Genomic DNA, 72,089 nt, shown 5'->3' on the forward strand with positions numbered 1-72,089 from the left:
CTACATCTTATTAGTAATTTGAAGGCACAAAAACTAATAAGAAAAGGTTGCTATGCTGTTCAAGCACACGTCGAGAAAGTACAAACTGAAGAAAAGAGCATCAATGATGTTCCCGTCGCAAAAGAATTTCCCGATGTATTTCCGAAAGAATTACCGGGACTACCTTCACATCGATCTGTTGAATTTCAAATAGATCTTGTACCAGGAGCTGCACCAATAGCTCGTGCTCCTTATAGACTCGCACCCAGCGAGATGAAAGAACTGCAAAGCCAACTGCAAGAACTATTAGAACGTGGTTTCATTCGACCAAGCACATCACCGTGGGGAGCTCCTGTTTTGTTTGTCAAGAAGAAAGATGGTACATTCAGGTTGTGTATCGACTACCGAGAGTTGAACAAACTTACCATCAAGAACCGCTACCCACTACCGAGAATCGACGACTTATTTGATCAACTACAAGGCTCGTCTGTTTATTCAAAGATTGACTTACGTTCCGGGTATCATCAAATGCGGGTGAAAGAAGATGATATTCCAAAGACTGCTTTCAGAACACGTTACGGTCATTACGAGTTTATGGTCATGCCGTTTGGTTTAACTAATGCACCAGCTGTGTTCATGGACCTTATGAACCGAGTGTGTGGGCCATATCTTGACAAGTTTGTCATTGTTTTCATCGATGACATACTTATTTACTCAAAGAATGATCAAGAGCACGAAGAACATTTGAGAAAAGTGCTAGAAGTATTGAGGAAAGAAAAACTGTACGCTAAGTTTTCAAAGTGTGCATTTTGGTTGGAAGAAGTTCAATTCCTCGGTCACATAGTGAACAAAGAAAGTATCCAGGTGGACCCGGCAAAGATCGAAACCGTTGAAAAGTGGGAAACCCCAAAAACTCCGAAGCATATACGTCAATTTTTAGGATTGGCTGGTTACTACAGAAGATTCATCCAAGATTTCTCCAAAATAGCAAAACCCTTGACTGCATTAACGCATAAAGGGAAGAAATTTGAATGGAAGGATGAACAAGAGAAGGCGTTTCAATTATTGAAGAAAAAGCTAACTACGGCACCTATATTGTCATTGCCTGAAGGGAATGATGATTTTGTGATTTATTGTGACACATCAAAGCAAGGTCTCGGTTGTGTATTAATGCAACGAACGAAGGTGATTGCTTATGCGTCTAGACAATTGAAGATTCACGAGAAAATTATACGACGCATGATTTGGAATTAGGCGCGGTTGTTTTTGCATTAAAGACTTGGAGGCACTACTTATATGGGGTCAAAAGTATTATATATACCGACCACAAAAGTCTTCAACACATATTTAATCAGAAACAACTGAATATGAGGCAGCGTAGGTGGATTGAATTGTTGAATGATTACGACTTTGAGATTCGTTACCACCCGGGAAAGGCAAATGTGGTAGCCGACGCCATGAGCAGAAAGGACAGAGAACCCATTCGAGTAAAATCTATGAATATAATGATTCACACTAACCTTACTACTCAAATAAAGGAGGCGCAACAAGGAGTTTTAAAAGAGGGAAATTTAAAGGATGAAATACCCAAAGGATTGGAGAAGCATCTTAATATTCGAGAAGACGGAACCCGGTATAGGGCTGAAAGAATTTGGGTACCAAAATTTGAAGATATGAGAGAAATGGTACTTAGAGAAGCTCATAAAACCAGATACTCAATACATCCTGGAACGGGGAAGATGTACAAGGATCTTAAGAAACATTTTTGGTGGCCAGGTATGAAAGCCGATATTGCTAAATATGTAGGAGAATGTTTGACGTGTTCTAAGGTCAAAGCTGAACATCAGAAACCATCAGGTCTATTACAACAACCTGAAATCCCGGAATGGAAATGGGAAAACATTACCATGGATTTCATCACTAAATTGCCAAGGACTGCAAGTGGTTTTGATACTATTTGGGTAATAGTTGATCGTCTCACCAAATCAGCACACTTCCTGCCAATAAGAGAAGATGACAAGATGGAGAAGTTAGCACGACTGTATTTGAAGGAAGTCGTCTCCAGACATGGAATACCAATCTCTATTATCTCCGATAGGGATGGCAGATTTATTTCAAGATTCTGGCAGACATTACAGCAAGCATTAGGAACTCGTCTAGACATGAGTACTGCCTATCATCCACAAACTAATGGGCAGAGCAAAAGGACGATACAAACGCTTGAAGACATGCTACGAGCATGTGTTATTGATTTCGGAAACAGTTGGGATCGACATCTACCGTTAGCAGAATTTTCCTACAACAACAGCTACCATTCAAGCATTGAGATGGCGCCGTTTGAAGCACTTTATGGTAGAAAGTGCAGGTCTCCGATTTGTTGGAGTGAAGTGGGGGATAGACAGATTACGGGTCCGGAGATTATACAAGAAACTACCGAGAAGATCATCCAAATTCAACAACGGTTGAAAACCGCCCAAAGTCGACAAAAGAGCTACGCTGACATTAAAAGAAAAGATATAGAATTTGAAATTGGAGAGATGGTCATGCTTAAAGTTGCACCTTGGAAAGGCGTTGTTCGATTTGGTAAACGAGGGAAATTAAATCCAAGGTATATTGGACCATTCAAGATTATTGATCGTGTCGGACCAATAGCATACCGACTTGAGTTACCTCAACAACTCGCGGCTGTACATAACACTTTCCACGTCTCGAATTTGAAGAAATGTTTTGCTAAAGAAGATCTCACTATTCCGTTAGATGAAATCCAAATCAACGAAAAACTTCAATTCATCGAAGAACCCGTCGAAATAATGGATCGTGAGGTTAAAAGACTTAAGCAAAACAAGATACCAACTGTTAAGGTTCGATGGAATGCTCGTAGAGGACCTGAGTTCACCTGGGAGCGTGAAGATCAGATGAAGAAGAAATACCCGCATCTATTTCCAGAAGATTCGTCAACACCTTCAACAGCTTAAAATTTCGGGACGAAATTTATTTAACGGGTAGGTACTGTAGTGACCCGAACTTTTCCATGTTTATATATATTAATTGAGATTGATATTTACATGATTAAATGTTTCCAACATGTTAAGCAATCAAACTTATTAAGACTTGATTAATTGAAATATGTTTCATATAGACAATTGACCACCCAAGTTGACCGGCGATTCACGAACGTTAAAACTTGTAAAAACGACATGACGATATATATATATGGATATACATATGGTTAACATGAGATTATGATAAGTAAGTATCTCCATAAGTATATTAACAATGAGTTATATACATATAAACAAGACTACTAACTTAAGGATTTCGAAACGAGACATATATGTAACGATTATCGTTGTAACGACATTTAAATGTATATATATCATATTAAGATATATTAATATATCATAATATCATGATAATATAATAATTTAACATCTCATTATATATAATAAACAATGGGTTAACAACATTAATTGAGATCGTTAACTTAAAGGTTTCAAAACAACACTTACATGTAGCGACTAACGATGACTTAACGACTCAGTTAAAATGTATATACATGTAGTGTTTTAATATGTATTTATACACTTTTTAAAGACTTCAATACACTTATCAAAATACTTCTACTTAACAAAAATGCTTACAATTACATCCTCGTTCAGTTTCATCAACAATTCTACTCGTATGCACCCGTATTCGTACTCGTACAATACACAGCTTTTAGATGTATGTACTATTGGTATATACACTCCAATGATCAGCTCTTAGCAGCCCATGTGAGTCACATAACACATGTGGGAACCATCATTTGGCAACTAGCATGAAATATCTCATAAAATTACAAAAATATGAGTAATCATTCATGACTTATTTACATGAAAACAAAATTACATATCCTTTATATCTAATCCATACACCAACGACCAAAAACACCTACAAACACTTTCATTCTTCAATTTTCTTCATCTAATTGATCTCTCTCAAGTTCTATCTTCAAGTTCTAAGTGTTCTTCATATATTCTACAAGTTCTAGTTACATAAAATCAAGAATACTTTCAAGTTTGCTAGCTCACTTCCAATCTTGTAAGGTGATCATCCAACCTCAAGAAATATTTGTTTATTACAGTAGGTTATCATTCTAATACAAGGTAATAATCATATTCAAACTTTGGTTCAATTTCTATAACTATAACAATCTTATTTCAAGTGATGATCTTACTTGAACTTGTTTTCGTGTCATGATTCTGCTTCAAGAACTTCGAGCCATCCAAGGATCCGTTGAAGCTAGATCCATTTTTCTCTTTTCCAGTAGGTTTATCCAAGGAACTTAAGGTAGTAATGATGTTCATAACATCATTCAATTCATACATATAAAGCTATCTTATTCGAAGGTTTAAACTTGTAATCACTAGAACATAGTTTAGTTAATTCTAAACTTGTTCGCAAACAAAAGTTAATCCTTCTAAATTGACTTTTAAAATCAACTAAACACATGTTATATATCTATATGATATGCTAACTTAATGATTTAAAACCTGGAAACACGAAAAACACCGTAAAACCGGATTTACGCCGTCGTAGTAACACCGCGGGCTGTTTTGGGTTAGTTAATTAAAAACAATGATAAACTTTGATTTAAAAGTTGTTATTCTGAGAAAATGATTTTTATTATGAACATGAAACTATATCCAAAAATTATGGTTAAACTCAAAGTGGAAGTATGTTTTCTAAAATGGTCATCTAGACGTCGTTCTTTCGACTGAAATGACTACCTTTACAAAAATGACTTGTAACTTATTTTTCTGACTATAAACCTATACTTTTTCTGTTTAGATTCATAAAATAGAGTTCAATATGAAATCATAGCAATTTGATTCACTCAAAACGGATTTAAAATGAAGAAGTTATGAGTAAAACAAGATTGGATAATTTTTCTCATTTTAGCTACGTGAAAATTGGTAACAAATCTATTCCAACCATAACTTAATCAACTTGTATTGTATATTATGTAATCTTGAGATACCATAGACACGTATACAATGTTTCGACCTATCATGTCGACACATCTATATATATTTCGGAACAACCATAGACACTCTATATGTGAATGTTGGAGTTAGCTATACAGGGTTGAGGTTGATTCCAAAATATATATAGTTTGAGTTGTGATCAATACTGAGATACGTATACACTAGGTCGTGGATTGATTCAAGATAATATTTATCGATTTATTTCTATACATCTAACTGTGGACAACTAGTTGTAGGTTACTAACGAGGACAGCTGACTTAATAAACTTAAAACATCAAAATATATTAAAAGTGTTGTAAATATATTTTGAACATACTTTGATATATATGTATATATTGTTATAGGTTCGTGAATCAACCAGTGGTCAAGTCTTACTTCCCGACGAAGTAAAAATCTGTGAAAGTGAGTTATAGTCCCACTTTTAAAATCTAATATTTTTGGGATGAGAATACATGCAGGTTTTATAAATGATTTACAAAATAGACACAAGTACGTGAAACTACATTCTATGGTTGAATTATCGAAATCGAATATGCCCCTTTTTATTAAGTCTGGTAATCTAAGAATTAGGGAACAGACACCCTAATTGACGCGAATCCTAAAGATAGATCTATTGGGCCTAACAAACCCCATCCAAAGTACCGGATGCTTTAGTACTTCGAAATTTATATCATATCCGAAGGTTGTCCCGGAATGATGGGGATATTCTTATATATGCATCTTGTTAATGTCGGTTACCAGGTGTTCACCATATGAATGATTTTTATCTCTATGTATGGGATGTGTATTGAAATATGAAATCTTGTGGTCTATTGTTACGATTTGATATATATAGGTTAAACCTATAACTCACCAACATTTTTGTTGACGTTTTAAGCATGTTTATTCTCAGGTGATTATTAAGAGCTTCCGCTGTCGCATACTTAAATAAGGACAAGATTTGGAGTCCATGCTTGTATGATATTGTGTAAAAACTGCATTCAAGAAACTTATTTTGTTGTAACATATTTGTATTGTAAACCATTATGTAATGGTCGTGTGTAAACAGGATATTTTAGATTATCATTAATTGATAATCTACGTAAAGCTTTTTAAACCTTTATTGATGAAATAAAGGTTATGGTTTGTTTTAAAATGAATGCAGTCTTTGAAAAACGTCTCATATAGAGGTCAAAACCTCGCAACGAAATCAATTAATATGGAACGTTTTTAATCAATAAGAACGGGACATTTCACGTTATAACTGGTATATGACATGATACTATATATATGAACATATATATATGTTTAAAATGATGAAATGATAATTAAGTATCTCATTATGTATATTAATAATGAACTTTATACATAAAACAAGACTACTAACTTAAGAAATTCAAAACGATATCTATACGTAACGATTATCGTTGTAATAACGTCTTAATACTTATATATCATATTAAGACATATTAGTAAATCATGTTATCATTATAATGTAACAATTTAACATCTCATTAAATATAATAACAATGGGATTAATTACATTTAACGAAATCATTAACTTAAAGGTTCCGAAACAACACGTACATGTAACGACTAACGATGACTTAACGACTCAATTAAAATGCATATACATATAGTATATTAATATGTATTAACACACTTTTGAAAGACTTTAAGACACATATCAAAGTACTTCTATTTAACAAAAATGCTTACAATTACATCCTCGTTCATTTTCATCAACAATTCTACTCGTATGCACCCGTATTCGTACTCGTACAATACACAGCTCCTAGATGTATATACTATTGGTATATACACATAATAATTCAGCTCTTAGCAGCCCTAAATAGTCAACAAACATGTGGAACCAACCATTTGGCAACTAGCATGAATGATTACACTAAAAATCAAAATTATGGAGCATATATGACAAGTGCTTCTTCACGTGAACACACACATACACAAACACAATTTCATTCAACTTCCATGCTTCAAACTACTCTCTCTCAAGTTCTCTCATATTTTTCTAAGTGTTCTTCATCATTTTCTTCATAATATACATCAATCTAGCTCATAAATCCTAACCTAGATCAACATACAAAACTACAACTCAAGAACACATCAAGAACACTTTCAAGTTTGCAAGTCTACTTCCAAGCTATCAAATCCATTCCAAGTAATCATCTAAGATCAAGAATCCTTTGTTATTTATAGTAGGTTATCTTTATTATTCAAGGTAATACTCATATTCAAACTTTGATTCGATTTCTATAACTATAATTATCTTAATTCAAGTAGTAATCTTACTTGAACTTGTTTTCGTGTCATGATTCTACTTCAAGAACTTCCAAGCCATCAAAGATCCATTGAAGCTTAAGTTATTTCTTCATCATTTCCAGTAGGTTTACCTACTATACTTGAGGTAGTAATGATGTTCATAACATCATTCGATTCATATATATATATATATATATATATATATATATATATATATATATATATATATATATATATATATATATATATATATATATAACTATCTTATTCGATGATTTAAACTTGTAATCACTAGAACATAGTTTAGTTGATTCTAAACTTGTTTGCAAATAAAGATAATCCTTCTAACTTAACTTTTAAAATCAACTAAACATGTGTTCTATATCTATAATATATGCTAACTTAATGATTTACAACATGGAAACACGAAGAACACCGTAAAACCATACATACGCCGTCGTAGTAAAATCGGGGGCTGTTTTGGGTTGGATAATTAAAAACTATGATAACCTTTGAATTAAAAGTTGTTCTTCTGGGAAAATGATATTTCTTATGAACATGAAACTATATCCAAAAATCATGGTTAAACTCAAAGTGGAAGTATGTTTTTCAAAATGGTCATCAAGATGTCATTTTTTGACGAAAATGACTACCTCTTTCAAAAATGACTTGTAACCTGTATTTCAGACTATAAACTTATACTTTTTCCTATTTAGTTTCATAAATTTCAGTTCATTATGAAACCAAAGCAACTTGATTCACTCAAAACGGATTTATAAAGAAGAAGTTATGGGTAAAACAAAATTGGTTATTTTGCTTGTTTTAGCTACGTAAAACTTTGTAACAAATCTATACTAACCATAACTTAACTAACTTATATTGTATTATACATGTATTCTAACATATATTATGTAATCTTAATAGATCATAGACACGTATACAATGTTTTGACATATCATATCGACGTCATCTATATATATTATTTGGAATAACCATAGACACTCTATATGCGGTAATGCTCGAGTTAGCTATACAGGGTTGAGGTTGATTCCAAAATAATATATATACCTTGAGTTATGATCGACTCTGAGACTTGTATACACTGGGTCGTGGATTGATTCGAGATAATATATATCGATTTATTTCTGTACTACTAACTGTGGACAACTAATTGTGGACTACTAACGTTGGACTGTTAACTTAACAAACCTAAATCATTAAAACGTAATAAAATATGGTATGAATATATTTCTACAACACTTTGATATATGTATATATTTGTTATAGGTTCGTGAATCGACCAGTGGCCAAGTCTAATTCTCGACGAATTAAGAATATGTGAAAGTGAGTTATAGTCCCATTTTTACTATCTAATATTTTTGGGATGAGAATACATGCAGTTTTGAAAATGATTTACAAAATAGACACAAGTATTTGAAACTACATTCTATGTTGAATTGTTATACCGGATATCGCCCTTGTTGAACTTGGTAGCCTAAGAATTGGTGTTTATTATAATTGCCACCAATTGACGAGAATCCTAAAGATAGATCTATGGGCTTTGACACGCCCCAGTCAGAGAATTTAAACTGCTTTAGTACTTTGATGTTTATATGTTTGGGGATATTCTAGATGCATTTTGTTAATGTCGGTTACCAGGTGTTCAATCATATGAATGATTATTATGCAGATTGCATGTTATTGAAAGATGAAATCTTGTGGTCTATTATTACGATTTGATAAATATATAGGTTAAACCTATAACTCACCAACATTTTTGTTGATGTTTAAAGCATGTTTATTCTCAGGTGATTATTAAGATTTCAAGAATCATGGTTAACATTTCATGTAACACATATGTAATACACAAAACCATGATAGATGACAAAGGGATGTCGAGAACGGTGTCGCGTTTAAATGTGGTGGCGAAATTGGATAGTACTTAGGAAAGTGAGCAGAGTTCTTAGATTGGCTTGGCATTCTAAGGAAGATTAAAGAATTTAATAAGCATAGTTTCTAAGATATAGTGTAGCATTTAACAATTAAAGGCAACAATTAAAGGCACTATGGTCAAGGAAAGTTGTAGTTCTACATTGCTAAGGTACCTAATTATATAAGGTACATATAAAATGAAATTCTGGTTTTCTACAACAAACTGCTCTGATACCAATCTGTCACACCCCCAAATAGGGCCTGGGGTATTTGTGACTAATTATATCAAATCACAGTTGTATAAACGAGAACAACTCTATATGAGACATTTTATTGAGTTTTGCAGCGGAATATAAATAGTTTACATTGTATTTAGAGAATCAAATGTTTTTAAATGAATTGATAAGTGATGCATGAAGACTCCAAGCATGGCAAGAAATCATCATCAAAGTAGCAGATATATAGTGGAAGTAATATTTAAGTACTTGAGAATAAACATGCTTTAAAAAGTCAACACTAGGTTGAGTGAGTTCATAGATTTGTCATAAATATTGATTTCAGTAATAGATCACAAGATTTAATAAAAGACGATATATCATGTATATCAAAAGTATGCCATAAGCGTATAATATCAAAACTAAACGATTTTACCCCGTAACAATACATATGTAATTGTCGAGATCATTATTATACCACCAATTGACCTGAGGTCAACAGTGATGGACGTTACTCCCAATAGCGCTATCTATAATAATTCCGTTTGCCACTTTAGTTCATCTAGCAATTAATGATATTACAAAGCAGAGATTTGCATGTTTCAAATGAACACAATAGGAATACTCATGTTGGTTGCATAATAGTTTGTACTTGTGTCTATCATTTATAAAAATAGTACATGTATTCTCAGCCTAAAAATATAGATAAAAAGGGAACAAATGAAACTCATGATACGTATGATAGTTTGTAGTAAACTTGTGTATAATGGCACTGAATAAGTGCAGAGTTGTCCTCGGATTCACGAACCTATATCAAGTATATATATTAACACATATACTCGTAATCGAATAAGTTTATATATATTATTTCACTTGTTATATATATATATATATATATATATATATATATACACACACTTATATATATATATTCTATGTATAAGTATTTGTTTGAAAAAATGACTTTAATAATGATAATGAATAAAGAGTTGCATTATTTTGTAATAACAATAATAATACTAGTAGTGAGAATGATAATAATCATAATAAGGTTTTAAAAATAATAATAATAATAAAATAATATAGTTTTGATGATAGCAAAAATAATAATTTTTGTAAAATGATAATAATGATAATACTTTTTTGATAATAATAATACTAATAAAGATTGTCATATTAGAAATAATAATAATAATGATAACATTAATAATAATACTTATAAATATAAAATGATACTAACACTAATAACAATGATAATAATAATAATTTGTTATGTTTTCAAAATAATAATAATAATAATTCTAATCATAATAATGATAATATTATTTAAAATTATAATAATAATGATAGTTAATAATAATACTTAATAATTTTAATGATATTAATAATAATACTTTTAATGATGTTAGTAGTAGTAGTAATAATAATAATAATAATAATAATAATAATAATAATAATAATAATAATAATAATAATAATAATAATAATAATAATAATAATAATAATAATAATAATAATAATAATAATAATAATAATAATAATAATAATAATAATAATTTTGATAAAGAAAACTACCTCAAAGAGGCTCAAAAATAATAATGCCATGGCCAAGACTCGAACCCGTGACCTCTCACTAACCCGTCAAAAACCCAAACCATCGAACCATTTGCTGTTTTTCTGAAATAATCCCAGACCCATTTATATTTATTCCATATTTATTTTATGTTTATGTTCTTCATCTTCTTCACTCAATGCAAATTCGACCAGAGTTCGAATCTAACTTAATCAACGAGTTACTAATTAGTTTTAGGATTTAAGGTTTATACAGAAACGTTTAGTAGTTGATTAGATTATTTAAAACACACAAAAATAAAAAAAAATTGCTGTACAGCAGCCTGTTCGAAGGAAAAAAAATATATGAAAAACTTGATTATTGTAACAACCCAAACCAAACTACGAACAACCCGCGTAAAATGTGAAATAAAAAAAAAATTTATGCAGTTCAGTTGGTGGCGCGGCGCGCCAGGTATTCGTGCGGCGCGCAGAATCACCTGGACAGCCCGCTGTCTCCGGAAGTCAATTACACGAAAATGTTTGACCTTTTCCCGACATAATTAGACAAAACGCTTTCAACCACATACTCATACATGTAAAACTAACACGTTCCATTAATAAAATTAGTTTTACGAAGCGGGGTCCACACGACCCAAATTACAAGTTTAATACATAACGCGAGTTTCGACCACAAAAAGTTTAAATGCCAAACGACACGTCGAGCATGGTGTTTGGGGTTAAACTACCCAAGTCTCGGTCGAACTTCCAAAAGCTATAATCCCCGAGCCACTAATCCAAGCGAATACCTTTGCCCTTATCCAAGCCGGATCCTAAAAAGGTAAACAACGAGAGGGTAAACTAACGCTTAGTGAATGCAATAATTATACATATACATATATAATATACCTACTTGCAAAGCACTTACACAAATACCTCATACACGCTAGCAATATATATAGCATACCATCGCAAGTATAACTCTAAACCCTCCAAGATCACAAGCTAGCGCAACAATAGCATATATATAACCCGAATAATTTGACATGCTACACTACAACGCGTAATCATGGTTAACCAATAACACAAGGGAATGGTACTTCGAATTTCCCATCGGTGTTCATAACAACCGTTAGTGTACAACAAAATATATCACTAACCCCTAGGCGACACGGACAACAAAATATCCGTTCAAGCAATCGTTAGTGTACAACAAAATATATCACTAACTCTTGGGCGATTTGGACAACTAAATATCCATCGTTAGTGTACAACGAAATATATCACTAACTCTTGGTGGTATAGATACGTATACCCAGCCCCATCCCCCGCCCTACAAATAGATACATTATATACACACATGTATAATCATTCCACTCACCTTACGCCTTCGGTGAATCGATAACCAAGCTTGAAACTTCAAGGTAACACACCTATTACAATGTACACATAATCACCACCCATTCAAGTTGGTCAAACTCGCAACACTCACCATCACTAGGTCGTTTTGACCCATTTGGACACTTAACCCTAAAATTGGGTCAACTCACACCCAAAACCCTAACATTAGCCAAGATAGGTTTAAAACACATTTCAACACTAGGTTTAGGCATTAATCACAAACATTAACTAACTTAGGTCCATTTTGACCCATTTGACCAATTAAAGTCAACATACCCATTTCAGGTCATCCACTAACCCACACAACGCCCATTTACATATATATAGGTGTGCTAGCAATTCACTAACTAATTTAAGTTCATAAACATCAATTTAACACTTTGAAAACCCTAGTTAGTCATCTTTGAGTCTACTCGACCCAATTTCACCCAAAACCCCCAATTCACCCACAAATGGGTTTTAAGTTCATCATCTACCCCAAACCCTAACCCTTAATCAAAATAAAATCAAGAAATCAAGATTAGAGCATACCACTACCACCAAAATGTAGCTAGAGGGAAGATGAACGACTTTAGAACTCGCACTAAGACTCGATTCAACCTCCTTCTTCCTTTAATGGAGCTCTCTCACTCTAGAACTTCCTCTCTCTCTAGGATTTAATGGAAAGTGATAAGGTAGATGGAAATGGAGTAAATGAGACTCCAACAACTGATCCCAAGCCTTAAAGTCGGGTCCCATGTGAATTTACCAAAAAGCCCTTAAAATATCTCATTTAAAAGCAAGAGATGAGCTGTCAGCCCGTAATGGCGCGGCGCGCCATAATTCGGCGCGGCGCGCAGATAGCCTGGGCAGAATTCTTTTCTCTTTTTAAAATATACAAAGAAAACCCCACAACTTGAATAACTTAATTTCACATATGTACAATGAAATATTTGGGTCTTACAACTCTCTCCCACTTATTCGGATTGCGTCCTCGCAATCCAAGCCGCATGAAAAGAAGGAAGATAAACCAACACGAACTCTTCGGGTTCCCATGTAAACTCGGAACCTTTACTACGACGCCATTGAACCTTAAAGGTCCTCAACTCCTTGTTAAGCAACATTTTCACTTTCTCATCAAGTATAGTAATCGGCTCTTCAACATATTCTAACTTGTTTAGTTCAATTTCGTCTAATGGAATCCATGAGGAATCATCTACAAGACACTTACGAAGATGGGTAACATGAAATGTGTTATGGATCCCCGCAAGTTCTTCAGGCAATTCCAATCGATATGCAACTTCACCAACACGAGCTAAAACCTTAAATGGCCCAATAAACTGAGGAGCTAACTTTCCCCGTTTTCGAAATCGAATAATACCCTTCCATGGCGAAACCTTAAGCATCACGATATCACCTTCTTGAAACTCGATCGGTCGCCTACGTTTATCGACATAAGATTTTTGTCTATCTTGCGCCGCCTTTAAACGAGCCCGAATCATATCGATTTTACTATTTGTCTCCAATACCAAGTCGGTGCTCCCGACTTCCCTTTGACCCACTTCGCCCCAACAAATCGGGGTCCGACACCTTCTACCATATAACATCTCATATGGAGGCATTCCAATACAAGTGTAAAAACTATTATTGTACAAGAATTCCACCAAAGGTAAATGTTCATCCCAACTACCACCGAAATCAATAATACACGCACGTAACATATCTTCTAACGTTTGATTCGTACGTTCGGTTTGACCATCCGTTTGAGGATGGTACGCTGTGCTCATATTCACCCTCGTACCCATATCTTCATGAAACTTCTTCCAAAATCGAGAAGTAAAATGCATGTCCCGATCCGAAACAATAGACGCGGGAACGCCATGTCTCGATATCACCTCCTTAATGAACATCTTCGCGAGTGCCTCCGATGTAATTGCTTTTTTAATAGGAAGAAAGAATACACTCTTCGTCAATCTATCGACAATCACCCAAATAGTGTCAAATTGGGTTCTTGCTGTTTTCGGCAACTTGGTAATAAAATCCATGGTAATATATTCCCACTTCCACATCGGAATTTCTAGCGGCTGCAACTTACCATACAGATTTTGGTGTTCGGCTTTAACTTGCAAACACGTGACACATTACTCAACATACTTAACAACGTCGCGTTTCATGCCCGGCCACCAATAATCTTTCCTCAAATCATGGTACATCTTCGTCGCACCCGGATGTATGGAATACTTAGACTTGTGCGCCTCATCAAGAAGCACCTTTCAGAAATCACCCATCTTAGGCACCCACACTCTTTCTTGAAAAGACAACAAACCACGTGAACCCATCGTAATGAATTCTGATTGCCCCACAATTCGTTCCGCATGCTTGTTGTGAACGTAAGCCTCTATTTGAATCACATCAAGTTTTTCAAGAAAATCGTTAGTAATAATCATACGTAACAATCCCAATCATAACGCCGAATGTTGACTCTTTTGACTTAACGCATCCGCGACTACATTCGCCTTGCCCGGATGGTAAAGTATTTCACAATCATAATCTTTCACCACGTCCATCCACCTACGTTGACGATAATTCAAATCCCGTTGATCAAAAAGATGTTTCAAACTCTTGTGATCCGAATAAATCGTACACTTGACACCATACAAGTAGTGGTGCCACATTTTCAAAGCATGAACCACCGTCGCTAATTCAAGATCATGAGTCTGGTATCTCTTTTCATGTTCCTTTAATTGACGAGAGGCGTAACCAATGACTTTACCTCGTTGCATTAGAACACACCCGAGCCCATTCAAAGAAGCATCACAAAAAACCGTCATATCATCTACACCTTCCGCAACACTAAGACCGGAGCTTGACACAATTTCTCTTTCAACAATTGAAAAGCGATTTCTTGCTCGTTCTCCCAATTGAACCTCGTATTCTTTCTTGTCAACTTAGTTAATGGAGAAGAAATCTTTGAAAAGTCTTGGATAAACCAAAGATAATAACCGGCCAATTCGAGAAAACTTCGGATTTCCGTGGGCGTAGTCGGTTGTCCCCAACTCTTCACCGTCTCTATCTTCCCCGGATCTACTTGAATACCATCCTCGTTCACAATATGGACAAGGAATTGAACTTCCCTTAGCTAACATTCACATTTCGAGAACTTAGCATATAACTTCTCTTTTCTCAAAGTCTTCAACACCTCGGTTAAATGATGTTCGTGTTCCTTCATACCCTTAGAGTAGACAAGAATATCATCAATGAACACAATTACCGACTTGTCCAACATAGGTTGGCACACTCGGTTCATAAGATCCATGAATGCCGCCGGTGCATTCGTAAGACCAAAAGACATAACTACAAACTCAAAATGCCCGTAACGCGTAGGAAAAGCCGTTTTCTCAATATCTTCCTCACGGACCCGCATTTGGTGATAGCCAGACCGTAGGTCAATTTTAGAGAAATACGTCGCACCTTGGAGTTGATCAAATAAATTGTCAATCCTAGGCAATGGATAATGGTTCTTGATTGTCACTTTGTTCAACTCCCGATAATCAATGCACATACGCATACTTCCGTCTTTCTTTTTCACGAATAAAACCGGAGCGCCCCAAGGCGAAGCACTCGGTCGAATAAACCCTTCTCAAGCAACTCTTGGGTTTGATTTAACAATTCTTGAATTTCTGTCGGCGCTAAACGATAAGGAGTTTTAGCAATGGCAGTAGCTCCCGGAACCAACTCAATGCGAAATTCAAGTTGTCTTTCCGCCGGAACACCCGGTAACTCATCCGGAAAAACGTCTTCAAATTCACTTACCACCAGAATTTCACGAATAGGTAGTGGCTCATCACGAGTATCGACAACATGGGCAAGAAAAGCCATGCCACCACTAACGAGGAAACGACATGCCCGTGCAAAAGTGCATACCGGTACAGGTCTTCTACGTTTATTGCCATGAATAATTAACTCTCCCCCACTTGGGGTCTTCACACGAATAGACTTTTCATGGCACGCAATATCGGCTCTGTTACGATCGAGCCAATCCATACCAACCACGATATCAAAATCACCCAAAGTCATCGGGATGAGATCAATTTTAAAGTTCTCGGAACCAAACACAACATTACAATCCTTACACACATCAACCACTAGCACCGTCTTGCCATCCGCTATTTCGACTTCTACCGGATGACTTAACTTAGCTAACGGTTTATTAAGTTTAGGCACAAATTTTGGAGACACAAACGATAAATTTGCACCGCTATCAAATAGAATCCTTGCCGAACTAGAGTTAACCATGAAAGTACCTGAGACGACTTCATTGGATTGCTTGGCTTCGTCATTGGTCATTAAATAATTATGCCCCCTAGCCGACCCCGCCGCCTTCTCTATCCTCTTAACTTGATCATTTCGGAGTTCGGGACACTCCGACTTTCGGTGCCCTTCTTGTTGACAATTAAAACATGTGATCACATTAACACGCGGTTTCGGGCAATCACGAGAGTAGTGACCTTTTTGCCCAAAATTGTAGCATGTGGTCACGTGGACATTAGAAGCACCTTTCTTCACACTACCAACACTTTCGAATGCTCCCTTACTTTTCTTGTTCGAAAAATTAGAAGCTTCGAACTTCCTTTTACTTGGCGCATAACTAACCGGACTCGGAGCTTGCGCTTCAAACCCCTTCGCCACCGCCAAGAGCTTAGCAAAAGTCTCAACATGACCAATACTAATTTTACCCTTCAAATCATCTCTAAAGGTCGCATGAAAGTCTTCCATTAACAATTGATCATTCCCCACATACTCGGGGCAAAAACGCGCCTTGGCGAGAAAATTGGTTTTGAGAGTGTTTAGGTCCATAGACCCTTGATGCATGTTCCTTAACTCGTTGCGCAATTTGGAAATATCCGCTTGCGTACAATATTCAAGGAAAAACTCCTTCTTGAACTCCGCCCAAGAGAACCCTACGAAAGCCGCATCACCCACCATATCAATCTTACCATCGAGCCAATCTTTAGCATGGCTCCTTAGCAAACTAGTAGCAAGCCTTGTCTTTTTCTCGGGAGGGCACTCGGTCGTGCGAAAACAACCTTCAACATCGGAAATCCAAGCCGCACTTTTCATGGGGTCGGGATCCCCGTGAAAGTGAGGAGGCTTAGTTGCCAAGAAGTTCTTATAGCTAAACTCCAACTCGCCCATAATTTGAGGTCTAGGAAACCTCCGTCCAACTTCTTCTTGAACGACATTGATCATTCGTTCTTGAATCATATCGACAATTTGTTCCGAAACCGACTCTTCGAGAATTTGCTTAACCTTTCGAGAGAAAACCGAAACATAGTTTTCTAGAGCGGCCTCTATTTTGGTGGTCATCTCGTCCGTTTCCTCCACATGAGAAGGACCACCGTTGCCATTCATATCCGTTCCGTTTCTCGTCTTCATTCTAAAGATTAAAGAATGGATTAGACATCACCAACGAATTAATACACATAAATACCTATGCATATGACCGTACACACCCCACATCTAGCTCAATGCTTGTCGCACGTCCTTGCTTGACTTGACTTGCAACCGTGATAGTGGTCGCGACTCACTATTACGCTCACATGCCATGCCACGTTCAAACGTATCACAACCATCTCGCTCGATGTTCAAAACAATAACACATGATTAGTAACATCAATATATATATATATATATATATATATATATATATATATATATATATATATATATATATATATATATATATATATATATATATATAGCATAGTTAGTCCACCTATGCATAAAAGAACTAATCAAAACCCGCACCAACCCGTAATCCTACAAGTCCCGCATATAGTTCAACGACTCAAAAGTCTAAATCTAGGCGCCTATCTCAAGTCACCTAAATCCCTTAGACCATGCTCTGATACCACTTGTAACAACCCAAACCAAACCACGAACAACCCGCGTAAAATGTGAAATAAATTTTTTTTTATGTTGTTCAGTTGGTGGCGCGGCGCGCCAGGTATTCGCGCGGCGCGCGGAATCACCTGGACAGCCCGCTGTCTCCGGAAGTCAATTACACGAAAATGTTTGACCTTTTCCCGACATAATTAGACAAAACGCTTTCAACCACATACTCATACATGTAAAACTAACACGTTCCATTAATAAAATTAGTTTTACAAAGCGGGGCCCACACGACCCAAATTACAAGTTTAATACATAACGCGAGTTTCGACCACAAAAAGTTTAAATGCCAAACGACACATCGAGCATGGTGTTTGGGGTTAAACTACCCAAGTCTCGGTCGAACTTCCAAAAGCTATAATCCCCGAGCCACTAATCCAAGCGAATACCTTTGCCCTTATCCAAGCCAGATCCTAAAAAGGTAAACAACGAGAGGGTAAGCTAACGCTGAGTGAATGCAATAATTATACATATACATATATAATATACCTACTTGCAAAGCACTTACACAAATACGTCATACACGCTAGCAATATATATAGCATACCATCGCAAGTATAAATCTAAACCCTCCAAGATCACAAGCTAGCGCAACAATAGCATATATATAACCCGAATAATTTAACATGCTACACTAGAACGTGTAATCATGGTTAACCAATAACACAAGGGAATGGTACTTCGAATTTCCCATCGGTGTTCGTAATAACCTTAGTGTACAACGAAATATATCACTAACCCCTAGGCGACACGGACAACGAAATATCCGTTCAAGCAATCGTTAGTGTACAACAAAATATATCACTAACTCTTGGGCGATTTGGACAACGAAATATCCATCGTTAGTGTACAACGAAATATATCACTAACTCTTGGTGGTATAGACACGTATACCCGGCCCCATCCCCCGCCCTACAAATAGATACATTATATACACACATGTATAATCATTCCACTCACCTTACACCTTCGGTGAATCGATAAACCAAGCTTGAAACTTCAATGTAACACACCTATTACAATGTACACATAATCAACACCCATTCAAGTTGGTCAAACTCGCAACACTCACCATCACTAGGTCGTTTTGACCCATTTGGACACTTAACCCTAAAATTGGGTCAACTCACACCCAAAACCCTAACATTAGCCAAGATAGGTTTAAAACACATTTCAACACTAGGTTTATGCATTAATCACAAACATTAACTAACTTAGGTCCATTTTGACCCATTTGACCAATTAAAGTCAACATACCCATTTCGGGTCATCCACTAACCCACACAACGCCCATTTACATATATATAGGTGTGCTAGCAATTCACTAACTAATTTAAGTTCATAAACATCAATTTAACACTTTGAAAACCCTAGTTAGTCATCTTTGAGTCTACTCGACCCAATTTCACCCAAAACCTCCAATTCACCCACAAATGGGTTTTAAGTTCATCATCTACCCCAAACCCTAACCCTTAATCAAAATAAAATCAAGAAATCAAGATTAGAGCATACCACTACCACCAAAACGTAGCTAGAGGGAAGATGAACGACTTTAGAACTCGCACTAAGACCCGATTCAACCTCCTTCTTCCTTTAATGGAGCTCTCTCACTCTAGAACTTCCTCTCTCTCTAGGATTTAATGGAAAGTGATAAGGTAGATGGAAATGGAGTAAATGAGACTCCAACAACTGATCCCAAGCCTTAAAATCGGGTCCCATGTGAATTTACCAAAAAGCCCTTAAAATATCTCATTTAAAAGCAAGAGATGAGCTGTCAGCCCGTAATGGCGCGGCGCGCAGATAGCCTGGGCAGAATTCTTTTCTCTTTTTAAAATATACAAAGAAAACCCCACAACTTGAATAATTTAATTTCACATATGTACAATGAAATATTTGGGTCTTACAATTATTGATTTCGAAATTGATAACGTATTAGACAATACTTGCAACATGAAATAGGTTTGAAATCACTCCTAAAAACTTTGTGAACTCTCAATTTAAACAAAAACATCAACACAATTACGAATTTTGTGATGAACAAATTAGTTGACTTTTTTTAAAAATTATCTTTAACTCAAAAATTCGTGATCGATAGGAAGAATTGGAAAGGCTTTTGCAGATGGTTTGAGTAAATGATTTCTAACATGTCTGCAGTTATAGATTTTAAAATTGATTCAATTTTGAATTTTTGGCCAAAAAGAAACAAGAACAGGGAACGTCCCTTTTTTTTAATATTTATACTTCTATTAAATTCAACAAATGCAGATCGATATATGTATATATAAAATGTAATTGAATGATTAAAGCAATATCCAAACAAAATCGAAACCAGTAGATGAATAAAAAAATTATCATCATGATATATATAAAAATAAAAGCAGAATCACGATGATAATAAAAATATAAAACATATTACGAATTTGGAAGAAAAAAACATAAAGCAGATAAAAAAAATATATATGTGTTGTGCTGTTTTTGACTTCTATATATTTTTATTTTTTTTATTTTATTATTAAATATATTAATCAATTAATCAATATATATTAATAATAATAATTTGATAATATTATTAATAATATTAAAAGTAATAATAATGATAATAATATAAATTATGTTAATGATATTAATAATCATATTAATCATAATGATAATAATTTTTATAATAATAATATAATAATGTTATTTTTAATCATAATGATAATACTGACAATGATATTTGTAAATGTTAATAATTATATTAATAATAACAATAAATTAATACTAATGCATTATTATTTATAAATAACTATTCGTGAATCGTCGGAAACTATTCGAAGTTAGGTTTAAATTTAGTCAAAATTTCCAGGTTATTACAGTACCTACCCGTTAAAAGAAATTTCGTCCTGAAATTTGATTGTGGTCATCATGGTTAACAATAAAAATGTTTCTATGACGAATATGAGTTGATAAATAGAGTTTTATTACTATTGAGTAATATGGATAAAACGATTCGATTACAGGAAGAGAATAAATGAAGCTATCGTAAAAGATTGAAATAAGGAATTATCTGTTTGCCTTATCCTTTGACGTAGTCACGATTGATTTCCAGAATTTAAGGGATTAAAGGAAATCTTCGTAATATATAAGATTTGATTCTCCGGTAATTAAGAAAATTGGGATTTTCTTTGATTAAATGCGGTAAATTATCTCGATTGCTGTGTCTGGAATTTGGCTATAAATTAGCTTCTTCCGTTCCATTACCTTTACCACTTCTATACTTTCTTCCTCAATTCAACTTCCAAAAGATTAAGGAAATGCTTAATCTAGTTCTGATCCTTGTTATTATATTGACCATATATACAGTCATTCTTCTTTTTCATTTACCACAAGAGGAATTTGTTTTCTTATACTATTCTCTTGGGGTTATAATGTTTTTAATTCTCCCATGTCTTTACGTTGCAATACGTATTGATATACACAGTTTGTAATTTCTGTAGGCTTTGTATTTTCCTTTATATATCGGAGCTCTATGCCCTTGTTTTCTCTTCTCGTCTTTAAGTAAAGCGAATAATGGTCCAGAATTCGTAGGTATGAAGCTTTAAATGAACCTAATGTTCTAAGTAGGAAGGAACGTAATATCATGATTTGATTTGTTATATTACCAGAATTACTGAGTATAGAACTATCAAGAATATATGTTCTTGATATGTTCAGAGGTTAAGTAGAATGTAAGAGTCGTGTAACATGGAAAATGATGATTATAAAGTCTATGAATCATCATCTTCCATTAGAAACTTAGCATGACTTACTATAATATAATCATGTTGGCCTGACGTCATTATATTATACTAACTCATGCTTCAATTCCCAACACTTCTTCAAAATATTTATAATTTAAACTTGAATTTTATAGAATATAGAAACTAAAATAGTTTCCTTTATGATGTAATAAAGATATCGCAAGAGATAATTAATTGCAGACAAGAATCGTTATGAAGATATCTTCAGAAATATCGAGGATATTTATAACGAAGAATACGAAAATATTTAAAATCGAAGGATAATGATGGAAATTCTTCTGTAAAGATTTAGAATGCGTAAAAAGATCTTATGTGATTTCCTTCAGAAATCGAATCATCTAGATTCTTTGGTTATAGGTTTAGTCCTTGTAGTTTGTCCACCACTTCCTTCATGGTTTGCTCAATCCGTTTTTCAGTTCCAAATTTTCCATTGAGCGTTTCCAATAATCCATTCTTTATTATTAAACTTTTGGACATTAAAACCATCTATAGCTTTTGCTGCTTCATTAGCATTCTCAAGGTTAACGAATCTGAATTATTGGTTATAGTTCTGAAGTGTTTTTAAGAATTTTGATTTTGAGCGTTGAACGCAGGATGTAATCGTCAACGGATCTAACGGTTGTCGAAGAAATGTCGTAAATGATAATTTCGGTGGTTTGATGTGATAATTCATCACAGAATGTGAATGAATATAATTCAGGAATGTAGTGATCTTTAGAAAGATAACACTTGCTAGAGCTTTAATTAGATTATGATATGTCAAAATATGTAGTGGTTGTTCTTTAGTGAACGAATACATATATCTTGTAAGTAGTATAGTTACTGACTAGTGAATCAGAATTGAAGAATGTACAATGTAACATATTAATGTGAGATATAAATATTTTTCGGGTATTACCTACCCGTTAAAATATTTTCACAATTAACAGTTTGTACAAAAAAATTTTTAATTATAATCTTTATGAAAATATATTTTCTTCAGATGTAATATAGATTTTAATGAGTTAATATTAAATTAAACTCATTTGATTTACGGTTGGAACGAGAATAAATAATCTCCAAAACTTTAGAAATTACATAATCGTCGCAGAATATTTCTCTAATGAAGTTACGAATCAATACTTCATCGTTCATTGTTGTTGATATACCTCGATATATGATGTTGGTGCTCGTGGAATTCTTGTGAACTTCGCAAGGCACGAATAATGTTCTCTAGAAAGTTTCGAGTACATCGAAAATGGAAGTATACAATCAAACATGTATTCGAATAATACACTTGGTTTATTATGAAATAGAGTTTATTGTATTGAAGCAGTGATTAACGATTGCTAAGTCATTAACGAAGGATGTACATCATAGCATATTAGTGATATGAATTAACCAAGTAGTACATACTAGTTAAGATTCACACGTACTAGCTTAGTACGAAAAGATTTATTATTGTTCCAAATCATATATATATAAAGTATACATATATAATTCTTCAGGAAGAATGAGTCAATACATCTTAACTCATTATTACTAATATTATTCGGTGGCTGTGGTGTTGCTGTCTTCTGTAATTTCGGAGTTTGCGGAGCTTGTGATGCTGCTGATCCTTTCAGTGTTTGCGGTGCTGGTGATGTGGGCGGTACAGCTGGTACTGGTGATGCTGGTTATGCTGCTGGTGTTGCTGATGCTCTTAGATTTTATACCATATTCTCTAGAGCCACTACTCGAGCGCGAAGCTCGTTGACTTCTGCTATTATTCCGGGATGATTGGCGGTTCGGACAAGCGGATGAATAAGATCTAGAATTTTCGATATTATATATTCGTGGCGGGATATCCTGGAAATGAGGGTGAAAATGGTGTTCCGAACGGGTTCGCCGGTAAGCGCTCCAGTTTCTTCGCCAATAGGACAATTTGATGAGTGGAAGGGATCTCCTTCTTCTCTTCTCCATTGATTAAGTCGACTACGAACCCCTCTCCAATTCATCCAGAAAAGGTGATGACTAATTGGTTCGTTCGTTCCGGTTACACTGCCCGTGGAGCTCGAGGAATAAAGTGAGAAATCTATATTATGTGATCGAATAAAGGTTTCGATATGAGATGAGTGTCGAATACTGGATTATATATCTGTCTCCTCGAATACGTATATATAGCAAAAGGATTTCCATAATTTACGGAGGAAATTTAAGAAAAGTGTTAGACAAAGTCTATTGGGATAGATATGATAAGATATGATTTGTCTGTACATCATCTATGCAATAATTGCAATGTGACTTGTCGAGACTTTGAATAATAAGAAAGTGGTTTCCAACAAGGATTGATAGATATACTTTCGATTAAAGACTTTCAATTCGTAGTGGCCTATTCAGGTCTAGGGGCTTGAGCTATAGGATCCTTTAAATCGGTAATCCAAACCCTTCCATTCTAGAGTTTCGTAGACGCCACTCGTCAAGAAAGTTCAATGATCAAAAATAACGAGAAAGCAAAGATTTTGAAAGTAATGAATATGAATAGTAGAGATTTCAAGAATCATGGTTAACATTTCATGTAACACATATGCAATACACAAAACCATGATAGATGACAAAGGGATGTCGAGAACGGTGTCGCGTTTAAATGTGGTGGCGGAATTGGATAGTACTTAGGAAAGTGAACAGAGTTCTTAAATTGGTTTGGCATTCTAAGGAAGATTAAAGAATTTAATAAGCATAGTTTCTAAGGTATAGTGTAGCATTTAACAATTAAAGGCACTATGGTCAAGGAAAGTTGTAGTCCTACATTGCTAAGGTACCTAATTATATAAGGTACACATAAAATGAAATTCTAGTTCTCTACAACAAACTGCTCTGATACCAATCTGTCACACCCCCAAATAGGGCCTGGGGTATTTGTGACTAATTATATCAAATCATAGTTGTATAAATGAGAACGACTCTATATGAGACGTTTTATTGAGTTTTGCAGCGGAAAATAAATAGTTTACATTGTATTTAGAGCATTAAATGTTTTTAAATGTATTGATAAGTGATGCATGAGGACTCCAAGCATGGCAAGAAATCATCATTAAAGCAGCAGATATACAGCGGAAGCAATATTTAAGTACCTGAGAATAAACATGCTTTAAAAAGTCAACACTAGGTTGAGTGAGTTCATAGGTTTTTCATAAATAATGATTTCAGTAATAGATCACAGGATTTAATAAAAGACGATATATCATGTATATCAAAAGTATGCTATGAGCGTATAATATCAAAACTAAATGATTTTACCCCGTAACAATACATATGTAATTGTCGAGATCATTATTATACCACCAATTGACCAGAGGTCAACAGTGCGGGACGTTACTCCCAATAGCGCTATCTATAACAATTCCGTTTGCCACTTTAGTTCATCTAGCAATTAATGATATTACAAAGCAGGGATTTGCATGTTTCAAATGAACACAATAAAAATACTCATGTTGGTTGCATAATAGTTTGTACTTGTGTCTATCATTTATAAAAATAGTACATGTATTCTCAGCCCAAAAATATAGATAAAAAGGGAGCAAATGAAACTCACGATACGATATGATAGTTTGTTGTAAACTTGTGTATGATGGCACTGAACAAGTGCAGAGTTGTCCTCGGATTCACGAACCTATATCAAGTATATATATTAATACATATACTCGTAATCGAATAAGTTTATATATATTATTTCACTTGTTATATATATATATATATATATATATATATATATATATATATATATATACTTATATATATATTCTATCTATAAGTATTTGTTTGATAAAATGACTTTAATAATGATAATGAATAAAGAGTTGCATTATTTTGTAATAACAATAATAATACTAGTAGTGAGAATGATAATAATCATAATAAGGTTTTAAAAATAATAATAATAATAAAATAATATAGTTTTGATGATAGCAAAAATAATAATTTTTGTAAAATGATAATAATGATAATACTTTTTTGAAAATAATAATACTAATAAAGATAGTCATATTAGTAATAATAATAATAATGATAACATTAATAATAATACTTATAAATATAAAATGATACTAATACTAATAACAATGATAATAATAATAATTTGTTATGTTTTCAAAATAATAATAATAATAATAATTCTAATCATAATAATGATAATATTATTTAAAATGATAATAATAATGATAGATAATAATAATACTTAATAATTTTAATGATATTAATAATAATACTTTTAATGATGTTAGTAGTAGTAGTAGTAGTAGTAGTAGTAGTAATAATAATAATAATAATAATAATAATAATAATAATAATAATAATAATAATAATAATAATAATAATAATAATAATAATAATAATAATAATTATGTTGATAAAGAAAACTACCTCAAAGAAGCTCAAAAAAAATAATGCCATGGCCGGGACTCGAACCCGTGACCTCTCACTAACCCGTCAACAACCCAAACCATCGAACCATATGTTGTTTTTCTGAAATAATCCCAGACCCATTTATATTTATTCCATATTTATTTTCTATTTATGTTCTTCATCTTCTTCACTCAATACCAATTCGACCAGAGTTCGAATTTAACTTAATCAACGAGTTACTAATTAGTTTTAAGATTTAAGGTTTATACAGAAACGTTTAGTAGTTGATTAGATTACTTAAAACCAAGGTTGCAAAAGACGTGAGACGGGGTCGAGACGGTCGGGTCCTAAAAAGGTCGAGACGTTTGAGACGGGATCGAGACGGGGGTCGAGACGGACATTGATCAAAGTTGACTTTTAGATATATAAGTATATAAATGTATATATGTGTACATATTTTAAAGCCAAAAACTTTAATTGACTAATTTGTACTCATAATTGCTATTAACGTTAATATAATACACAAAATTCAAACAAAAATAGAACAAATTTGACCGATTTTACCGACTTTTTGGCTTTTTCGAATTTTGAGAGACTTTGACATGATTTTTATCAACTTTGACCCGAATTTTGACCGTTGACTGTCATATTAGACGGTTTTCTTCGAGACGGGACGGGCTAGTCACCAAACAGTTACAACGGGGGTCGAGACGGCTCGAGACGGGGTGTTTTGCAACAGTGCTTAAAACACACAAAAAAATAAAAAAAATAGCTGTACAGCAGCCTGTTCGAAGGAAAAAAATATAAGAAAAACTTGATTATTGATTTCAAAATTGATAACGTATTAGACAATACTTACAACATGAAATAGGATTGAAATCACTCCTAAAAACTTTGTGAACTCTCAATTTAAATAGAAACATCAACACAATTACGAATTTTGTGATGAACAAATTAGTTGACTTTTTTTAAAAATTATCTTTGACTCAAAAATTCGTGATCGATAGGAAGAATTGGAAAGTGAGCTTTTGCAGATAGTTTGAGTAAATGATTTCTAACATGTCTGCATTTATAGATTTTAAAATTGATTCGATTTTGAATTATTGGCCAAAAAGAAACAAGAACAGGGAACGTCCCTTTTTTTAATATTTATACTTCTGTTAAATTCAACAAATGCAGATCGATATATGTATATATAAAATGTAATTGAATGATTAAAGCAATATCCAAACAAAATCGAAACCAGTAGATGAATAAAAAAATTATCACGATATATATAAAAATTTAAAAGCAGAATCACGATGATAATAAAAATATAAAACAGATCACGAATTTGGAAGAAGAAAAAAACATAAAGCAGATAAAAATAAAATATATCTGTGTTGTGCTATTTTTGACTTCTATATATTTTTATTTTTATTGATTTTATTATTAAATATATTAATCAATTAATCAATATATATAAATAATAATAATTTGATAATATTATTAATAATATTAAAAGTAATAATAATGATAATAATATAAATTATGTTAATGATATTAATAATCATATTAATCATAATAATAATAATTTTGATAATAATAATATAATAATGTTATTTTTAATGATAATGATAATACTGACAATGATATTTGTAAATGTTAATAATTATATTAATAATAACAATAAATTAATACTAATTATTATTATTTATAAATAACTGTTCGTGAATCATCGAAAACTATTCGAAGTTAGGTTTAAATTTAGTCGAAATTTCTGGGTTATTACAGTCGGTTACCAGGTGTTCAATCATATGAATGATTTTTATGCAGATTGCATGTTATTGAAAGATGAAATCTTGTGGTCTATTATTACGATTTGATAAATATATAGGTTAAACCTATAACTCACCAACATTTTTGTTGACGTTTAAAGCATGTTTATTCTCAGGTGATTATTAAGAGCTTCCGCTGTTGCATGCTAAATAAAGACAGGATTGGAGTCTGCATGCTTGTATAATATTGTTTAAAAACTGCATTCGAAGACTTAAGTTGTTGTGTAATATTATTGTAAACCATTATGTAATGGTCGTGTGAAAACGCTATATTTTAGATTTTCATTATTTAATAATCTTCGAAATGTTTTTTTAAACCTTTATCGATAAAATAAAGGTTATGGCTTGTTTTAAAAATCAAATGCAGTCTTTGAAAAACGTCTCATATAGAGGTCAAAACCTCGCAACGAAATCAATTAATATGAAACGTTTATAATCGATATGAACGGGACATTTTAGTTGGTATCCGAGCGTTGGTCTTAGAGAACCAGAAATTTGCATTAGTGTGTCTAACCGAGTTTGTTAGGATGCATTAGTGAGTCTGGACTTCGACCGTGTTTACTTTAAAAATGATTGCTTAACACTTTTGTTGGATATTGTGTGATAGATGTCTACCTCTAGTACAAATCCCATCGACTCACCTAATAATAATGAAGAGTCAAATATATTTTGGGAAGATTCACAAATTCCGGAAGAAGAAGAACAAGAAGAAGAACCGGAAGAAGAGGAACCGGAAGAAGAGGTTCCAGAGGAGGATGATGTCAAAGCAGGGTGTATATAAAATAGCTTATATTTTACGCAGAAAATACTATTAAATACGATACAATTTTACACAAGATATTTATTTATTTATAGAATGGATATACTTAAACCTTGCTACAACACTTATAGGCAGTGTACCTAATCGTACAGTAGTGTAGTTTTTAGTAAGTCCGGTTCGTTCCACAGGGAAATCTTTAAACAAAGCTCAACGCTATATTAGTTTACTTTTATAAAAATACAAATATATATAAGTAATATTATTATTATAAAGGGGGGTTTTTACCGTTTAATGACCGGTTTGTCGATTTTAAAACTTTAGTCGCAGTTAAAACCTAATGTAAAATATAAAATAAATACAAGACTTTAAATTAAAGCGTAAAGTAAATAACGATAATGAAATTGCGAATAATAAAATTGCGATAAAATAAAATTGCGATAATTAAAAAGTACGATAATTAAAAGTGCGATTAAATAAAATAACAATAAATAAAAGTGCGATAATTAGAAGTGCAATTAAATATAAAATAAAGGAAATTAAATATGAAATAAAAGAATTATGCTTATTTAAACTTCCGTAATCATGATGTTTGACGTGTTGATTTTAGTTTTATGCCCATGGGTTAATTGTCCTTTGTCCTGGATTATTCAATATGTCCGTCTGGTTTTTGTCCATAACAGTCCATCAGTCATAAATATAAATTGCAAGTGTCCTTGTCAAATTATTATTATACCCGAAGATAAATATTCCAACTAATTGGGGATTCGAATTGTAACAAGGTTTTAATACTTTGTTTAATGAATACACCAGGTTATCGACTGCGTGTAAACCAAGGTTTTACTACTTTGTTAACAATTACACCAATTACCCTTGAATGTAATTTCACCCCTGTTTTAATTATTCTAGTGGCTATTAATCCATTCCCGTGTCCGGTTAAATGAACGATTATTCGTACAAATAAATACCCCGCCCATCGTGTCCGATCGAGTGTATATGGTAATTTATAGGGACGCCCAATTGTAAATCTTTATATTAACATTAACAAACTTTCATTTAGTTAAACAAATATAAAGCCCATTAATAGCCCATAGTCTAGTTTCCACAAGTGTCGTTCTTTTGTCCAAACCCCAATTATGGTACAAAGCCCAATTACCCAATTTTAGTAATTAGCCCAACATCATGATTACTTCGTTTTAAATAAGCATAATAATAACTTAGCTACGAGACATTAATGTAAAAAGGTTGAACATAACTTACAATGATTAAAAATAGCGTAGCGTTACACGGACAGAATTTCGACTTACACCCTTACAACATTCGCTAACATACCCTTATTATTAGAATTATAATTAAAATTAAAATATAAATTATAAATATAAATATATATTACTTCGTATGAATGAGAAGAAAAAATGATGATTAATTCGATCAGAATTCGGTTGGCTTTATAGCCAGAAGTGAATTTTGGGGCTCCGCGACTCGCGGCCAAATACCCTTAAAACTCCGCGAGTCGCGGAGAGGTATTTACAGTTTACACCCTTGGAGTTTCCTGCTGCCGACGGTTTTTAATATATTTATATAATATATATATAATTAATATAATTAATTATATATTATATTATATTTATATACATAGTTAACTTGTAATTTTTAGTCCGTTGCGTCGAGCGTTAAGAGTTGACTCTAGTCCCGGTTCCGGATTTTCGAACGTCCTCGCGTACAATTTAATATCTTGTACTTTGCGTTTTGAATCTTGTACTCTTGTGATTTCGAGACGTTTCTTATCAATAATTGGAACCTTTTTGATTGTCTTTTGTACTTTTGAGCTTTTTGGTCGTTTGCGTCTTCAATTCGTCGAATCTGTCTTTTGTCTTCACCTTTTATTATTTAAACGAATATCACTTGTAAATAGAACAATTGCAACTAAAAGCTTGTCTTTCTTGAGGAATAATGCTATGAAATATATGTTCGTTTTTAGCATTATCAAATATTCCCACACTTGAGCGTTGCTTGTCCTCAAGCAATATTGTCTTGAAATACTAGAATCACTTCTTTATTCTTCACACTTTGTACATCAGTGATTTCTATACGGCGGTATAAACAATGGTAGTAACGATATGGTTTACAGTCCCACATGACTATAAAAATTTAGATCCATTAAGGAAATTGGATCTTTATGAAAACATTTGATCTTTTGAAAATTAAATCTAGTTTTTACCCTAGATAAGTTTTCCGGAATAACCCTTTACCGGTGTTTGCAAAATATTTTTGTGGGTTTGGTGGGTTTCAAATTTGAAAATTTTAGCTCAAAACTTGCGGTTTTGTGTCACCCACTTGCTAACCTTGTATTTGGAAAGCAACACGTCCAGTTTACTTGTCCCGTATATTACCTTTCGGCAAACTACCGTCCGGTTGTAAAGGAAAGCGTTGAACAAGCAACTGTTAAGGCAATGTCCCGTGACATGCTTTTGATTATGGTCTATAACGTGTCGGACGCAATTACTATCCTTGGTAGGAGCAATAGTAAAGCTCACCCTTATAATTTGTCGGTCTGGCACAAGGTCCTGTCTTTGACCATGCTATGCAACCACCGTTCTTACGGTTGACACCCGATTTAGTTCAGGTGACCTAATGAATTCCAGGTGAATTCCTAGGATTTTACGTTCAATGGTAATGAACGCATTGAAAATAGGGTTTTCAGAAAACAAATCGGTTTGTAATTTTGATCAAAATATTTTCTCGTTTAAGCTCGAGTTTAGATATCATTGAATTCCATGAGTTTGAATTCTCAATCTTTAAGGTCAATCTCTAGGATTGAGTAATATCAGTCTTAAAAGCTGATTTTTAATCTTTAAGGAGATTATCCTTTCTGGGGATCTGATTCATTAGTCTTATCCAGCTAATTTGCACGGTGCCTCCCCATTGTACGAGATAAATCCTTCTCATGGTTAGGATAAATCTGACCACTTGGCGACCCTGTTTAATGCTGAGGTCCGTGGATTTCCTGCTGATTTTAGTGATGACTTTTCTAGATTTTTCGTCAACCTACAGCTGGTCTGGACGACAACTTCATGACCTAAATCAAGAAGCGCGTGTCTTTTTCGGAAGACTTTACTTCCTTTTAGTGATGGAATTGATTCATCGTGTAGATCCATCTCTTCTTTTCTTTCATTGGGTAAAACAGTTTGGTTTAGTCCAAAGCAAAAATATTTTCAGTCATTTGTTACAAATATATGTGACATATGTTTAAAATAATTTTGGTAAATTTTCCCACACTTGGCTTTTATTTTCCTTTTTATCGTCCTCTATTCATTTTAAATGAATTTTAACATTTTAGTTTGTTTCTCAATTTATGTCCTTTCCGAGGTAACAATAATTTCGGTGTTAAAACCTAGTTTTATCGTTCATAAATATGTATAAACATGATTTTGAATTCATTTAATTGAAAATTTTGAAAAATTTTACTAGAATTGGGTAGTCAGTATATAAGACTAGGGCTGTTCTTTTTTATCAGAGAGCACTAGATTCTAATACAACTACTGCTTTACTAGTATTTTTAATGGTAACCAAGTGTTTTAATATAAAAATTTTAAAATCCGAAAGAATTTAATCCCTTCCCACACTTAAGATCTTGCAATGCCCTCATTTGCAAGAAATCAGTAACAATTTAAATTATTGAGGGTGATTTGTGTGAAAATGATTAAATTTTTACCAAAGTTTCCAAATATATTGGCGTTTGTTTGCTGAATGATAAATGGTGCACGTCATTTGTTCATTCCGTCTTGTTGTTATTTCACATATATTTTGCATCTTGTCGTCAAAATTAGTTGCTTTTGCTGAACTTAATGCCAGTCTTTGAAAATGCGTTGTTTTACCCTGTTGTGTACATAAGATAAACTGCAAACATATATACATATTTTTGAAGTTTGGTATATTACCCCACATTCAAAAATTATTAAAATCTAAGAATAAAAGTTAGATAATTATAAAAATGATTACAATATTAAAAAAAAATATTAAACATATCAATAATTACAAATTACAAAATAAAAAAAAAATAAGTAAACTAAGGATGATATTGGTACCAATAGGGGTTCCACGCATAACCATAAGTGCTATAGAATGCTTCGGCAGGGTCATACGTAGGATATGGTGGCTGCATCTCTATCGACCAAGGAGGGAAGACGGGCTTCGGTGTAGGAATATAGTTTCTACCTATATGTTGGCAATGCGCTATGATCTGGTTCTGATGAACTTGCCAATCTTCAAATGCTCTCTGTCTAGCATTTTCGTATTCCTGAGAAGCTATAAACCTATGCATCTCATTCCCCCCTCCTACATTACCTTGTTCCTGGTTTCTCTCTACCTGTGGATGTCTACCATTGTATCGTACTGCGGCGTTATTTCGCCGCTTCAACACTTTCGCACCATGGTATACATTTAAACCTATAGTGTCGCGGGGTTCCGGCTCTTCTACTAATAATCCCCCCCGACTTATATCCACACCGAGATATTCACCAATCAAAGTAATAAAAATACCACCTCCTATTATGCTATGTGGACGCATCCCTCGAACCATAGCTGATAAATAATAACCCACACAATATGGTATACTTACAGCGCTGTGTGGGTCTCGAATACACATATGGTAAAACAAATCTTGTTCATTTACCTTTTCTTTGTTTTTACCCCTTTGTGTAATCGAATTAGCTAAAAACCTATGTATTACTCTTAATTCGGCTCTATCTATATCCAAATAAGAGTAGTTTCCTCCTTTGAAACGGTGATGGCTTGTCATTTGACTCCACACACCGTGTGTATCAAAATTCTCATCTATCTTTCTGCCGTTTAGTATTAATCCTCTACAATCGGCAGACGCTAATTCCTCAGGCGTATATATACGTAAAGCCTGAGCCATGTCTAGTAAAGACATGTGTCGCATCGAACCGCCTAACAAAAATCTAATAAAAGAACGATCGGTTAAACTAGCTACCCGATCATTCAACTCTATACTACATAACAACTCTTCACACCATACTTTATATACAGGTCTGCGTATGGTGAATAAACATATCCAGTCATTAAAATAAGAATTACCATACCTCTGTACCAGTAATTCCCTAATTGGCCCGGCCAATTCTACAGCTTCCAAGGGTCCCCATTCTATGACCCTCGGTACCTCAACAACCTTAGAGTGAAGAGTATGCAAACCCCGTTGATATTTTGGATAATCTATCCAAAGTCTGTCAAATCGCAGGTTCGGGTGCAACTGTTCCAAGTGCATATCTGAAAAGGTCATGACTGGATGAGGTACATCCTGCTTGTAGTAGTTATCTACCTCCTGTTGTTCCAAGTTCTCAGCAGGAGCATGACGGGCTTGGGATGAAGATTCACCCCTTTCATTCTGCAAAACACATCAAACACAAATTTTGTGCATCCAAATATGCATTAGTGTCAGCAAAATCATCAATTAAAATAATTACAATGACATTATCAATTTATATCAAACTTAAGCTTATTTCCACATTTTTATCAAATCTACACTTTTTCAAATAAGCATATACGAAAATTTTCGCCAAGTTCATAAGCATTCAACTCAAATAACATGTCAAAATAATCATTACTAGCAAATAAACAAGTCTCAAATGGCATTATCTTTCAAAAATCAAGTTCATGAATTTTAGACTTGAAAAAGTCCACTTTAATTCTCAAAATCATGTTTAGGCTCAAAGTTTGGATCATTTAACTACCTAGACATGTTACACTACTCAATTTAGCAATAATTCATGACAAAAATCGGCCATAACCTGTTTATATCAAAAAGCCCCAAATTGCTCAAGAACACAAACCCTAGATTCTAAAGATTTTGAAGTTTTTGGCTTCAAATCATGTTAACAAGCATCAATCTAGGTTATACAAGCATAATACATAAACAATTTAAGTCTAATTACACTAAAAAGCATCAAAATCAAATTGGGTAAAAATTAGCTCAAGAACACTAAAATTCGAATTAAATGGTGATTAGGTGTAGAAATTTACCGTTTTTCTTGAGTAGTTCTTAGATATCATCCTTCTTAACATGATTGTAGCAAAAAATTTGGTGATTAACGGTTAAAAATTGAGATTTTTGGGGGTGATTTTCGCAGTATTTCGGGGTCTTTTTTCGCAGTATTTGGGTGTTTATGTGTGTGGGAGAGTGAACTGATCGTGCAGCTAGTTTTATTTTTTTTTCTGTAATTTTGTCCCTCCGCGAGTCGCGGAGGTTTGTACTGCAAACTCCGCGAGTCGCGGAGCTTACCCTTTTTTTTTTTTTTTTTTTTTTTTTTTTTATATAATCTTTAACTTATAAAACAATTAAGAAATTAATTTTAAAATTTTGTTTCCCTTGTTATTTAGGACGAGGTCGTTTCGGATCGATGTCCTAGTCCGTCCCTCGACAAAATTTTAAAATTTGTCTTTTTGTAGCGATTGTTTTAAAAGCTAAGATTTTTGGGTTTTTTAATGTTTTTGGCATACTTTAAATCAATAAGATTAAAAATAATGATAATAAAAGTTCTCGTCCCTCCCTCGGGTAAAGCAATTTCGGTTCAAAGACCTAGTCTTCAACTTACGACGAATTTTAAAAATCATATTTTTAACTTAATGAGATAAAGTAAATTTTTGTTTTTAAATTCACACAACTATAAAATTCAAAATTAATATTAAAAATTCAAAATTCACACCAAACTTAAAATTTGAAATGCATAAAATTAAAAATTCATATTTTAAAAATTAAAAATTCACACCAAACTTAATTTAAAAATTCATAAATTCATACCAAACTTAATTTAAAAATTCAAATATTTACAATTTTAAATATATTGTTTTTACAAAGTTTACAATATTAATTTAAGATTTAAATATTAATTTTAAAAACATGGTAAAAATAAATTAAAAATCTTTTTGTCTTTTTATCCCACTTTAATCAATCAAATATTATCAAAAATATGCGCCCCTCTTTTCGGTAAAGTAATTTCGGTTCCAAGACCTAATTTAACTCATGACGAATTTTTGAAATATTTTGGGTTGATTGATTAAAGATATTTATACCTTAAGAATAAACGTTAAATTTCGCAGTGATGTAATAAATTTTTGAACGATATCAATAATTTCGGTCGCCAAACCTAATTTTATTTAATACCAATTTAATACTTTTTAGCGAACAAATTAGCTTTTATTATCAAAAGGTTAAAAATAAAAATAAAAATAAAAACTGTACAGACATACCTGTGAAATAGATTTCTTAGTTATATGATCTATTATATTCATAAGATAGTCGGTTTAATTGGTCTTCCATGGCTGCATAGGCGTAACCTCTAGCATTCATTGTCTTTTCTTCTAAACATATGAACGGTCCGTCTCTGCATAAAGTAACAAATTCGGTATTTGAATAGGTTTGATTATTTGAACATTTACCTCCATGTGACCATTTTCCGCATTTGTGACATTTTTCTAGGTGTCGTGCTCTTCTTTTCGCTGCGGATTTTGATTTTCCTTTACCAAATTGTAACTTATTATCTTCGCATCTGGATCCTTTTCTAACTCCGTCCATTCTTTCTCTGATTACTGATACTATTTCACTCGGGAGTATGTCATTATTACGTTTAGTGATCAAAGCGTGTAGCATTAGACCATGGTTTAATTCACAGGCAGTCTTCATTTTGTAAAAACCTAAAAAAAATAAAAATTCGGAATGGGGGGAGAAGACTAGTTCTTTAGGGTCTGCTAGGGAAAGACCATACGTGTTCCATTTTCGAGAACTACACGAAAACAGACAATCTAACTCTAACAGAAATATATATTATCCTTTAAAGACTTGATTCTCCCCACACTTAGTTAGCTGTGGTATCGAAATTGTGATTAACTTCGTTGTCGACTTCCACCGGACCATGTATGTAATGTTTAACTCTGTGACCATTAACTTTAAATTCAATCCCATTTGAATTTATTAATTCTATCGTTCCGTATGGGAAAACTCTTTTGACTATGAATGGTCCAGACCATCTTGATTTCAATTTTCCAGGAAATAGCTTGAATCGTGAATTGAAAAGAAGAACTCTGTCTCCTTCTTTGAATTCTTTTGAATTTCTGATTCTTTTATCATGCCATTTCTTCGTTCTTTCTTTATAGATTAACGAATTTTCGTATGCTTCATGTCTTAATTCTTCTAATTCGTTTAGTTGACTTAATCGTAGACGTCCGGCTTCATGTAAATCAAGATTACATGTCTTCAAAGCCCAAAATGCTTTGTGTTCAATTTCTACTGGAAGATGACATGCTTTTCCATAAACAAGTCTAAAAGGTGTGGTTCCAATTGGAGTTTTGTAGGCTGTTCTAAAAGCCCAGAGTGCATCCTCCAATTTAATGGACCATTCCTTCGGATTTGATCCTACGGTTTTCTCTAGAATACGTTTTAAAGCTCGGTTTGTATTTTCAACTTGTCCACTTGTTTGTGGATGATATGCGGTGGAGATTTTATGAGTTACTCCATATCTTTTAAGAACTTTCTCAAGTTGATTATTACAGAAATGAGTACCCCGATCACTTATTAAAGCTTTCGGTGTTCCAAACCTTGCAAAAAGACGTTTTAAAAAGTTGACTACAACTCGTGCATCGTTAGTTGGGAGAGCTTGTGCTTCCGCCCATTTAGATACATAATCAATGGCTACGAGTATATATAGATTATTATGAGATTTTGGAAATGGACCCATAAAGTCAATACCCCAAATGTCGAATACTTCACATACTTGGATGACATTTTGTGGCATTTCATCACGTTGACTTATTTTTCCGGCCCTTTGACATGCATCACAGGATTTGCAAAGAAGGTGTGCGTCTTTGTAAATTGTAGGCCAATAGAATCCAGCTTCATAAACTTTTCTTGCTGTTAGTTGAGGCCCATAATGCCCTCCTATTGGTCCTGTGTGACAATGGTTTAAAATTTTACTAGCTTCATCTCCAAATACACATCGGCGTATTATTCCATCGGGACAACTTTTAAACAGATGTGGATCTTCCCAGAAATAGTGTTTTATATCACTGAAGAATTTCTTTCGTCTTTGGTACGATAATCCTTTTTCAAGGAATCCACAAACTAAGTAGTTTGCATAGTCTGCAAACCATGGGATTTCTTTATAATCTATTTTCAATAGATATTCATCAGGAAAGTTGTCTTGTATGGCCGATTCATTTAGAACTTCTAATTCGGGATTTTCAAGACGAGAAAGATGATCAGCGGCGAGATTTTCTGCTCCTCTTTTATCTCGGATTTCAATATCAAACTCTTGTAAGAGTAAGATCCAACGGATTAATCTTGGTTTAGCATCTTGTTTTGAAAATAGGTATCTAAGAGCAGAATGGTCGGTATAGACCACCGTTTTTGCTAGAACGAGATATGATCGAAATTTATCAAAAGCAAAGACAATAGCAAGGAGTTCTTTTTCAGTAGTTGTATAGTTCGTTTGTGCTCCTTGTAATGTCTTACTAGCATAATATATAGGTTGAAATCGTTTTTCAATCCTTTGTCCTAAAACGGCTCCCATTGCAAAATCACTTGCATCGCACATTAATTCAAATGGTAGATTCCAATTTGGTGTTATCATGATTGGTGCATTAGTGAGTTTTTCTTTAAGAATATTAAAAGATTTGATACACTCATCCGAAAAGATGAATGGCGCATCCTTTTCTAGGAGTTTATTCATAGGAGTGGCAATTTTAGAAAAATCTTTTATGAAACGTCGGTAAAAACCGGCATGCCCTAGAAAACTCCTAACTCCTCTAACATTGGTGGGATGTGGAAGTTTAGCAATTACATCTACTTTAGCTCTATCCACTTCGATTCCTTCTTTTGAAATTTTATGTCCAAGAACGATGCCTTCTTTAACCATGAAATGGCATTTCTCCCAATTAAGTACTAGATTTGATTTTTCGCATCTAATTAGCATTCGTTCCAAATTAACTAGACATGATTTAAATGTATCACCGAAGACTGAAAAGTCATCCATGAATACTTCCATGCATTCTTCTATCATGTCATGAAAAATCGCCATCATACACCTTTGAAAGGTTGCAGGGGCGTTACAAAGTCCAAATGGCATGCGTTTATAAGCAAAAGTACCATAAGGGCACGTGAATGTGGTTTTCTCTTGATCTTCGGGTGCTATTGGAATTTGAAAATATCCGGAAAATCCATCTAGAAAACAATAGTAACTATTTCCGGCTAATCTTTCCAACATTTGATCTATGAAAGGTAAGGGAAAGTGATCTTTTCTGGTGGCGTCATTTAATTTTCTATAATCAATACATACACGCCATCCTGTTACAGTCCTAGTAGGAATAAGCTCATTTTTCTCATTTGTGATGACAGTCATGCCACCCTTCTTAGGCACGCATTGAACTGGGCTTACCCATGGACTATCAGAGATTGGATATATCAAACCTGCATCTAGCAGTTTAATAATCTCTTTCTTAACTACATCTTGCATATTAGGATTTAGTCTTCGTTGGCGTTGCACATACGTTTTATGACCTTCTTCCATAAGGATTTTATGTGTGCAATACGAAGGACTTATTCCTTTAATATCATGAATCTTCCATGCAATGGCTGGTTTATGAGCTTTCAACACAGAAATGAGTTGTGATTTCTCATTTTCATTCAGAGAAGACGATATTATTACAGGTAATTCAGATTCACCATGTAAATAAGCGTATTCCAAATGATTTGGAAGTGGCTTTAACTCTAATTTCGGAGGTTCTTCTATCGATGATTTGTATCGATATCTGTCTTCTTCTTTTAGCATTTGAATTTCTTCTGTTGTTGGTTCATATCCATTAGCTATAAGTGTAGCTAACATTTCAGCTTCATCAATTGGTTCATTTCCTTCTCCTAAAGAACATTCTCCTGTTCCTTGTAATTCTGGAAATTCTTCTAATAATTCTGCATGTGCATCTATAGTTTGAATATAATAACATGTATCATCTGCAGATTGTGGTTGTTGCATTGCTCTATCAACTGAAAAGGTAACACTCTCATCCTCTATACTTAGGGTCAGTTTCTTACCGAACACGTCTATCATTGCTTTAGCCGTGTTTAAGAATGGTCTTCCTAATATGAGAGGAAGTTGAGAATCTTCTTCCATGTCCAAAACAACAAAATCTACTGGAAATACTAAAGTACCAACTTTAACTAGCATGTTCTCCATTATCCCTCTAGGATATTTTATTGATCTATCGGCTAGTTGTATGCTTATTCTGGTTGGTTTCAATTCTCCAAGGTCTAGTTTAGCGTATAGTGAATACGGCATTAGATTTATACTAGCACCTAAGTCTGCCAATGCTTCTATTGAACTAAGACTACCCAGAAAACATGGAATTGTGAAACTTCCTGGATCAGATAGTTTTTCTGGTATCTTATTCAACAGCACTGCTGAACAATTAGCATTCATAGTAACAGCCGATAGTTCTTCCATTTTCTTTCTATTCGTGATTAGATCTTTCAAGAATTTAGCATATCTTGGCATTCCTGAAATCACATCAATGAAAGGAAGATTTACATTTATCTGTTTAAACATATCCAAGAATTTGGATTGCTCGGCTTCAAGTTTTTCCTTCTTCATTTTACTCGGATAAGGAAGTGGTGGTTGGTATGGTTTAACATAAGGTTTATCCTTAACTGTGTTATCTTCATTAACCTTTTCAACTACCGGTTCTTTTTCCTTATCTTGATCAGGTTGTGGTTCTTGTGGAGTAGGAATAGTTTCATCAGAAGTTACAGGTATTTCAGGTGGTTTAAGTGTTGTACCACTTCTTGTGGTAATAGCTTTAGCTGTTTCATTCCGGGGGTTAGCGTTTGTATCGCTAGGTAGACTTCCCGGTTTTCTTTCACCTATTAACCTTGCTAGGTTACTTACTTCTTGTTCCAGATTTTGAATAGAAGCTTGTTGATTTCTAAATGCTTGAGCATTTTGTTCATTGGTTTGTTTTTGAGATGTGAAAAACTACGTTTGAGTTTCAACTAGCTTCGTCATCATATCTTCTAAATTCGGCTTTTTATCATCGGTTTGTTGTGGTGGTTTGTTTTGAAAATTAGGTCTTTGCTGATTATAAGTATTATTGGATACTTGTTGATTGCTAGGACCTTGTTGGTTGTTGTATGGAATATTTCGGTTATAATTCTGGTTTTGATTGTAAATCGGTCTTGGCGGTTGATAATTATTCTGATAATTATTTCCAGGCCTTTGGTTTATGTATGAAATATTCTCTCTTTGTTCCATTGTTAATTCAATACTGAGACAATCTTTTGTCAAATGTGGTCCTCCACACTGCTCACAACTAATTCGTATAGCATGAATATCTTTAGTCATCTTTTCCATTCGTCTCTCGAAAGCATCTATCTTTGCGGAAATGGAATCTAAGTCATGGCTAGAATCGGCTCTAGCTGCTTTAGATGATCTAATGATATCTTTTTCTTGGTGCCACTCATGTGAGTGGGAAGCAGTGTTATCAATAATTTTGTAAGCATCAGTTTCGGTTTTCTTCATAATAGAACCACCAGCTGCTATATCTATGTCTTTTCTTGTAGTGATGTCGCATCCTTGGTAGAATATTTGTACTATTTGACAGGTGTCTAAACCATGTTGCGGACATCCTCTTAACAACTTTCCATATCTTGTCCATGCCTCATATAGAGTTTCATTTGGCTTCTGTGTGAACGTAACAATTTCTGCTTGAAGTCTTACGGCTTTAGATGCAGGAAAGAATTGTTTAAGAAATTTGTCAATTAAAACATCCCATGTATCAATCGCCCCTTCAGGTAACGATTCCAACCAATCTTTGGCTTCTCCCTTTAAAGTCCAGGGAAATAACATGAGATATATCTGTTCATCCTCCACTTCTCGTATTTTAAATAGTGTGCAGATCCTATTAAAGGTACGTAGATGTTCATTTGGATCTTCCTTCGGCGCACCACTAAATTGGCATTGATTAGTCACCATGTGTAGAATTTGTCCTTTGATTTCATAATCTGGCGCATTAATGTCTGGATGAGTAATTGCGTGACCTTGGCCAGTGCGTTTAGCTCTCATTCGGTCTTCCATACTTAAAGGTTCCAGATTCTCCATAATTGAATTTGTTGAATCGGTATCACTAGATGATTCTGATTTAATAGTTCGTTCCTCAACAATCTCTGTTTGAATGATTGGTGGTTCCGGAGGAAAGTTTAATGGTTCAGGATCTATGAACCGTTCCTGAATATTTTCTGGATTCTCAATTGTGAGGTTTGTTTCAAAAACTGGATTATCGGAAATTTGAACTGAAGTACTTGGTCGACTGGATGACGATTCTAAAGAAAAATCAACGGCGGTTATATTTGTTAAACGATGTCTTGATCTAGTTACAGGTGGTGAACGTACAAAAGGTGATGAACGTCTTGCTCGGTGCATTCACTGAATATCCTATTAGTTTTTAAAAGGAAAGAAAAATTATAATAAGTTATCCAATCAATAGACTTTTCTGATTTTGCCCACGTTTCGAATAGCCAAAAGATGCAGCAGAGGGGCAGGATTCGTTTGGTCTCAATATAATTGAGGACTGTTTGGCTCCAATAACCCGGTCCACGTACAAATCCAACTATTACTACGAACCAGAAAATTTTGATGTCTATCAATTTAACCACTCAAAATAAATTTTCGTAATTTTTAGAAATTTAGATAAGAAGTAGAAAAAATTCTAAGTCCTAAAACTAGAATAGCGAGAAATAAGAAAGAAAAAGATTGCGCGTCGAAAAATGTCGAAAAAGAAAAAAATGTGGTTGAAAAATAAAAGGTGACGGAAAAATAAAAGAAACTTATAAAAACTTAAAAATACTTAACTAATTTAACCTTATTACTACAACTAACTTAAAATTATAATCGCAAATTGAAATTACTAATTGGAATGATAATTGATACATAGTAAAAGGTCTAAAAATATTAAAGCTTACAGGAAAAACTAAATCCCAAATGGAAATAACTTAAAAAGAAATTAAAACTTAAAAAGGCGTCGCAAAATTCTAAAGCACCTAAATCTTAGTCTAAAGAAAAAGCACTTAAGGAATTCTACGGCAAAGCCTAAAAATCTAGGAGTAAAAATAACTATAGCAAAAACTAAGTTTAAAATTAAATATGAGCTAAAAATACAAAAGTTACGCTACAACGATTAAAAAGGTACAAAATATAAAAATATACAAAAAGTTGTAAAAAGTACAATTTTTATAAAAATATTATTTTTATATTATTTATTTTACTAAACTATTAATTTTACAATTTAATAAAAACTTATTAAAACTAAATACATAAATATAAAGTAAAAAAGTAAAAAACTAAAATTAATAATAATAATAATAATAATTAAGTTAAATAATAATAATAATAATTAAAACCCCGTAATCAATGCGAAATTAGGGTTTTGTCCGTGTGTCAGAGGGCTTCCGCGAGTCGCGGTGATAAATGAGGAAAACCCCGCGAGTCGCGGGGTTCAGGAATTCAGTTGACAGGTTTTGTTTTTACGCGTTTTTTTCTTTTTGTTTTTTTTTTTTTTTTATTTTGTTTTCTGTTTTTTAATTAAATAAAAGATATTAAAATTAAAACTTATATTTTTATAAATTAAAATAGAGATAAAGAAACTTATAAAACTTAAATATTTAACAAAATCTTAAAAATGCTTATTTTTTTGTTTTTCTTTTTATATTTTTCAATAATTAAAACGTATTTTTACAAAAGCGAATTTTAATAAAAGTAGATAAAATTTTTTTTTTTTTTTTTCTTAGCGTTGCGCTTCCGGCTTTTAAGATAGTTCCCCGGCAGCGGCGCCAAAAATACTTGATGTCAAAGCAGGGTGTATATAAAATAGCTTATATTTTACGCAGAAAATACTATTAAATACGATACAATTTTACACAAGATATTTATTTATTTATAGAATGGATATACTTAAACCTTGCTACAACACTTATAGGCAGTGTACCTAATCGTACAGTAGTGTAGTTTTTAGTAAGTCCGGTTCGTTCCACAGGGAAATCTTTAAACAAAGCTCAACGCTATATTAGTTTACTTTTATAAAAATACAAATATATATAAGTAATATTATTATTATAAAGGGGGGTTTTTACCGTTTAATGACCGGTTTGTCGATTTTAAAACTTTAGTCGCAGTTAAAACCTAATGTAAAATATAAAATAAATACAAGACTTTAAATTAAAGCGTAAAGTAAATAACGATAATGAAATTGCGAATAATAAAATTGCGATAAAATAAAATTGCGATAATTAAAAAGTACGATAATTAAAAGTGCGATTAAATAAAATAACAATAAATAAAAGTGCGATAATTAGAAGTGCAATTAAATATAAAATAAAGGAAATTAAATATGAAATAAAAGAATTATGCTTATTTAAACTTCCGTAATCATGATGTTTGACGTGTTGATTTTAGTTTTATGCCCATGGGTTAATTGTCCTTTGTCCTGGATTATTCAATATGTCCGTCTGGTTTTTGTCCATAACAGTCCATCAGTCATAAATATAAATTGCAAGTGTCCTTGTCAAATTATTATTATACCCGAAGATAAATATTCCAACTAATTGGGGATTCGAATTGTAACAAGGTTTTAATACTTTGTTTAATGAATACACCAGGTTATCGACTGCGTGTAAACCAAGGTTTTACTACTTTGTTAACAATTACACCAATTACCCTTGAATGTAATTTCACCCCTGTTTTAATTATTCTAGTGGCTATTAATCCATTCCCGTGTCCGGTTAAATGAACGATTATTCGTACAAATAAATACCCCGCCCATCGTGTCCGATCGAGTGTATATGGTAATTTATAGGGACGCCCAATTGTAAATCTTTATATTAACATTAACAAACTTTCATTTAGTTAAACAAATATAAAGCCCATTAATAGCCCATAGTCTAGTTTCCACAAGTGTCGTTCTTTTGTCCAAACCCCAATTATGGTACAAAGCCCAATTACCCAATTTTAGTAATTAGCCCAACATCATGATTACTTCGTTTTAAATAAGCATAATAATAACTTAGCTACGAGACATTAATGTAAAAAGGTTGAACATAACTTACAATGATTAAAAATAGCGTAGCGTTACACGGACAGAATTTCGACTTACACCCTTACAACATTCGCTAACATACCCTTATTATTAGAATTATAATTAAAATTAAAATATAAATTATAAATATAAATATATATTACTTCGTATGAATGAGAAGAAAAAATGATGATTAATTCGATCAGAATTCGGTTGGCTTTATAGCCAGAAGTGAATTTTGGGGCTCCGCGACTCGCGGCCAAATACCCTTAAAACTCCGCGAGTCGCGGAGAGGTATTTACAGTTTACACCCTTGGAGTTTCCTGCTGCCGACGGTTTTTAATATATTTATATAATATATATATAATTAATATAATTAATTATATATTATATTATATTTATATACATAGTTAACTTGTAATTTTTAGTCCGTTGCGTCGAGCGTTAAGAGTTGACTCTAGTCCCGGTTCCGGATTTTCGAACGTCCTCGCGTACAATTTAATATCTTGTACTTTGCGTTTTGAATCTTGTACTCTTGTGATTTCGAGACGTTTCTTATCAATAATTGGAACCTTTTTGATTGTCTTTTGTACTTTTGAGCTTTTTGGTCGTTTGCGTCTTCAATTCGTCGAATCTGTCTTTTGTCTTCACCTTTTATTATTTAAACGAATATCACTTGTAAATAGAACAATTGCAACTAAAAGCTTGTCTTTCTTGAGGAATAATGCTATGAAATATATGTTCGTTTTTAGCATTATCAGAGGAAATATTAAGAACCGCAGAAAAACAGATAAATAAAAGAAAATCATCAACCAATGGACCAAAGTTAAAAATGGTCAATGGTGTTTCCGCCGAGGAAGCAAAATATTGGGAAAATTACCAATTTTCTGATGAATCGGATCCCGACGAGGATTCCGATGATGTTAGAGAAATTACCTCGGCCTAATTTAAAATAGCAAAAGAAAATAATAAGGGAAAAGCTATAAATATAGAGAAACCCGAGTCCAAAACTGACAACTCTATGTTAACATGAAATATCCCGATGGGATATACCGGAAACACCCGTATTTCTTAAATTTTAACTATAACCCGGGAACATCTAAGCCACCAGGTTTTTCTAAACCATTTATGAAAATGACGGCTCATATTAGAGGAGCACCAGGTATCTCTAGGAAATAAGCAAAACGAACCAAGTCCGAGGAGGAGGAAACAAGTGAGTCGGAATAAAGAATTGTAATCATGCTGTGTAATATGTGTACTGTAGTGTGCTTGTACTTTTATGCTGTATGTAAAAATTGCTTGTAATGTTTGTATTTTATCATCCTTTACAAGATCTAATTTTTCATCTCTTTTACAGTATAAAAATACAAAATGGACGTTAAGGATAGACAACCGAATATTTTAGAAGACCTACCACGGGATATGATTGATTAAATCTTGTCTAGAGTTGGTCAGGATTCCTCGACTCATTTGTTTATGGCAAAATTAGTTTGTAAGATGTTTGAAAGACGTTCCAGGCATGCCTTGGTTTATAAAAGGCTTTCCTTCGATAGATGGTGTATATCGCATTGGGGAAGCCTTAAGTTACGTCATATTTTCTTTAAGGCTATGTGTGCGGGAAACCCTAATGCAATTTTTCGTCACGGGTTAAGGGCCTATTTTGACTCCGAATATCCCAATATAGGATTTCATTCATTAAAAAGGGCTTCAAACACGTAACTTAAGGAAGCATGTTACATTTAGTGATGTTCGCCTCTCATCAAATTGAGAAAAAGAACATCGGTTTGCAACTTCTTAATGAAACATTCCCACAAGTGACAGATTCAGTAGTTAGGGTAAGAGATAAGGTTTTTAACTTATTACGGCGATGTTGGATATTACGTAACCCCGTCCTTTTGACGACGTTACAATGCCTTGCTAAAGCCACAACAGTTATTTCCCACTTGATCAAGGATGGGAAATAGTACTAGTGAAACCCAAATGCATGACTTGTTTCTGGTCTTTTGAATTATGTGTCTTCATTGCCTTCACTGAATAATTTGAGCTTCACTAAAATTGTCTTCACAGCTGCTTTGTATCAAAGTTATTATATGCTATATTTCATGATGTATGTAAAATAACGGTATTGTATGATTGTATGATATTGTATCGAAAGTTTAAGCGTGAAATGTTAATAAATTAAGTTTTTCATGATAGAATATTATTTCGATAGTAGTATTTAATTTTTGCGCTAGCTATTAAGTATGAACTTTAACGGGTAGGTATTACCCGAACAAAAAAATTATAAAACGCTAATATGAAGAAAAGGCTTTTATAAATAAGTTCATATTATGCTACGAAATACTATTGACTACTCCTAATATTCTATATGATTAACTTAACTCTTTTGGCTATTTGTGAAGGAAATGGCACCGACTACTAGGCAGAACTTGAATATGAGCGAGGAAGATTTCCGTGCATTCCTTGCTGCAAATATAGTCGCAGTACAGGCTGCGATGCAAAACAACAATAACTCTGAATCCAGCAATGGGACTAACGCCACAAGAACTCGTGTAGGATGCTCCTACAAAGAATTCACTGCCTGTAAACCTCTGGAATTCGATGGAACTGAGGGTCCAATCGGATTAAAATGGTGGACCAAAAAGGTCAAATCAGTGTTTGCCATAAGTAAGTGCACTGAAGAAGATGCTGCTTAACATGGTGGAACACCTATCTCGAGCAGGTGGAACAAGATGCTGCTTACTTACTACCGTGGTCAGCATTCAAGCACTTGATGAACGAGCAGTACTGTCCCAGAAACGAGGTCAATAAGCTCAAGGAAGAGCTTAGAGAATTACGAACGCAAGGATTCGATATTACCACATACGAACGACGATTCACAGAGTTGTACTTATTGTGTCCAAGAGTGTTCGAAGATGAAGAAGAGCGGATCGACGCATTTGTAAAAGGGTTACCAGAAAGGATTCAAGAGAATGTGAGTTCACACGAGCCCACCTCCATATAAAAGGCAAGTCGAATGGCTCACAAACTCATAAAGCAGATTGAGGGAAGAATGAAGGAGTAGGCGGCTGAGGAGACCAAAATAAAACAAGTTAAGAGAAAGTAGGAAGAAAACAGTGACAAGAGTCACCAACACAACAACAGTAACAATCGCTTCAACAACCAACACAACAATCACAATTACAATTGCCCCATTTTTCTCATAAACAAACGCAACAACAACTATCTCAACAACAATCGCAACAACAACCAATTCAATAACAACAATGACAACAAAAACCAGAACAATAAATGTCTAAGGTGTGGAGGGTATCATCCAGAAAAGTTCTGTGTTGTAGTATGTACCAAGTGTAACAGAACCGGACATAGTGTAACGAAGTGTGATGTCTATGGACCGAAGGCAAATAAAAATAATAGAACAAATAATTCTATTATTTGTTACGGATGTAGAAAGTCGGGCCATTTCAGCAGAGCATGCCCTAATCAAGGGAATAATAATGGGCAAGGCCGTGGACGAGTCTTCAACATCAATTCGGCAGAAGCGCAGGAAGACCCGGAGCTTGTTACGGGTACGTTTCTTATTGATGATAAATCTGCTTATGTTTTATTTGATTCGGGTGCGTATAAAAGCTATATGAGTAGAGATTTTTGAGCCAAATTAAATTGTCCATTAACGCCTTTGGATAATAAATTTTTACTCGAATTAGCAAACGGTAAACTAATTACGGCAGATAAAATATGTCGGGACCGAGAAATTAAACTGATTGGACAAACGTTTAAGATTGACTTAATACCAGTCGAATTAGGGAGTTTTGACGTAATAATTGGCATGGACTAGTTGAAAAAGGTAAGAGCAGAGGTCGTTTGCTACAAAAATGCGATTCGCATTTTGCGCGAAAAAGGAAAACCCTTAATGGTGTACGGAGAAAAGAGCAACGCGAAGTTAAATCTTATTAGTAGCTTGAAGGCGCAAAAACTAATAAGAAAAGGTTGCTATGTCATTCTAGAACACATCGAGGAAGTCAAACCTGAAGAAAATAACATCAGTGATGTTCCCATCGCAAAAGAATTTCCCGATGTATTTCCGAAAGAATTATCGGGACTACCTCCACATCGATCCGTTGAATTTCAAATAGACCTTGTACCAGGAGCTGCACCAACAGCTCGTGCTCCATACAGACCCGCACCCAGCGAAATGAAGGAATTACAAAGTCAATTACAAGAACTTCTGGAGCGTAGTTTCATTCGACCAAGTACATCACTGTGGGGAGCTCCGGTGTTGTTTGTCAAAAAGAAGGATGGTACATTCAGGTTATGTATCGACTACTGAGAGTTGAACAAACTTACCATCAAGAACCTTATCCACTACCGAGAATCGACGACTTATTTGATCAACTAAAAGGCATGTCGGTTTATTCGAAGATCGATTTACGTTCCGGAAATCACCAAATACGGGTGAAGGAGGATGATATTCCGAAGACTGCTTTTAGAACACGTTACAGTCATTATGAGTTTATGGTTATGCCGTTTGGATTAACTAACGCACCAGCTGTGTTCATGGACCTCATGAACCGAGTGTGTGGACCATATCTTAAGAAGTTTGTCATTGTCTTCATCGATGACATACTTATTTACTCTAAAAATGATCAAGAGCACGAAGAACATTTGAGAAAAGTACTAGAATTATTAAGAAAAGAAAAACTGTACGCCAAGTTTTCAAAGTGTGCATTTTGGTTGAAAGAAGTTCAATTCCTCGGTCACATAGTGAGCAAAGAAGGTATTCAGGTTGATCCGGCAAAGATTGAAACCGTTGAGAAATGGAAAACCCCGAAAACTCCGACGCAGATACGCCAATTTTTAGGATTGGCTGGTTACTACAGAAGATTCATCCAAGATTTTTCTAAAATAGCAAAACCCTTGACTGCATTAACGCATAAAGAGAAGAAATTTGAATGGAAGGATGAGCAAGAAAGAGCATTTCAATTGTTAAAGAAAAAGTTAACTACGGCACCTATATTGTCATTGCCTGAAGGGAATGATGATTTTGTGATTTATTGTAATGCCTCAAAGAAAGGTCTCGGTTATGTATTAATACAACGAACGAAGGTAATTGCTTATGCGTCCAGACAATTAAAGATTCACGAGCAAAATTATACGACTCACGATTTAGAATTGGGCGCTGTTGCTTTTGCATTAAAGACATGGAGGCACTACTTATATGGAGTCAAAAGTATTATATATACCGACCACAAAAGTCTCCAACATATACTTGATCAAAAATAACTGAACATGAAGTAGCGTAGGTGGATTGAGTTGCTGAATGATTACGATTTTGAGATTCGTTACCACCAAGGGAAAGCGAATGTGGTAGCCGACGCTTTGAGTAGAAAGGACAGAGAACCTATGCGGGTAAAAGCTATGAATATAATTGTTCGTATTAACCTTACTACTCAAATAAAAGAGGCGCAACAGGGAGTTTTAAAATAGAGAAATTTAAAGAATGAAATACCCAAACGATCGGAGAAACATCTTAATGTTCGGGAAGACGGAACCCGGTATAGGGCTGAAAGAATTTGGGTACCAAAGTTTGGAGATGTGAGAGAAATGGTACTTAGGGAAGCACATAAAACCAGATACTCAATACATTCCGGAGCGGGAAAGTTGTACAAAGATCTCAAGAAACATTTTTGGTGGCCGGGTATGAAAGTCGATATTGTTAATACGTAGGAGAATTTTTGACGTGTTCTAAGGTAAAAGCTGAACATCAGAAACCATCAGGTCTACTTCAACAACCTGAAATCTTGGAATGGAAATGGGAAAACATTACCATGGATTTCATTACTAAATTGCCAAGGACTGCAAGTGGTTATGATACTATTTGGGTAATAGTCGATCGTCTCACCAAATCAGCACACTTTCTACCAATGCGAGAAGATGATAAAATGGAAAAGTTAGCAAGACTATACTTAAAGGAAGTCGTCTCCAGACACGGAATACCAATCTCTATTATCTCTGATAGGGATGGTAGATTTGTTTCAAGATTTTGGAAGACGTTACAACAAGCATTGGGAACTCATCTAGACATGAGTACTGCCTGTCATCCACAAATTGATGGGCAGAGTGAAAGGATAATACAGACCCTTGAAGACATGCTACGAGCATGTGTTATTGATTTTGGAAACAGTTGGAATCGACATCTACCGTTAGCAGAATTTTCCTACAACAACAGTTACCACTAAAGTATTGAGATGGCACCGTTTGAGGTACTTTCTGGCAGAAAGTGCAGGTCTCCGATTTGTTGGAGTGAAGTGGGGGATAGACAAATTACGGGTACGGAGATTATCCAAGAAACTACCGAGAAAATTATTCAAATTCAACAACGGTTGAAAACTACCCAGAGTATACAAAAGAGCTACGCTGACAGTAAAAGAAAAGATATAGAATTTGAAATTGGCGACATGGTCATGCTTAAAGTATCACCTTGGTAAGGTGTTTTTCGTTTTGGAAAATGAGGAAAACTAAACCCGAGATACATTGGGCCATTCAAGATTATTGATCGTGTTGGACCGGTAGCTTATCAACTTGAATTACCGCAACAATTAGCTGGCGTACATAATACCTTTTACGTCTCGAATCTGAAGAAATTCTTAGCTAAAGAAGATCTCACTATTCCTTTAGACGAAATTAAAATCAACAAAAAAACTACAATTCGTTGAAGAACCCGTCGAAATAATGGATCGTGAGGTTAAAGGACTTAAGCAAAATAAAATACCAATCATTAAGGTTCGATGGAATGCTCGTAGAGGACCCGAGTTCACCTGGAAACATGAATATCAGATGAAGAAGAAATACCCACACTTATTTCCAGATGATGCGTCAACACCTCCAACTGCTTAAAATTTTGGGACGAAATTTATTTAACGGGTAGGTACTGTAGTGACCCGAACTTTTCCATGATTATATATTATATGAGGTCTATATTTACATGAATAAATATTTCCAACATGTTAAGCAATCAAATTTGTTAAGACTTGATTAAGTGAAACGAATTTTGTGTTAATGTTTGACCACCCAGTTTGTCCGATGACTCACGAACGTTTTAACTGGTATATGACGTGATACTATATATATGAACATATGTATATATATACATATATATATATATATATATATATATATATATATATATATACATATATATATATATATATATATATATATATATATATATATATATATATATATATATATATATATATATATATATATATATATATATATATATATATGTTTAACATGATGAAATGATAATTAAGTATCTCATTATATATTTAATAATGAACTTTATACATAAAACAAGACTACTAACTTAAGAAATTCAAAACGATATCTATACGTAACGATTATCGTTGTAATAATGTCTTAATACTTATATATCATATTAAGACATATTAGTACATCATGTTATCATGATAATGTAACAATTTAACATCTCATTAAATATAATAACAATGGGATTAATTACATTTAACGAAATCGTTAACTTAAAGGTTCCGAAACAACGAGTACATGTAACGACTAACGATGACTTAACGACTCAGTTAAAATGTATATAGATATAGTATATTAATATATATTAACAAACTTTTGAAAGACTTCAAGACACATATCAAAGTACTTCTATTTAACATAAATGCTTACAATTACATCCTCATTCATTTTCATCAACAATTCTACTCGTATGCACCCGTATTCATACTCGTACAATACACAGCTCCTAGATGTATATACTATTGGTGTATATACATAATAATTCAGCTCTTAGCAGCTCCTAGATAGTCAACAAACATGTGGAACCAACTATTTGGCAACTAGCATGAATGATTACACTAAAAATCAAAATTATGGAGCCTATATGACAAGTACTTCTTCACGTGAACACACACATACACAAACACAATTTCATTCAACTTCCATGCATCAAACTACTCTCTCTCAAGTTCTCTTATATTGTTCTAAGTGTTCTTCATCATTTTCTTCATAATCTACATTAATCTAGCTCATAAATCCTAACCTAGATCAACATACAAAACTACAACTCAAGAACACATCAAGAACACTTTCAAGTTTGCAAGTCTATTTCCAAGCTTTCAAATCCATTCAAAGTAATCATATAAGATCAAGAAACCTTTGTTATTTACAGTAGGTTATCTTTCTTATTCAAGGTAATACTCATATTCAAACTTTATTTCGATTTCTATAACTATAATTATCTTAATTCAAGTAGTAATCTTACTTGAACTTGTTTTTGTGTCATGATTCTACTTCAAGAACTTCCAAGCCATCAAAGATCCATTGAAGCTCAAGTTATTTATTCATCATTTCCAATAGGTTTACCTACTATACTTGAGGTAGTAATGATGTTCACAACACCATTCGATTCATATATATATATATATATATATATATATATATATATATATATATATATATATATATATATATATATATATATATATATATAACTATCTTATTCGAAGATTTAAACTTGTAATCACTAGAACATAGTTTAGTTGATTCTAAACTTGTTAGCAAACAAATATAATCCTTCTAACTTAACTTTTAAAATCAACTAAACACATGTTCTATATCTATATGATATGCTAACTTAATGATTTACAACCTGGAAACACGAAGAACTCCGTAAAACCAGACATACGCCGTCATAGTAAAACCGGGGGCTGTTTTGGGTTGGATAATTAAAAACTATGATAACCTTTGAATTAAAAGTTGTTCTTATGGGAAAATGATATTTCTTATGAACATGAAACTATATCCAAAAATCATGGTTAAACTCAAAGTGAAAGTATGTTTTTCAAAATGGTCATCAAGATGTCATTTTTTCGACAGAAATGACTACCTATTTCAAAAATGACTTGTAACCTGTATTCCTGACTATAAACTTATACTTTTTCTGTTAATTTTCATAAATTTCAGTTCATTATGAAATCATATCAAATTGATTCACTCAAAACGGATTTATAATGAAGAAGTTATGGGTAAAACAAAATTGGTTATTTTTGCTTGTTTTAGCTACGTGAAACTTTGTAACAAATCTATACTAACCATAACTTAACTAACTTATATTGTATTATACATGTATTCTAACATATATTATGTAATCTTGATAGACCATAGACACGTATACAATGTTTTGGCATATCATATCGACGTCATCTATATATATATATATTATTTGGAATAACCATAGACACTCTATATGCGGCAATGCTCGAGTTAGCTATACAGGGTTGAGGTTGATTCCAAAATAATATATACCTTGAGTTGTGATCGAGTCTGAGACTTGTATACACTGGGTCGTGGATTGATTCGAGATAATATATATCGATTTATTTCTGTACTACTAACTGTGGACAACTAATTGTGGACTACTAATGTTGGACTGTTAACTTAACAAACCTAAATCATTAAAACGTAATAAAATATGGTATGAATATATTTCTACCACACTTTGATATATGTATATATTTGTTATAGGTTCGTGAATCGACCAGTGGCCAAGTCTAATTCTCGACGAATTAAGAATCTGTGAAAGTGAGTTATAGTCCCATTTTTTCTATCTAATATTTTTGGGATGAGAATACATGCAGTTTTGAAAATGATTTACAAAATAGATACAAGTATTTGAAACTACATTCTATGTTGAATTGTTATACCGGATATCGCCCTTGTTGAACTTGGTAGCCTAAGAATTGGTGTTTATTATAATTGCCACCAATTGACGCGAATCCTAAAGATAGATCTATGGGCTTTGACACGCCCCAGTCAGAGAATTTGAACTGCTTTAGTACTTCAATGTTTATATGTTTGGGGATATTCTAGATGCATTTTTTTAATGTCGGTTACCAGGTGTTCAATCATATGAATGATTTTTATGCAGATTGCATGTTATTGAAAGATGAAATCTTGTAGTCTATTATTACGATTTGATAAATATATAGGTTAAACCTATAACTCACCAACATTTTTGTTAACATTTAAAGCATGTTTATTCTCAAGTGATTATTAAGAGCTTCCGTTGTTGCATGCTAAATAAAGACAGGATTGAAGTCTGCATGCTTGTATAATATTGTTTAAAAACTGCATTCGAAGACTTAAGTTGTTGTGTAATATTATTGTAAACCATTATGTAATGGTCGTGTGAAAACGCTATATTTTAGATTATCATTATTTGATAATCTTCGGAATGTTTTTTTTAAACCTTTATCGATAAAATAAAGGTTATGGTTTGTTTTAAAAATCGAATGCAGTCTTTGAAAAACGTCTCATATAGAGGTCAAAACCTCGCAACGAAATCAATTAATATGAAACGTTTATAATCGATATGAACGGGACATTTCACAGAAAAATGCATTGGCGTAATTTACGTCTGATCTAGCGTAAATTACGCCGCCATGTGAAATCTGAGCATAAAATTACGCCTCGAAGTGAGCCTTTTCTCCTTTTCTAATCTGTGCTTGGCGTAATTTAAGCCACTGGCATAAAAGCTGGCGTAAAAACGTAAAAGCTGGCGTAATTTACTCCAGTGTAAAAATACTGAATTTTTTCCACTTTTCACGAAATCATCTTTAATTACCATTTTTCACCAATAACTAATATATTCTTCCATTAGCTTCCAAATACCTCTAACTTTTGTCATTCATAAACCATAATACGCGTAAAATATGGAACGATCAATGACCATGTCGTCAACATAGGCTTCCAATTGTCTTCCCAATTGCTTATGGAAAGCTTTGTTCACAAGTCTCTGATACGTAGCTGCGACATTCTTTAATCTAAAGGGCATCTTCTGGTAACAAAAGATTCCTTTTCTTGTAAAGAAGGACATCTTTTCTTGGTCTTCATTTGCCATTTGAATATGGTGATATCCTTTGTAGGCATCTAGGAATTCTTTGAGCTTGTGCCCGTTTAGAGATTCCACATTCCACTTAATCTCCTACAAAACGTAGCAGCCTTTGGGACAAGCTTTGTTGATATTGGTAAAGTCTACGCACATTCTCCAACCGCCATCTTATTTTTTAATCATTACGAGATTCGCTACCCAGGAAGGGTACTTAGCTTCCCGTATTATACCTTCCTTGAGTAGCTCATCAACTTTTTTGCAAGCAGCCTCATCTCTCTCCGGAGCTAGGTTTCTTCTCTTTGGTGTACCAGCTCTAAATGTTTAGGTTCGTTAAGCATGTACTCCGTTATGATGTCTGATTGTTGTATGTTCAAAGATCGGAGAATCCATGTCATATCTCCATATTCCCAAGCAAAACATCAATGTTAGATTGCAGTAACATTCGGAGATTGGTCTTTACCTCCGAAGACAAATGTCGCCCAATTGTAACTTGTTGTTCTGGAAATAACGGGTTGATGGATATCTTTCCTCTTGGTGACTTTCTTCGGCTGCTTCCAGGATGCATTCCCCTGGTCTTTTTAATGGCCAAGACTACTTTGTTGCGATCATATGTTGAAGTGAAGGTAGCTATCAATTGGGCCGTGTGGAACATCACCAACTGATATATGATGGACACTATTATTCCCATTTTTCTCATCGCCACTTTCGAGTAGGATGTTATGCTGAGATGTGGAACGGACTATGACAAAGTCTATTGTCTCCATTTTTGTCATTGGTGGCTTCCCGATGGTGAAGTCAAGGTCGATTTCACCAATTAGCCAGCACCTTTCCCGGAGAAACCAACCAAAGGTGCCCTCGGCGGCATCAAACGAGCCTTGATGGACGGGCAGAGTTGTTTGAAGCAATGTTCATACATTATGTCGCACGAGCTGCCACTATCAAGGTATACCCTATATACCTCCCTATCGAAAATCAACCCATTTACGGTAACATGCTGGTCAGATGGATGATGGTGTCGAGGTACAGAAAAGATATTTCTTCCCATTCTATTACTTCATAAGGCCTTTCTCTTTTATAGTATCTCCGGGAGTCAATTGCAAAACAGCTGTCAATATCTAACATCGCTTTTCCTATGTTGGGTTTTTTTCTTCGAGCATGGGGTCTATAGTTTTAGGTGCCCTGGGTTACGTATTCCCTTCACCCGGTGTGACAACTTCCCTGAATGTATGGCCTCTTCAATAGCAATCCTTAGCTGGATACACTCATCCGTTTATTATCCATACTCGTTGTGGAAGTCACAAAACTTTCCCGTGTCTTTTTGTTTACCTTTGTTCGCCAACTTCGGTGGGGCTTTAAAAGCTTGAGCAGCCTTTTCAGTGGAGAGGAGCACTCTTGTTGTTTTAATCAACCTTCTCAATATTCTGGAGGTTGGATCCCTCCGATATGGTTCGTACCTATTCCTTTTCTCCCTCCTTTCATGCCTTCTTCACAGTGATCAAGCTTCTCTTTCCACTTGGTAACTTAATGTTCTTCGTATGCGAAGGTTCCGGCAGTTTCCTTAGCATCTAACCAAATATAAGCTTTATCGAGTAGAGGTTCGTAAGTGTCAGGAAGATCTCGGCTAAGATGTTCGATGAGGGATCGAGTTCTGCATCTGTACAGAAGCCCCGATATTCTCTGTGTTTTAGATAGCCCTGGAATCTGTCGAGTTTCGTCGGTGTATCAGCTCAATAATACCTTCGCACCTTTGTTATCCTTCTGTTTGATGTTGTGGGCTGCGACGTGGTTCTTCTTATGTCGCTTCTGCTGGATGAACTTTGACTTAAATTGGAGGTTTAAGTCATCAAACTCGCAATGCAGTCTTTAGCGAGAGAGTCAAACCAGATTCTTGCATCTCCCACTTTTGAGCATGTATGAAAAAGCATGGCATGCTACGGCCATCTCCCACTTCACCATCCTGGCTGCACCTTCTGTCATACACCCAAATAGGGCCGGGGGTAAATATGACTTCACAATATTAAAACACAAGTATATAAGCGAGAACGACTATAAATGAGACGTTTTATTAAACTAATAATTGTATTGCAGCGGAAACGAAATAATGTTTTACATGATAAACCCAAAAGTAGTTAATAATTGTTTAACAAATGCTAAGACATAAGTATGTGGACTTCAATGCATCAGCTAGCAAAGCAACATAGGGCATCACATAAGCTGATCTTCACCTGAGACAAACATGCTTAAAAGTATCAACAAAATGGTTGAGTGAACATCATAGATTTAATAATCAATAAAGTTTTTAGACCACAAGATTTAGTTCAAAACATCAAAATATCAATATGCCATGAGTTATAATATCGAGCTAAGCATAAACCTCTGACACTGCGTGTGTGTCGGTAATCATTATTATGTACCCCCTTGATGATCGGTCAATGGGTAAAGACGTCACTCTCAATAGGCTTACTCACAATAATTAAGCTTGCAACATTTTAATTCCAGCAATTAACGATATTATGGCGGAGATTTGCATGTAAGAATACAAGTTAACAAAGTCTCACGAAGTTGCATAAAAAGTTTAGGCACCTGTGTCTAAATTGTAAATCATTTAAAATACAAGCATGTGTCTCATGAAAGGACCCGTTCATACCGATTATAAACGATTCACAATAGTTGATTTCATTGCGAGGTATATGACCTCTATATGATACATTTTACAAACATTGCATTCATTTTTTAAAGACAAACTTTCTTTACATTGAAAGTTGACGGCATGCATACCATTTCATAATATATCCAACTATAATTGACTTAGTAATAATCTTGATGTACTCAACGACTCGAATGCAACGTCTTTTGAAATATGTCATGAATGACTCCAAGTAATATCTCTAAAATGAGCAAATGCACAGCGGAGGATTTCTTTCATACCTGAGAATAAACATGCTTTAAAGTATCAACCAAAAGGTTGGTGAGTTCATTAGTTTATCATAAATAATCATTTCATAATTTTAATAGACCACAAGATTTCATATTTCCATTTCTCATAAACATCATGCATAAAAATAATTCATATGGATTGAACACCTGATAATCGACATTAACAAGATGCATATAGAATATCCCCATCATTCAGGGACTCCCTTCGGACATGATAAATTTCGAAGTACTAAAGCATCTGCAACAATGGATGGGGCTTGTTGGGCTCAATAGATCTATCTTTAGGATTCGCGTCAATTAGGGGCCAGTTCCCTAATTCTTAGATTACCAGGCTAAAAGGTGCATATTCGGTTTCGATCCATTTAACCATATAATGTAGTTTCGATTACTTGTGTCTATTTCATCAAACATTTATAAAAGCGCATGTATTCTCAGTCCCAAAAATATATATTGCAAAAGCATTTAAAAGGGGAGTAATGAAACTCACTCTACAATATTTTGTAGTAAAAATATTCATACGACGATACTGAACAATGCAGGGTTAGCCTCGGATTCACGAACCTATATCAGTTATATATATTAAAACATATAATAACAACTAACGAGTTGATATATTAATAATTTACATATCATATTACTAATTAAGTTATATTTATCCTATGTATTTTAGGTAGTTAATATTTATTTCTATATTATATTTATTAATATTAATATAGTAAATACTTATTAAAGTAGTTTAGTAGTATAATATTTATCATTTATCATAATTTATTACAATTAGAAATTTATTTCAAGGTTTATATATGATAAGAATATATATATATTTATATTAATTAATATATTTTATATATAGCTTACTTAATGTCATAAAAATTTAGTAATATATAATATTAATATATTTGTAATGTATTTTATAAAATAATATTTATTTGTAATAATAACAATAATAGTGATAATAAAAATGATACTTTTGATAATGATAATTTTTAATATAAATGGTATTAATAATAATTTCAATAATGATACTAATAATAATAACCTAAATGATAATAATAATAATAATAATAATAATAATAATAATGTTAATTCTAATATCAATGTTAGTAATAATAATAACAATAACTTTATTAATCATTTTAATACTAAGGATAATAATTTTAATAGAAATGATAATAATAATAATAATAATAATAATAATAATAATAATAATAATAATAATAATAATAATAATAATAATAATAATAATAATAATAATAATAATGATATTACTAATACTAACAATAATGATAATAATATTAATTGTATTAACAATACTAATAATTATGTTCTTCATATTAGTAATAATCTAATAACAATAATAACTAATAATAACAATAATAAAAATGAGTAATAAGTAAACTACCTCAATGAAGTAGCCCTTAAAAAAATGCCCAAGTCCAGGTTTGAACCCGTGACGTCCCGCTAACCCGATAATATCATTAACCATTACTCCGTATTATTATCATAATCATTATCCTAATCATTATCATAATCGCCATCCATATAATCATAACCGTATCTTATCATCGTCAATTAACATCAACTTTTATCATAATCCGAATCTAATTATTATTATAATCATTATCAATATCATTATATCATCTCGTCATCCGTTTCATCATCTAAATCATCATGATCATAATCATAATATAATCATAATTATAATCATAATTATAATCATATACATAATCATAATTATACGGTATCTCCATCATCATCAACACAATCATCTCTTATCATCATTCTTGACCTAATCACTAATCTAATCTTCATAATATTACCTTTATCATTACTATCTAAACCGTAACCATCATCATAATCTCCTTTACCTCCCATTCGCCATCTAATTATCATTATCATTAAGGATTATTATCAACGTCATACAGATCACCACATCATCTATTCAATCATTTAACATCACCCTCTTTGTCAGTTAGGTCATATACTATCATTGTTGTAATAGAAACTGAAACAGGAAACGGCTTGTAATAATAGTAACCACAAAAGAATAGCAAAAAAAATTAGTGGACTTCGTTCTTAGACTTGAAAATAGCGGTTTATATAAATAGAAACTGAACAACTCAGTAGCAGGCCCAAAATAGGAAATAGAAGTGTGGGGTATCGGTTTAGCAATACAAAATTTGAACTGCAGAAACAACAAATAAAAAGCAATGAATGCACTCATTATTATAATCGCTATCATCTCCACTTTATTCTCTTAATCATCATCATTATCTTTGCATTATCACCAACATTCTTATTTATCTCAAGACTGCTCAAACGAAAAGAAAATAAATAAATAAACACATCAGCGGTATTAATATGGGTTCAGTGGGTGTGGTGATTAAAACAGAAAATGAAAGTTGCAGTAGGTTTCGAGGTCGAGAAGGTGTTTTGAAAAGTGGTGGAAGTGAAGGTATAACCGAGCTTAAACAGAAGTGTTGTAACCATAGCTTTTCAAGATTATTTGGGTTCTGTTGCACAGGAGAACAGGCGTAGCAGTAACCCATGGTTGTTGTGATTAGGGTGGTGGTGTTTTGGTGATAGTGGTAAGGCCGATGGTTAGGAGGTTGATTGTGGACGAAGGTGTCGATTTGAACAAGAAGGTGAATCATGAAGATGATTGAGGTGGTTCACGATATAAAAGAGAAGCTGTGAAACAGGAGGTTGCAACAAAGTTATCGAACCATGAACAGTGATGTGTGCGAGGTGTACTAGGAAATGGTATTAATTTTTACAAGGAAATACTATTAAATACGATACAATTTTACACAAGATATTTATTTATTTATAGAATGGATATACCTAAACCTTGCTACAACACTTATAGGCAGTGTACCTAATCGTACAGTAGTGTAGTTTTTAGTAAGTCTGGTTCGTTCCACAGGGATCTTTAAACAAGCTTAACGCTATATTTTTAACTTATAATTGTAAAAATACAAAAAAATATATATATAAGTAGTATTATTATTATTATAAAAGAGGGGTTTTTACCGTTTAGTGACCGGATTGTCGATTTTAAAACTTTAGTCGCAGTTAAAACCTAATGTAAAATATTAATTATATAAAAGACTTAATTTAAAACGTAAAGTAAATAACGAAAATAAAATTGCGATAATTAAAAAGTACGATAATTAAAAGTGTAATTAAATACAATGACAATAAATAAAAGTGCGATAATTAAAAGTGCAATTAAATATGAAAATAAAGGAATTATGCTTATTTAAACTTCCGTAATCATGATGTTTGACGTGTTGATTTTAGTTTATTCCCATGGGTTAATTGTCCTTTGTCCTGGATTATTTAATATGTCCGTCTGGTTTTTGTCCATAACAGTCCATCAGTCATAAATATAAAGTGCGAGTGTCCTCGTCATTTTATCCTTATATCCGAAGTCAAATATTCCAACTAATTGGGGACTTTATAGTGACCCGAACTTTTCCATGTTTATATATATATTAAATGAAATTGTTATTTACATGATTAAATGTTTCCAACATGTTAAGCAATCAAACTTGTTAAGACTTGATTAATTGAAATAGGTTTCATATAGACAATTGACCACCCAAGTTGACCGGTGATTCACGAACGTTAAAACTTGTAAAAACTATACGATGACATATATATGGTTATATATATAGTTAACATGATTTTATTATAAGTATGTATCTCATTAAGTATTTTAACAATGAGTTATATACATAAAAATGAGACTATTAATTTAAGAAACTCGAAAACGATATATATAACGATTATCGTTATAACAACGTCTTACTAGGTACATATGAATCATATTAAGATATTGATACACTTGGTTAATTATGTTAAATTATAAGTAAATATATTATTAAGTGTATTAACAATGAAATACATATGTAAAAATAAGACTACTAACTTAATGATTTCGAAACGAGACATATATGTAACGATTATCGTTGTAACGACATTTAACTGTATATATATCATAATAAGATATATTTTATATCATAATATCATGATAATATAACAATTTAACATATCATTTTTTATAATAAATAATGGGTTAACAACATTCAACAAGATCGTTAACCTAAAGGTTTCAAAACAACATTTACATGTAACGACTAACGATGACTTAACGACTCGGTTAAAATGTATATACATGTAGTATTTTAATATGTATTCATACACTTTTGAAAGTCTTCAAGACACTTATCAAAATACTTCTACTTAACAAAAATGCTTACAATTACATCCTCGTTCAGTTTCATCAACAATTCTACTCGTATGCACCCGTATTCGTACTCGTACAATACACAGCTTTTAGATGTATGTACTATTGGTATATACACTCCAATGATCAGCTTTTAGCAGCCCATGTGAGTCACCTAACACATGTGGGAACCATCATTTGGAAACTAGCATGAAATATCTCATAAAATTACAAAAATATGAGTAATCATTCATGACTTATTTACATGAAAACAAAATTACATATCCTTTATATCTAATCCATACACCAACGACCAAAAACACCTACAAACACTTTCATTCTTCAATTTTCTTCATCTAATTGATCTCTCTCAAGTTCTATCTTCAAGTTCTAAGTGTTCTTCATAAATTCCAAAAGTTCTAGTTTCATAAAATCAAGAATACTTCCAAGATTGCAAGTTTACTTCCAAGTTTTCTAAATCCATTCCAAGTAATCATCCAAGATCAAGAAACCTTTGTTACTTATAGTAGGTTATATTTCTAATACAAGGTAATAATCATATTCAAACTTTAATTCAATTTCTATAACTATAACAATCTTATTTCGAGTGGAAATCTTACTTGAAATTGTTTTCGTGTCATGATTCTGCTTCAAGAACTTTCAAGCCATCCAAGGATCTTTTGAAGCTAGATCTATTTTTCTCATTTCCAATAGGTTTATCCAAGGAACTTGAGGTAGTAATGATGTTCATAACATCATTCGATTCATACATATAAAGCTATCTTATTCGAAGGTTTAAACTTGTAATCACTAGAACATAGTTTAGTTAATTCTAAACTTGTTCGGAAATAAAAGTTAATCCTTCTAACTTGACTTTTAAAATCAACTAAACACATGTTCTATATCTATATGATATGCTAACTTAATGATTTAAAACCTGGAAACACAAAAAACACCGTAAAACCGGATTTACGCCGTCGTAGTAACATCGCGGGTTGTTTTGGGTTAGTTAATTAAAAACTATGATAATTTTTGATTTAAAAGTTGTTATTCTGGGAAAATGATTTTTATTATGAACATGAAACTATATCCAAAAATTATGGTTAAACTCAAAGTGGAAGTATGTTTTCTAAAATGGTCATCTAGACGTCGTTATTTCGACTGAAATGACTACCTTTATAAAAACGACTTGTAACTTATTTTTTCGACTATAAACCTATACTTTTTCTGTTTATATTCATAAAATAGAGTTCAATATGAAACCATAGCAATTTGATTCACTCAAAACGGATTTAAAATGAAGAAGTTATGGGTAAAACAAGATTGGATAATTTTTCTCATTTTAGCTACGTGAAAATTGGTAACAAATCTATTCCAACCATAACTTAATCAACTTGTATTGTATATTATGTAATCTTGAGATACCATAGACACGTATACAATGTTTCGACCTAACATGTCGACACATCTATATATATTTCGGAACAACCATAGACACTCTATATGTGAATGTTGGAGTTAGCTATACAGGGTTGAGGTTGATTCCAAAATATATATAGTTTGAGTTGTGATCAATACTGAGATACGTATACACTGGGTCGTGGATTGATTCAAGATAATATTTATCAATTTATTTCTGTACATCTAACTGTGGACAACTAGTTGTAGGTTACTAACGAGGACAGCTGACTTAATAAACTTAAAACATCAAAATATATTAAAAGTGTTGTAAATATATTTTGAACATACTTTGATATATATGTATATATTGTTATAGGTTCGTGAATCAACCAGTAGCCAAGTCTTACTTCCCGACGAAGTAAAAATCTGTGAATGTGAGTTATAGTCCCACTTTTAAAATCTAATATTTTTGGGATGAGAATACATGCAGGTTTTATAAATGATTTACAAAATAGACACAAGTACGTGAAACTACATTCTATGGTTGAATTATCGAAATCGAATATGCCCCTTTTTATTAAGTCTGGTAATCTAAGAATTAGGGAACAGACACCCTAATTGATGCGAATCCTAAAGATAGATCTATTGAGCCCAACAAGCCCCATCCAAAGTACCTGATGCTTTAGTACTTCAAAATTTATATCATATCCGAAGGGTGTCCCGGAATGATGGGGATATTCTTATATGTGCATCTTGTTAATGTCGGTTACCAGGTGTTCACCATATGAATGATTTTTATCTCTATGTATGGGATGTGTATTGAAATATGAAATCTTGTGGTCTATTGTTACGATTTGATATATATAGGTTAAACCTATAACTCACCAACATTTTTGTTGACGTTTGAAGCATGTTTATTCTCAGGTGAATACTAAGAGCTTCCGCTGTTGCATACTAAAATAAGGACAAGATTTGGAGTCCATGTTTGTATGATATTGTGTAAAAACTGCATTCAAGAAACTGATTTCGATGTAACATATTTGTATTGTAAACCATTATGTAATGGTCGTGTGTAAACAGGATATTTTAGATTATCATTATTTGATAATCTACGTAAAGCTTTTTAAACCTTTATTTATGAAATAAAGGTTATGGTTTGTTTTAAAAATGAATGCAGTCTTTGAAAAACGTCTCATATAGAGGTCAAAACCTCGAAACGAAATCAATTAATATGGAACGTTTTTAATCAATAAGAACGGGACATTTCAGACTTAAACTGTAACAAGGTTTTCATACTTTGTTTAATAATTACACCAGGATATCGACTGCGTGTAACCCAAGGTTTTAATACTTTGTTAACAATTACGCCAAGTGTCCTTGTACATAATTTCACCCCTGTTTTAATAATTCCATAGACTATTAATCCATTTCCGTGTCCGGTTAAATGAACGATTATTCGTACATATAAATATCCCGCTCATCGTGTCCGATCGAGTGTATATGGTTATTTATAGGTACGTCCAATTGTAAATCTTTATATTAAAATTAACAAACTATCATTTAGTTAAACAAATATAAAGCCCATTAATAGCCCATAGTCTAATTTCCACAAGTGTCGTTCTTTTGTCCAAACCCCAATTATGGTACAAAGCCCAATTACCCAATTTTAAATATTTTAGTCCAATATCATGATTACTTTGTCTTAAATAAGCATAATAATAACTTATCTACGAGACATTAAATTAAAAATAACATTAACCATAACTTACAGTGATTAAAAATAGTGTAGCGTTACACGGACAGAATTTCGACTTACACCCTTACAACATTCGCTATCATACCCTTATTATTAGAATTTAAAATTAAAATTAAAATTAAAATTAAAATTAAAATATATATATATTTACGTATGAAGGAAGAAGAGAAAAAGATGTAGTAAAACTGAGCCAAAACACGCGAAATTTATAGATGTGGTCTGCTACCTACTGCCATGCGATCGCATGGATTTTTGCCTTCGATCGCATGGCCACTTTTTCCAGCTCACATGATTTGTTTCCTAGCTTTGCCGACGGTTTAATAAATAAATATAATATATAAATAATTTTAAGAATTATTTAAATATTATATTATATTTATGTGCATAGTTGACTTGTAATTTTTAGTCCGTTGCGTCGAGCGTTGAGAGTTGACTTTGGTCCCGGTTCCGGATTTTTGAACGTCCTTGCGTACAATTTAATATCTTGTACTTTGCGTTTCATGTCTTGTACTCTTGTAATTTTGAGACGTTTCTTATCAATAATTGGAATCACTTTGATTGTACTTTGTACTTTTGAGTTTTTTGGTCGTTTGCGTCTTCAATTCGTCAAATCTGTCTTTTGTCTTCACCTTTTATTATTTAAACGAATATCACTTGTAAATAGGACAATTGCAACTAAAAGCTTGTCTTTCTTGAGGGATAATGCTATGAAATATATGTTCGTTTTTAGCATTATCAAAAATTCCCACACTTGAGCGTTGCTTGTCCTCAAGCAATGTAGTCTTGAAATAAAAACACTAGAATCACTTCTTTATTCTTCACACTTTGTACATCAGTGATTTCTATACGGCGATATAAATAATGGTAGTAACGTTGTGGTTTACAGTCCCACATGACTATAAAATTTAGATTCCTTAAGGAAATTGGATCTTTATGAAAACATTTGATCTTGTTAAAATTAAATCTAGCTTTTACCCTAGAGAAGTTTTCCGGAATAACCCTTCACCGGTGTTTGCAAAATGTTTTTGTGGGTTTGGTGGGTTTCATATTTGAAAATTTTAGCTTAAAACTTGCGGTTTTGTGTCACCCACTTGCTAACCTTGTATTGGGAAAGCAACACGTCCAGTATACTTGCTCCGTATATTACCTTTCGGTAAACTACCGTCCGGTTGTAAAGGAAAGCATTGAACAAGCAACGGTTAAGGCAATGTCCCCTGACATTCTTTTAATTATGGTCTATAACATGTCGGATGCAATTACTATCCTTGGTAGGAGCAATAGTAAAGCTCACCCTTATAATTTTTCGGTGTGGCACAAGGTCTTGTCTTTGACCATATTATGCAACCACCGTTCTTACGGTTGACACCCGATTTGGTTCAGGTGACCTAATGAATTTCAGGTAAATTCCTAGGATTTTACGTTCAATGGTAATGAACGCATTAAAAATGGGTTTTCAGAAAACAAATCGGTTTGTAATTTTGATCAAAATATTTTCTCGTTCAAGCTCGAGTTTAGATATCATCGAATTCCATGAGTTTGTAATTCTCAATCTTTAAGGTCAATCTCAAGGATTGAGTAATATCAGTCTTAAAAGCTGATTTTTAATCTTTAAGGAGATTATCCTTTCTGGGGGTCTGATTCATTAGTCTTATCAAGCTAATTTTCACAGCGTCCTCCCTATTTTACGAGACAGATCCTCTCATGGATAGGATAAGTCTGACCACTTGGCGACCCTGTTTGATGCTGAGGTCCGTGGATTTCCAGCTGATTTTTGAGAAAACTTTTCAAGGTTTTTCGTAGACTCTACAACTGGTCTGGACGACAACTTCCTGACCTAAATTAAGAAGCGCGTTTCTTTTTCGGAAGACTTTACTTCCTTTTAATGATGGAGTTGATTCATCGTGTAGATCCATCTTTTCTTACAGTAAATCGGGTAAAACTGATTAAATTAGTCCAAAGCAAAAGTATCTTCAATTATTTGTTACAGAAATATGTGATATTTGTTCAAAATAACTTGGTAAATTTTTCCCACACTTGGCTTTTATTTTCCTTTCTTTGCCTTTTTATTGTCCTCTATTCCATTTTAAATGAATTCTAACATTTTGGGCTGTTTCTCAATTTATGTCCTTTCCGAGGTAACAATAATTTCGGTGTTAACACCTAGTTTTATCGTTCATAAATATGTATAAACATGATTTTGAATTCATTTAATTGAAAATTTTGAAAATTTTACTAGAATTGGGTAGTCAGTATATAAGACTAGGGCAGTTCTTTATTATCAGAGAGCACTAGATTCTAATACAACTACTGCATTACTAGTATTTTTAATGGTAACCAAGTGTATAAAAAATTTTAAAAATCCGAAAGAATTTAACCCCTTCCCACACTTAAGATCTTGCAATACCCTCATTTGCAAGAAATCAGTAACAATTTAAATTATTGAGGGTAATTAGCGTAGAAAATGATTAAATTTTACCAAAGCTTTCAAACATATTGGCGTTTGCTTGTTGAATGATAAATGGTGCACATCATTTGTTCATTCCGTCTTGTTGTTACATCACATTTGTTTTTCGTTTTGTCATCAAAATTAGTAGCTTTTGCTGAACTTAATGCCAGTCTTTGAAAATGCGCTGTTTTACCCTGTTGTGTACAATTAACAATATACATACATACAAATATAAACATGCATGGTAATTTGAAATGGGACTTTAAATCCCACTTTCAAATCAAATATGAAATATTAGTACAACATAATAAAAATATTAAATATTACAATAAAAGTATCACAATATATTATGTTTAAACATAATTAAATAAAAATAATTAAAAAGATAAAAATCATAGAAATCACCAATAGGAACTATATCAATCTGGATAGGGGTTTTAGTTCATGTCGTCGTCCGGGTTCCATGGTTGGTGATAGGTGTACTGGTATGCCTGGTTAGGGTCGTAGAGAGTATATGGTGGTCTCATATCGAGCTGGTGTGGAGGATAGTAAGCGGGTCGGGTCAGAACGTAGTGATCCTGAGGTGACAGCTGGCTTATAATCTGACGCTGATGATAGTCCCATCTATCATGTTGTCATTGCCTGGAATACTCGTAATCATTCCGGGCTTGCCACTGCTCCATCCGACGAAATCTCTCCGCGTTTGTCATATCTACCTCATCTATATGCTAGTAGACGTCAGTCATAGCCTCCCGAACGACATCCCTAATGTCATCTGCTTCCTCCATTTCCTCGTCTGAACCTCTCTCTACCTGAGGATGATTACCTTCATAGGGTACTGGCTGATTGCGTCTACTCTTTAATACCTTAGCACCCACATAAACCTTCAATCCTAAAGGCTCGACCTGTTCCCTACATTCCAAAAGTGGACCCCCTTGGTTCCTATCTACACCTAAGTACTCTCCAATGAGAGTAACAAAAATACCTCCTCCTATAATCCCCCCTTCCTGTATTCCTTCCACCATTTTTGACAAATAAAAACCAACACAGTAGGGGATATTAACAAAGCTTCTTGGGTCTCGAATACACTTTAGGTAAAATAAATCATGTAAGGTCATTTTCTCCTTGTTGTGACCTCTCTGTGTAATTGAGTTAGCCAAAAATCTATGAATTATACGAAGCTCGACTTTGTTAATATGTAAGTAGGAGTGTTCCTCCCAGTGTAAAAACATTATAGTTTGACATACGCCTCCAGATGGCGTTCGCGTCAAAATTCCTATCTACCCTTTCACCATGATAAATCAAATTCATACAATCGGGTAGTAGCAATTTACTAGGAGTGTAAATCTGTAATGCCCTGGCCATGTCCAGCATGGACATCCTTTACATCCTACGGCTAAGTATAAACCTAAGAAAACTTCTATCATCTAACATATCTACATCTACATTTAACGCTATAGTACTCATCAGCTCAACACACCATTCCTTATATACAGGCCTACGAATGGTGAATAGACGTTCCCAATCGAGAAAAGAAGAACTGCCATACCTTTGGATCAGATGGAGTCTAACTCGGTTAGCTAGTTGGACCCTTTCCAAAGGATCCCAATCGATTACTCTTGGCACCTCTACATTTTTCGGTAGCAGTTTGAATTGTTACTTTGATATGATGGGTAATCTCTCCAGCTTCTATCGAATCTCAGATTAGGATGCAACGTGTGTTCAGGAATTGTTGGGTATTCTACTGGTGGATGCATCGGAAATACTGTGAAGGCATCAACAAATTGTAGCGGATCATAATAAGGTACGTGTTGATCAGGCTGTTGTTTTGGTTCCTGTTGTGGTTCTTGTTCAGGCTCATATTGCATTTCAGGTTCAGGTTCTGGTTGTGGTTGTCTAGATGATGATGTTGCACCATCAGTATCTGTAAATCTCTGCAAAATACATTAAACACAAAATTTGTGCATCCAAATATGGATTAGTGTTAGCAAAATAACAAATTGAAACAATTACAATAACATGTTAAATCAAAATTAACTTATACACATTTTCACAATTTTTACAATTCTACACTTTTTCAAATAAATCTTTATGAAAATGTATACAAAGTTCATAAGCATTTAACTCAAATAACATGTCAAAATAGTCATTACTAACAATTAAACAAGTCTCAAATGGCAATTATATCAAATTAATCAAGTTCATGAATTTTATACCTAAAAAGTCTACTTTAATTCTCAAAAATCATGTTTAGGATCAAAGTTTGGATTATTTAGCTACCTAAACATGTTACACTACTTAATTTAGCAATAATTCATGACAAAAATCAGCCATAACCTATTTATATCAAAAAGCCCCAAATTGCTCAAGAACACAAACCCTAGATTTCTAAAAATTTTGAAGTTTTTGGCTTCAAATCATGTTAAATAGCATCAATCTAGGTTATACATGCATAAAATACTAACAATTTAACTCTAATTACACTAGAAACTAACAAAATCAAATTAGGAAAAATATAGCTCAAGAATACTAAAAATCAAATTTAAAGAGGTTTAGGGATGTAATTGTTACCTTTCTTGATAAACTTCTGAACAATTTCATGTTTAGAGCGGATTGTAGCGAGAAATTTGGTGAATTTTGGTGTTAAAATGATGAATTTAGAGGTGTTTGTGTGTGTATGTTCGTGTTTTGTGTGTGTGTGTGTTATGGAGACAGAAGCAGAACTCGTGAACTCTTATATCTGGCCTGGATTCCAGCTCCATGCGATCGCATGGAGGTGCAGTGTAAACCCCATGCGATCGCATGGGGTCCGGGTACAGTACTTTTTCCCTTTTTTTTTTATAAAAACCTTATACTTATTAAAACATATAGTTAAATAAAAATTAAAATTTGTTTCTTTTTAGGATGAGGGCGTTTCGGAATGATGTCCTAGTCCGTCCCTCGACAAAATTTTAAAATTTGTCATTTTTAAACGCGGTTTTAAAAGTAAAATTTTTTGGGTTTTTTAATGTTTTTGGCATACTTTAATTCAATAAGATTAAAAATAATGATAATAAAAGTTCTCGTCCCTCCCTTGGGTAGAGCAATTTTGGTTCAACGACCTAGTATTTAACTCACGTCGAATTTTTAGAAATCAATTTTTAACTTAGCGAAATAAAGTAAATTTTTGTTTTTAAATTCACACCAAACTTAAATTTAAAATGCATAAAATTAAAAATTCATATTATTAAGATTAAAAATTCACACCAAACT

This window comes from Rutidosis leptorrhynchoides, chromosome 10 (genome assembly GCF_046630445.1).
Source record: "Rutidosis leptorrhynchoides isolate AG116_Rl617_1_P2 chromosome 10, CSIRO_AGI_Rlap_v1, whole genome shotgun sequence".
NCBI classification, from domain to species: domain Eukaryota; kingdom Viridiplantae; phylum Streptophyta; class Magnoliopsida; order Asterales; family Asteraceae; genus Rutidosis; species Rutidosis leptorrhynchoides.